This window comes from Musca autumnalis, unplaced genomic scaffold (genome assembly GCF_047663935.1).
Source record: "Musca autumnalis isolate F117 unplaced genomic scaffold, ASM4766393v1 scaffold_3, whole genome shotgun sequence".
In the NCBI taxonomy this organism is placed as follows: domain Eukaryota; kingdom Metazoa; phylum Arthropoda; class Insecta; order Diptera; family Muscidae; genus Musca; species Musca autumnalis.
The window spans coordinates 52,524,870-52,596,958 of NW_027411866.1; the positions used below are offsets into that span (position 1 = coordinate 52,524,870).

At 34.2% G+C, this 72,089-nt stretch overlaps 2 protein-coding genes across 2 annotated transcripts; one reads left to right on the top strand and one right to left on the bottom strand.

Annotated features, from left to right (window-relative positions):
• Positions 1-15,600: 15,600 nt before the first annotated feature.
• On the top strand, positions 15,601-16,864 carry LOC141397843 (uncharacterized). The gene is made up of 2 exons (XM_073974600.1): positions 15,601-15,711; positions 15,787-16,864. Exon 2 carries the CDS (start codon positions 15,809-15,811, stop codon positions 16,778-16,780), a length of 972 nt encoding a protein of 323 aa, XP_073830701.1. The 5' UTR covers positions 15,601-15,711; positions 15,787-15,808; the 3' UTR covers positions 16,781-16,864.
• Positions 16,865-25,270: 8,406 nt separating this feature from the next.
• On the bottom strand, positions 25,271-36,147 carry tilB (touch insensitive larva B). Its single transcript, XM_073972742.1, has 5 exons — positions 36,001-36,147; positions 35,095-35,944; positions 32,307-32,509; positions 25,464-25,497; positions 25,271-25,403 (listed from the first exon to the last, which is right to left on the bottom strand). Exons 1-5 carry the CDS (start codon positions 36,008-36,010, stop codon positions 25,322-25,324), a joined length of 1,179 nt encoding a protein of 392 aa, XP_073828843.1. The 5' UTR covers positions 36,011-36,147; the 3' UTR covers positions 25,271-25,321.
• Between the last annotated feature and the right edge of the window lie 35,942 nt (positions 36,148-72,089).

Genomic DNA, 72,089 nt, shown 5'->3' on the forward strand with positions numbered 1-72,089 from the left:
GTCTGGGTAGCTGTCTGGAGGGCACGATAATTCTCAAACAGATCAACCGATTCTGCCCGAAATTTGGCCTTCGTGATATTTTGATCAACTTCGAAGATGTATTTCAAAAGAGTATTTCAAAAATGTTCCGCGAATGTAGTTTAAGACCTCCCTGGATAAGCTTATAATTTAGTTATAAGTAAAAAAATATGAAGGAAATAAAAAGAACTCTCTGGAAACGCTTTGCTTTTTTGCAACAAGTGTTCTCGGGGCCCCTTTACTACAGTACAAGTTTTTCAGAGGCAAGTCTATACTTCCAGAGAAAATGGCCCGAAATCTGTAAAGAACACCTAAGGTAAACATGTGTAGTGGCTAGTGCGCATGACAACTTTCGAAACGGATACTGCGTTGGTCAAAACTTTATTTATCGCATTATATATACAAAATTCGAAGATGGTGCTTTTCGGTATACTTCTTCTGGTATTTTCCCCGCAAATTTCAAGAATTTTAGCTAAAGTGGAATGGGCGAGTTTTCTTGAACGAAGCAACAGATTTGGTCCAAACTTTGGATTTAGTAATATTTTTTCCAAACTTAGTTTTTGCTCGAAAATGGGCCATACTGGGGTACCTTCCTCACTTACCTTCAAAATAGTTGTTTAAGTGCAGTTTAAGGTATATTTGAGGATCTTTATACATTTTTACTGAAGGTATTCCTTGTGTTTAGATCGGTATTATATTTTTCGTGGACAAGTCCATATTTCCTGACATAAGGGTCAAAAGGTGAAAAAAGTGAGCCAAGGCTATAGTCGGGTCGGGGCCGACTTTGTGATACCCTACACCACTTCCCCTGTGCATAAGCTTTTGACTGTTAAAATTCAAAATATTAAAACTGATATAGCATAGCGCCTTTGCTCTGAATGTCTTCATTAATACCGGTAAATTTTATTGAAACGCGTTTAAGTGCATCGTCAGAATAACTCAAATAAAAAAACAAAAAAAAAATAACTCAATAAATATTTGGCCACATTCGCCAACATGCTTTGCATCATTGTAAAGATGGGATTTTCTACTTTCATAGTCGAACTTTGCTTTTGGAAGGTCCCCAAAGCTTTCATATTCGTCATTATTATTAAAATCGCAAAAATGAGAAGTTGTGTTTTAATAGCGGCTATTGCCATATCTTCATTGTTTCACCACCTACGACAACCTACAATACATCATTGCTTTTGATATACCCCATATAGAAGCGGAGATATTCGATTTGACATAAAACGTTGACTTTTTCCGAAAATAAGTTTATTGCCCATTCCGACCCCTGAATATTATCCGACCATCACCAAAATCAATAGGCTTCTTCCCCTCCGGGACCCTCATCAACGTCCAAAATTTTGTGACGATCCGATCAAAATTGCGACCTGTAGCGTGATTACAAAGTTTAGATGGACAGACGGACGGACTGACAGACGGACACACATGGCCAGATCGACTCAGCTCGTCGAGACATTCATTTTGGTATATATAAGTATGGGTCTACGACCATTATTTCGATGCGTTACAAACTTTTTGGCCAAAACCAACTTATAATACCCTCCCCACATAGTGGTGTAGGGTATAATTATACTGTTTCGAACTGAAATTACTGGTGGGCGCAATATCTTTTAAAAGGAATGACTCCCACAATTAGATCTACTCCCAAAATGAACTATGTCGGTCCGGTCCATTTCTCCTACCTCCTCCGCAACACTTGTGATCAATGATACAAATCCATATTTCATTTGCAAGTTCATACGTACGAAAATGTCTACAAATTTCTGAAAATCTCCTAATACATAGTTTTTGGGTTTAGGGATTTTGGCTGTGTAGCCGCTATTCGATCTGTCTATAGATGAAAGTTTCAATTCACACATGCTCAGGGTATATTCCTGTCTGCAAAGTCGAGTCTTACTTGTTGAGATATTGACGAAGTAGAGCCTGTTTCCGATCAGTTTTTAGATTTCGTTTGTCGTCACAAAGTCCTTTACCGAAGGAGGAAATATTAACATTTCTAGAAATGTGCATCCATTGAAAGTACTTCCCAAAATACCATTGCTGTGGGTTTCTATGACATTTTCTTCTGGTTTTATTCAAAGAGTAATCGACAGAAAAATCACTGAAGATGATTGTAATTTTGAAATATTGGAAATAATATGTAATAAATCAATATATATAAAGTAGAAAAATGTTTGTACGTTTGTTTGTTTGAAGTTTATGGACTCAAAAACCGCTGAACTGATCATCCTGAAATTTCCAGAGTATATCACTACATGGCCTGAAAGTAACATAGGCTATAAATATTTCTGAAATTCCGCGTTGATCCGGAGACATAGCATCAGAATCGGAGGCACTTCCTAAAAATGGTATCATATAATGTCTCCAAATTTTGGATGTATGCAGGAATTTGGTCTAGAAATAAATTTTCCAAATTATATTGAAATCGGTTCAGATTTGGATATAGCTCCCATCTATATTTTCGTCCGATTTCATGTATTTGATGCACCAAACACGCTTTATATACCCGATTTTCCTGAAAGTTGGAATGAGTGACGAAAATTCGCCTACAAATAAATTTGTCAAAATATATTTTACCTTATTCGGGGTAGCGTAGCGCACGCGTTTAGAGAAAATATACAAACACTTAAAACCACAAAGATTAATCTACGGTTTTATATTTTATTGTTGAATTGCTCTTATAAAAATTTTCAAAAACAAAATATCGCAAAAATGTTTTTTTCTGGATGTTGTTTTTTAAGCCAAAGTCATGGACGTAACATGTTACAAACGTTCAATAAATACAAATAAACGTTTTGTTCTGAACACAGTAGCACTTACAGTCAGCCTAAAATTCCGATTAAACGCATTTCTCATATCAAACTTAACAAGAAACTTAACAAGAACATGAACATGAAGTTAAATAATTCTCTGTAATACTTCCTACTACTTTACATATTTCTTGAACAATTTAAAATAGTTTAAAATTTTACGAAAAAAATTAAAAAAATGTGTAACATAAGCTAATATCCTATGGGAACTAAAATCATTTCGGGGGGCTACGTCGGTGTTTGATAGGGTTTGGTATCAAGGCATGTTATATAAACTAAAAATGTTATTACCTGCTCCATTTTATTTATTATTAAATTCATATTTTAATTCAAGAACTAATTTTGGTGTCATCTAATACTAAAATCTAATTTTGGTGTCATAAAAGCTGGTGTGCCACAAGGTAGTGTTTTAGGACCTGTTTTATATACCCTTTATACAGCAGATATGCCCGTAAGAGATGAGACTATTATTGCTACTTATACAGATGATACTGCCGTTCTTGCTATTAACGATGATCCTTCTTCAGCTACTGACTTACTACAAACGCATCTGAATGATATCGAAAAATGGTTCAATAACTGGAATATTAGAGTCAATACCGAAAAACCTGTTCATGTTAAATTTTCATTAAGGAAAGCAGACTGTCCTTCTCCAAAATTGAATGGGCTTACCATTCCTTCTGCGGATTGTGTTAAATATCTCGGCTGCACCTTGATAAAAAACTTAACTGGAAAAATCATATAACATATAAGAGACAGCAACTAGATCTGAAGACTAAAAGAATGTTTTGACTTCTTGGTCCAAAATCAAAACTGAACCTGAATAACAAATTGCTACTGTATAAGACGATTCATAGGCCTATTTGGACATATGGAGTACAACTTTGGGGAACAGCCAGCAATTCTAATATTAAGATACTCCAACGACATCAATCAAAGTCGCTTAGACTGATTACTGATGCTCCTTGGTTTGTAAATAATAACGCGACTCATAGAGATTTAAATATAATTAGAACTATGTATCTTAACAGATTAAGTAACCATTCGAATGTATTAGCAATCAATCTATTAGATGACACAGATGAAATTAGAAGACTGAAACGAAGACATGTTTTAGACCTCCCATTTATTTAATGAGTTTTATAAAATATATAATCTTAAAATTAATTAAATAATAATTGTAATATGCATTTATTGTTAAATCCACTGGGGTTTTAAAATTATGTTATATTGTAGTAATTATTACATTTGGTGAATGTTTCTTGTTAATAGATTGGAAATAAAAAGAATACAAAAATTAATTGACTAATTGATGGAACATAAAAAATCATAACAGAGTATTTGTTTTATTAGCAGAGAAAAACTTTAATGCTATTGTGGCAAATAAAGTTGTGCAGAGATATAAGGCCTAAAATTATCGAATTAATTTTAAGGGGACTGAGCAGCGTATACGTATTGACAACACGTATACCCATCAATGACATTCATGCACCATAAGCCCAAAAGTGTGAATTTTTTTAAATAATTCGTTTCATGCACAAAGGGACCAAAAAGGCGTGGATTTTTTAAATAATTTTTCATGCATCGATGAGCCAAAATGCCTGGATTTTTAAATAATTTTTCATGCTTCGATGAGCCAAAATGCCTGGATTTTTAAATAATTTTTGTATGCACCAAAGAACCACAAAGAGTGAAGTTTTTCAAGAATTTTGTTCATGTAGCAAAGGAACTAAGGTAGCAAAAACCGTGGATATTTAAAAAATTTTTAGAGCCAACAGGGGAGCAAAATCCGGTGATTTTCAATAATTTTTTAAAGGCATCAAAGGACCAAAAACCGTAGGACCTGAAGCCCTGGATTTGTCCATTAAAATTTTTCAAGCACCATAGGACCAAAAGTTTTGGAATTTTTCAATATATTTTTAAAGCACTAAAGGACCAAAATTCATAGATTTTTCAATAAATTTTAAAGGAACCATGTGAGCAAAAACCGTGGATTTTTAATAATTTTTTATAGGCTCAACAGGTCCAAAAGACGTAAAGGTGAGGGAGCAAAAACCGTGGATTTTTTAATAATTTTTTACAGGCTCCATAGGACCAAAAGTTTGTATTTTTTAATATTTTTCAACAGGCACCAAAGGACAAAAACTAATATTTTCTACAGGCACCAAAGGAACAAAAAGGAGTGGATTTTTTAATATTTGTTTACAGACACTAAAGGCCAAAAAAGGCGTGGATTTTTTAATATTTTTTAAAGGCAGCAAAGGACCAAAAAGGCGTAAATTTTTTAATAATTTGAACATCTACAAAACAACCAAAATGCGTGGTTTTTTAAATTATTTAATATTTTTTACAGGCACCAAAGGACCAAACAAGCGTTGATTTTTAATATTTTTACAGGCACCAAAGGACCAAACAGGCGTGGATTTTAAAATATTTTTTTACAGGCACCAAAGGACCAAAAAGGAGAAATTTTTTCCAATAATTTTTACATCTATCAAACAACAAAAATGCGTGGTTTTTTAATTTTTTAATTCACAATTTATTTGTTAATATTTTTTGTCATTATTAAAGGACGTGGTCTAAAAATGCCTAACAAATTTACCCTTTGTTTTTTTCTTGGTGTACTGTTAAAAATAGACTTATTCAATATTCACATGCATATTTCCTGTTTTTTCCATGTAACAATTTTCTCCCTCGCTGTTTACTTTGTTGCCGAAAGGAATTACGAAAAACATATTATTATTTGGTCCAACACATTAAATATTCGATGGGAGCAGATATTTATTTCCTGGCAATTCAGAAAAAAGGTAAACATCCATAACCCCCTTCAAATATTTATATATTTACAGGCATAAATCCCACTGGCGTGATGAGAATATAAAAAATATCCATATTTCCAACAGGCCTGGATACATATTAACAATCTCATGCTCATTTACACAAACGCCGGTTGGGCAAAAACCATTTTATTCCTTCAACTGAAAATATATTGGGAAAATATGGTCAAATGGTCAATGGACTGGATATTCATTCAATGTTACGTTTTCCATTTTTGTTGTGAAAAACTTGGGAATGGAGGATGGGGATTGTTAGTGAAAATATTTTTAATAAAAACAAGTACATTAATATACTTGTATATGTATGTATATAAAATACATATGAATAAAATTTCAGTGGACAATGGGCTTACAGTGTCTGACAAGATACACGACTGATATTAGATCACCTCAAGAGAATGGAATTCAAAATGTATCCAAAAATCATTGAGTTGCTTTGGAAAGGCAAAGGCAAACAGCCTTTCCAATTTCGTCTATAATTTTAGCAGTTGTTTTTGTATAATGTTATTCCCACACATACATAAATAATTTACTGTACAACAAATATCAACAAATGCAATACTAGCCTATAAATCATTGGGTGGCATTGTTGTTGTTCACATTATAAATAAATGTTATTACCTTTTTATACCCTCAGCATTTATGCTAACGAGGGTATACACACTTTCATACGGGCAAAATGTGCCTCATCGAAATAATGGTTTTAGACCCCAAGTATGTTTGGACGAAATGTGTTTCAGACAATTTGGAGTCGATTGAGCAATGTCCGTCCGTCTGTCTGTCTGTCTGCCTGTCTGGCTGGCTGGAGCGCACGATAACTCTCGAACGGATGAACCAATTCGGTTAAAATTTTGGCTTTCGTAATATTTTGCCCAAACTTAGTTTAAGTTCGAAGATGGGCTATATCGGTCCACTCCTTCCGGTACCTCCCCCACAAAAGTTCGAAAATGTTCGGAAAATTTGTGTGCACGATAACTCTTGAAGGGAGTAACCGATTTGGTCCATACTTTGCCCATCGTAAAATGTGTACCAGACTTAGATAATGTTTCAATATAGACTCAATCGGCCCACTCTATCGGGTACCTCCCACACACAATTTCGGAAAAGTTCTGTTTAGGACCATCTCTCGAATCGCTCTGATTTTTATTTTAGCAACTTGCATTCACTGCCCTCCATACGACGGTACAAGTTTCATTAGGGGCAAGTTCATACTTATTGAGAAAATGGCCTGAAAGTTGCAAAAAACCCCTATGACACCGTGTGAGGTGGTTGGAGCGCAAGATAACTCTAGAACGGATCTGCCGATTCGGTCCAACATTTAGCCTTAGTAATATTTTGTCCAAACATAGTTTTAGTTCGAAGGTAAGCCATATCGGTCAACTCCTGCAGGTACCTCCCCTACAAAAGTTCAAAAATGTTCGGAAAAATTGTTCGTACGGTAACTCTTGAAGGGAGTGGCCGAATTGGTCCATACTTTACACATCCTAATATATCTACCAGATATAGATCAGGTTCAAATATGGACTTTATTTGTCCACTCCATGCGGTACCTTCCACACAAAATGTCGGATAAGTTCACTTAAAGACCTGCTATCGAATTACTTTGATTTTTGTTGAAGCAACTTGCATTCGCTGCCTCAATTACGATGGTAAACGTTTTTTCAGGGGCAAGTCCATACTTCTTGAGCAAACATCACGAAGGGTGTAAAAGCCCCCTATGGCACCATATGTAGTGGCTGGAGATCCTCTTCCATAATGGTCAATGTAGATCCATTCCTTTTATTATCTCCTCCGCAAAACTTTTGATCTCTAAACCTAATGAACATTTTTGTCGGTTCTAATTCCCAATATTTTTTAAAACCCCTAAATACATACGTTTTTTTGGAAAAAAATTTTTCAATATATACAGGCTGAGGGCATATCTCTGTCGGCAAAGCCGACGGATACTTTTTTACTTGTTTATTCGGCTGTCAATGTTATGTATTAACAAGTAAGCAAAGGTTATAGTCGGACGGGGCCGACCATGTGATACCCTACACCACTGCCCCTGGAAATTAGCTTTCAGCAAATCAAAATTCATTTATGGAACAAATAAGCTTATTGTAAGAAAGAACTCTGTCGATTCTGCCATCTTATCACATTAAGCTTGAGACCTACAGTTTACCGCCGAGTCCGAACGGCGTGTCCTAAGACACCGCTTTTGGAGAAGTTTTATATGGCTGAAATACTCAGAAAATGTCGCCAACATTACTGAGTTGTATTTTGCCTCCGTTGAAAGTTTAATGTTACCTCGCCGGGGAATCGAATCCACGATATTCTACGTACAAGGCGGATGTAAAGTTGAAATATAGCTCCACTCTATGGAATAATATTAGAAACGAAGATACGTATTAAATGTCTCCAAAGACTATTCTTCAAAAATCAAAAAGTCCCAATTTACATTAGGCGAGTTTACTTGCGGCAAGTCCCAGTTTGTAGAAGAGACACGTAAGGGGAATGGAAATGGAAAAAATTGCTCATTGTTTGAAAATTCATTGTTTTGAAAACAAAACTTGTCGGAACAGAATTGCCTTTTATGAACGCAAGAGGCAAGTTTAAAAAGGAACGAGAAAAATTGCCACAAGTAAACTCGCCTAATGTAAATTGGGACAAAATGTAAAATTTTCATGTTTTGACATATCTAATAGGGTGCCGCCAGGGTGCAATGGTATGCACCCGCCTTTCACGCTGAATGCCCGGGTTCGGTTCCTAGGCCAGGCCACATGAAATATTCAACGGTGGCAAAAAACCCCTTAGTAATGATGGTGACATTTTCTGAGAATTTCAGCCATGAAAAACTTCTCTACATGCGGTGTCTTAGGACACGTCGCTCAGAATCGGCGATAAACAGTATGTCCCTTATCATTGAGTTAGTATGAATCGGGGTGCACTCATTCATATGAGAGAAGCCTTCCTTGTCCTTACTGGGATGTTTGTGGAACAATTATGTATATTGGAAAATTGACATTGGTAGCCTCTTCTGATACATCTATAAATTTTCTTTTTGGAAAACACCTAATATAAGTAAATATATAAGCCGCTGCAAATATACCCAATTACAATGCAATTTGCCATATCTGACCGTGAAATTTTCGACAGACGGACACTGCTCCAATTTTATTGAACACTACAAATGCTATATACAAATTTTTAAAGGGAACATTGTGAGTTTATTGAAGATCTATGGTCCAAAAAAATGAACTTGTACCATACATATGCGTTTTAGGGTATTTCGAAAATAGTTTATTTTTGGATATATATTGTGATATCAAAACAAGTGAATTAGGGCTATAGTCGGTTCGGGGCCGACTATGTGATACCCTACACCACTACCCCCTGTGGATATCTTAGCGTCTTTGCTCTGAATGTCTTCATTAATTCAGGTCAATTTTTTGAAACGCATTTAAGTGCATCGTCAGTACAACTCAAATAAAAAATGGAAAAGTGGGATGTACGCCAACCATCAATAGACTTCTTTCTCTGGGAGACCCCCGTCAACCCCCAAAATTTCGTGAGGAACCGATAAAAATTCCGACCTGTAGTGTGATTGTACAAAAAACTGGAAAAAGGGATGCATTACCGACTATTGCTATATCTCTGTTGTTTGACCCCCTGTGAGAACCTACTTCACACCGTTGTAAAGGCGATATTTTAAACTTTCCTTGCCAGGTTTTGCTTTCGATATACCTCCTACAGAAGAGAGATATTCGCTTTGAAATAAAACGTTGACCTTTTCTCCAAATAATTTTTTTTCACATTCCGACCCCTAAATACTATTCGACCATTACCAAAATCAATAGGCGTTTTCCTCTGTGGGACCCCATTAACATCCAAAATTTCTTGACGATCCAATCAACATTGCGACGTGTAGCGTGATTACAAGGTTTAGATGGACAGACGGACGGACGGACACACATAGCCAGATTGCCTCAGCTCGTCGAGATATTCATTTTAGTACATATATGTATGGGTCTACGACGATAATTTCGATGCGTTACAAACTTTTTGGCCAAAACCAACTCATAATACCCTCCCCACATCGTGGTGTAGGGTATAAAAATATTTTTTAACCGGTAAGAAACAACTAATAATTAGTAGAAATTCAAATAATTTGCATGCAAACCAATTTATGACTCCCAAAAGTATTCATATTTAATTATACGCCAGGAGGGGGTGGGTGCCTTCACTAAAATTAATATTTTAAAAAATAACTTTAACGGTAGCAAAATGCGATCGGTCATTTTGAAAAAAGGTGGCGAAGCGAACCCATGCTGCAATATATGTACATATGTATAAAAATTCAAGTCCCTCGGGCCAAAACTCGCTATCAACTATGGTAAGGAATAAATCATTTGGAACCACGATCCTAAAAGATGAGATATCTCTTGGTTGAGGCGGATTAAATTTAAATACCTTTAAATCATTATCATTTGAAATATTAATTCTAGATTTGACATAATTACGAATATGATCAGTTGAAGTATTAGGATGTAGTCGGGATACAAAAACAGTTTTCCGCGGCGCAACTACAATTAGTTGATCTAAGGGTAACGATGGAAGTTCTGGAGCTGAAGGCTCATGGATAACAACAGAAGGTATAGGTGGATTACTTTGCAGAACCGAAGGTGAAGGACTCTCAGCTGGAGTAGGTAAATCGGTTATAGGTTTATTGATGACCGGAATAATGGTATTTGTTTTATTGGTAGGAATAAGAGCCAAGGATGAAGAAGACTCAGGAAGAGTGCTAGCTACTGATGAGTTTTCAGATGACTGGGCAATTGGAGTGATAGGAGGAGCTGAAGTAGCAATCGGGGAATTTAAAGCAATCAGATTTTCAGAGGTGGAAATGGTATTACTGGCTGATGATTTTTTCCTTTTCGGAGAATCAACCGAGTAATCAAAACTATTTAACATTTTTTCTATTTTTTCCAAATTGTTAAAAAGGGGATTGAATTTCTTTTTTAATTTAGCGACTTCTAATTTAGTTTCTTTAAAAAGACGAACGAAATTTATTTCTTTATCTCTACAGTCAGGGCACGACCAACGTAATCCCATGGATCTATCAGTAATATAATCAAATTGTTTACCATTAAACCCAGCACATTTAAAATGGGCATGGTTATCACATATCCAACAGGTAATCAATCTCTCAGAAAAATTTCTAATACTGCATTCCCTATATAAACAAGCCATGGTGATAATTAATAATATGCCTGAAAGTATGCTACGGTATATATAGGTTAAATAATTAAAGTTTGAAAATCACTGAAAATTAATATTACGGCCTAAAAGTATGCTATGAATGGTTTCAATAAAGAAAATCTATCAAAAAGAAGGAAAAATAAAACAAAAGAATGAAATGTCAGAACGACAGAAGTAAACACAAAGCACTACAAAGATAGAGTAATGAAAATTCACAACTTTATTTCAAGCACTAGTGTTTTAAAAAGCACTGATTTTAAAATATTTCACTGAAATTCGATGAAGTAACAAATGATTAGTATAATTATCACTATTAACACTTTATTAAACACCGAAAAACTATTGAAATTAATTATTTTTTTAAATCGATATAAGAGCTCGCCAAAAACACTTGCACACAAGCAGAGATGCCAGACTAAATGGAGGCTACTTTGCCGCTATATGCCCTCCAGGAAGTAAAATATGGACCAAACATTAAATTTTTATATTTTTCATACAAAAGTAATGATGCATTTAACCTTCTTCTTCTTCTTCTTCTACCTAAACTCTTACCTCGTGCAAAATTTCGCGATTATTAAGCTATACTTGCGACCTGTAGCGTGTTTATGATTACACTACAAACAAATAACAGGTTATATTAGGCTGTAACTCTGTTATCTGAACAAGTAAATCAAAGTAATTGGCATCAGTGGAAAGGTCAAGCGTTCGTCTTGCAAGTACATATAGCTTACTTGTCCGGAATGTCTCTTCCAGGAATAAAGATATAAGCTGTATATTAACAATTTTCACAATTTCCACATAAAAGTTGTGGTCCATTTAACCCTCTTAATGTTATCTTATCGGCATCTCAAATTGCAAGCTTATTCGTTGTCATATACTCTTACCTTATTTAAAATTTCGCGTTGATCGAACTGTTATTGCGACCTACAGAGCCGCTACAAAGTTGGATAAATAATATGTTTTTGGTAAATTTCACCCGCTAAATATATCACGATCATCACCAATAAAAAGAGGGATCTATTCTGGTCTGAACCCGACCTCCATACAAAATTTCGTGACGATCGGTCCATAATTGTGGCCTGGAGTTTGATTACAATTTATAATGGACAAACGGACGGAAACATATCTCAAAATCGCTTTATCTCGTCGAGATATGAAGATTGGTATTGGGGGTCTCCGACGAATATTTCCCGGTGCTACATGCATTTTTACCAAAACAAACTTGTAATACCACTTCCACATAGTGGTGTAGGGTATAAAAAATAAGACATGCTTAAGAACGAAATATACATATGTTAAATGAAATTTCCAACATACCCAAAAAGATTGAGATTTACATTATAATAAGCTTACCAACATAAGCCTTAAGCTTATGAAAGACTTGATAAATTTGTTGTTAAATGATTATGACATAATTATAGAATAATCGAAACGGAACCCTTGTTTATAAGCTTACCCTCGTAATTGTATAATAAATAAGCTTATGCAATTAATATTGTCTTAAGCTTATCCTTGTAATTTTAAAACAAGCTTATGAGTAATTTTTTGAATTTTTATTCATAATTTTTTAATTTAGTTAATACTTCTACATTTTTAATGATTTTACTTATTTTATTGTTATTTTTTATGAAAATTAAGTCCACAAATAATTAAATTTTTCACTTTATGATACCATTAAATAATTGCATTTTATATTTGCATTTGCGGTTTTTATATATGTTTCGCATCTTCGTACTTTTAACGAACTGAAAGAATTTTTGGGTCCAATGTGTCCACAGCTGCATCTATGAAATTTTGTTATATTTTTTCAGTTAATTTCTAACTTGATGGAATAATTCGTTCCGTATCGTTTTCAGAAGTTTTGCCATTGATTCCGATGAAAAAATGATGTTCCTGACGTAATTTTGGCACGATGGTAATTAGTGTCCCGCTGTAGGCAATTTGGCTAGAATTTTTTTAATTTTTGAAGGTTTTTTTCCAACATATGACTAAAAAAATCATTAACGGTTATGTCTAGAGTACGTACAAACAATTTAATGGTATATGGAAAGTCCTGTATCAACTAGGCTTGTCCCATATTAGACTAGCCTTTAACTGCATTGCCCCGATAGAGAAAAAATTAGGTCATTGACCAAAAGATTTTGCATTTTTCTTTGAAAATAGTGTGGTACGCACAACTTCCTTGCACACTGAAGGTCCGTGGTACGATTCCTCGGTCAGGCAGCATCAAATTTTTAACGCTGACAAAATGCCACTCAGTGATGTTGGCGACATTTACTCAGTATTTCAGCCATGTAAAACACCGCTACAAGTGGTGTCTCGGCGATAAACAGTAGGTCGAATATCATTGGGCTAATATGAATCGTTGTGCACTCATTGATATGAGAGAAGTCTCTCTGGAATGTTTGTGGAACAATTATTATTTTATCTTCAGATCAACGTGGATTTTTAAAGAAAAGTTTCAAAAGATCTTCAGATAAATAAACGTTGATTTTTTAAAGAAATGTTGCAAAGCATCTTCAGATCAATAAACGTGGATTTAAAAAAAAATTAAAAGATCTTCAAATCAATAAAAGTGGATTTTTAGAGAAATGTTTCAAAGGATCGTCAGATCAATAAACGTGGAATTTTAACGAATTGTTTCAAAGGATCTTCAGATCAATAAACTAGAAATTTTTAAAGAAATGTTTCAAAGGATCTTCGGATCAACAAACGTGGATTGTTTAAAGAAATGTTTGAAAAGATCTTCATACCAATAACGTGCATTTTTTAAAGAAATGTTTCAAAAGATCTTCGGATCAAAAACCGTTGGATTTTAAAGAAATGTTTCAAAGGATCGTCAGGTCAATAAACGTGGATTTTTAAAGAATTGTTTCAAAGGATCTTCAAATCAATGAACTTGGATTTTTTAAAGAAATTTTTCAAAAGATCTTCAGATCAATAAACGTGGAATTTTTTAAAGAAATGTTTCAAAAGATCTTCAGGTCAATAAACGTGAATTTTTTAAAGAATTGTTTCAAAATATCTTCAGTTCAATAAGCGTGGATTTTTTAAAGAACTCTTTCAAAAGATCATCAGATCAATAAACGTGGATTTATTGAAGATATGTTTCAAAAAATCTCCAGGTCAATAAACGTGGATTTTTTAGAGAAATGTTTCAAAATATATTTAGATCAAAAAAAGTGGATTTTTTAAAGAAATTTTTCAAAAGATCTTCAGATCAATAAATCAATGTTTAAAGAAATGTTTCAAAAGATCTTCAGATCAATAAACGTGGATTTATTAAAGAAAATTTTCAAAAGATCTTCAGATCAATAAACGCTGATTTTTTAAAGAAATTTTTCAAAAGATCTTCAGATCAATAAACGCTGATTTTTTAAAAAAATGTTTCAAAAGATCTCCAGATCAATTAACATGGATTTAAAAAAAAAATCTTTCAAAACATCTTTAGATCAATAAACGTGGTTTTTTTAAAGAAATCTTGCAAAAGGTCTTCAGATCACTAAATGTGTTTTTTTAAAGAAATCTTTCAAAAGATCTCTAGATCGAAAAATGTGGATTTTTTAAAAAATTTTTCAAAACATCTTCAGATCAATAAACGTGGATATTTTAAAGAAATCTTTCAAAAGATCTTCAGATCAAAAACGTGGATTTGGTAAAGAAATCTTTCAAAACATCTTCAGATCAATAAACGTGGATTGTTTAAAGAAATGTTTCGAAAGATTTTCAGATCAATAAACGTACATTTTCAAAGAAATGTTTTAAAGGATCTTCAGATCAATAAAAATTGATTTTTCAAAGAAATGCTTCAAAGGATCTTCAGATCAATAAACGTTAATTTTTTTAAAGAAATATTTCAAATTATCTTCCATCCAATAAACGTGGATTTTTTAAAGATTGACATTTGCAGTTCCCTTTGTTGTGACCATCTAAAATTGTGGATAGGAAAGGACATTTTTTAATGGTTAATTTTCCTGTAGCTGAAAGCGTAGCTATTCGTACTTTGGGTACAGATTCGGGTTTCTTACCACACAAAGATTGTTTTGATACATCTCCCGGGGAAGATTAATTCAAATCATGCATTTCTGTTGCGTTATAGTAGGTTTATATTTTATTTTATTTATTTATTTTACTTATATTTCAAATAAATCTTCATAAAGAAGGTTAACCCTGCAAAAGGCTATAATATAAACATGGCCTTAGACATGGAGGACAGTCTTCATCCACTAACTAAATTTTACCTTACACCAAAAATATTAGGAGGTCTTCATCCAATTTGCAGAAGTACAGGAAGTTTTCCCATGATTTACGCAAGCGATAAAAATAGTAAACGTTTTTTGATGTTGTTGATTGTTCTTTTATTCAAAGATTTGGTTTTCATTTTGACCAAGTCCCAATTTACATTGGGCGAGTTTACTTGCGGCAATTGTTATTTTGTAGGAGAGAGAGGTGAGGCATATGGTAACCCTTTGCCTCTCAGCACCCTCTCTCACCTACAAACTGACAATTGCCGCAAATAAACTCGCCTAATGTAAATTGGGACTAAACTAAACAACAAATTAGGTTTGTCCTTTTACGTACTGAACTTTACTGAACATTGTTTCTTCAGTAATGTTTAGCAACATTTCAATTATACAATTGTCAAAACTTTACTGAAGAAAAAATGTTCAGTAAAGTTCAGTACGTAAAAAGACAAACCAATTGAAAATTGCTTTGAAATTACTTTGTGTAAATCTGAAACTATAAAAAAAACATTTACTCATTCAAATAGTATTCTTTCCTTGAAACATCAAACGGTAAAATATTCAAAAATAATTTTGTATATAAAAACATTTTTTGATAACGATTAAAAAATATTAATCTTCTATCAGACTATAACGAAAAACGCAAGCTATGGATCGCCGAAATTCTCTCTATTTGACTCCGAAGCAATCTTATGGAACAGACGATCGAGAGGAAAGTCAATTTTCTAATAACATTAATCAAAGGCCATTGGAAATGAAATTCAACAACAATTCCCATAATAGCCCTCGTCTTGACTGGAACAAATTTTCAAATAATGCGCATCCAACACTGCTAGCTCTGAAAAATGCATTTAAAGAAGATCATACATCCTTGGACTCAATGACTCAAAATCATCTCCCATCAGAAAATCTTCCAAACAATGCATTCGAGCATCGAAATACAAATGAGACCCAGGGACTTTACAACAATCTTACTTTTCAAGATTTGAAAATAAAGAAACTTGATCAACGGCGTACTTTAATACCAAGGCCGAATACACCTCCTGTAAATGCTGCTCAAAATCGCACCTTCAATAATGAATTTCCAACTACAAAAACGTCATTCATACCAGCATTAGACGAGTCGTTTCTTAACGGAACAAATAATGTACATAATTCAACAAATATTTCAACTATCCTTGCTGATGAGGCTGCTCCTGTAAGAGCAATTGATGATGACCACATCGGAATGCCATATCATTCTCAAGGAAATATTTTCCAAGCTAGTAGTGGTAGTGGTGGTAATAACTGGAATCGTATGAATGTTTTAATGCTATTAGGACTGCTAACTGCCGTTATAATATCAAAGGCTCTACGATATTTGCAATTATTCCTTAATTTATTACTAAATCAGTTCATCCAGCTACGCTCTGCCCTGGTGGGAACTACATCCATATGGAATCTCCTTTACGGCGACGCTAATAGTCCTTTAACTTTTATAGCCAAATGGTTGATGGTGCCATTTGTTGTATTCTTGAATTTGTTGTATTATTCAATGACAATCTTACATTTGACGAACAGCTTCCTTTTGTCTGCCGTTCCAACTGGTCTTGTGGATTTTGTTTACAAGTTATATCAATGAATTTCATTCTAACATACATACATATTTCTATTAATTTATTTGACTTCATTTTAATAAAACTTATCCGTTGATTTACCCATTAAATACACGAATATTATTCGAATTTAGTGTAATTCCAAAATAATGAAGAGGTTGCAATTTTTATTGAATCTCAACGAATTAGGCGTAGACTTGCAGTTTATACCAAAACGACGCCTCGGTTCGGACCACGATCTGCAACAGCTATTTGTTTTTTGTCGGCACACATTTTGCCTTCTTTGAGGGTTTAAATGTAGACTTAAATTTGGTGATGTTATCGAAATTTTACGAAGTGTATGTCAGATCCATAATCACTTCCGTTGTTTAATTTCTTGTAATATTGATCTTTGGTCATTTATCGTAAGCAAAATACTGTTTGTTGTCGTTGTGACAGCAACCCCATGTCAGTCAGGAATTCACAAGGATATGTTCGGATGAAGGAGAACTTGGTAAGTACGATTCATCTGGGGAAATAAAGCATGCACTGTGACGGCAAACACCTAGAGAGCTTTGAATATGAGGCCATGTCCTCAAGAATAAATCTAAAGAAATTAAGTTTGCTGCGCTCAAATTGAAAGATAGAAAAGCTCAAATAATCTCCAGAGTATGTTAGATGGGTTGAGCCTGTTTTTATTGATTCAGCTCTGCTTCCAACTCCAAGTTCAGAATTGGTCCATAATGAGGTGGAGTTAGGTAAGTAGGTTTGGTTGAGCAGTTGAAAAGGTGCAGCGAATGATGCGGACTGGTGTTGAATGCTGGGCAGATTTTCTGCATTGTGCCATCAATCCTGGCTCAGTAAGGCAGCTGCAATAACTGGATCTTAGTTGCGCCAAAACAACTCTCTCTTGTCGAGGCAGCTTTCTTTGTGCTTTCACTGCCACGGATGGATGCTAATTTCCGAGGATGGTATTCATACGATTGGCTCTTATAGCCTCGGACCCCCTCTCTAGATGATGAAGATCTTTCTTGATGACTAGGCGGGGGGTAACTATCCATTAGATGGTGGTTTGGATGGTTTTGACTTTAGCATCCAAGCAGATATTGCATCGATAACATCCTATTGTGCGAACGCAGCGCCAAGATCATAGACACCTCATATTAATGGCCCATGTTGGCAAAACATACAAGCGTTGTATGTAGTTTACAAAGTTTCTTTATCTGCTCCCCAAGTGCTGTCGGATAGAAATTTGAGAACTTTATTCCCACTTCTCATCTTATAGCAGATAGCTGGGACATGCGTGGACGACTTATACAAATACCGATTGTGACCTCCGGTCCAATATTGCAGCACTTCGGATGCTTAAGCCAATTTTTGTGCTCGCCGACTATTCGGGTATCGGGCGAATAACGCGGGACCCAGCTTTAATCGGCGGGATACATTTAGCAGTCCTATCTTAGCGATTACATATTTCGCTGCTACCACCAAACACTCCAAGTAAAGTCGAGCTCAAGCGAGATAGTTCTGTGCTGTACAGACTGGTGCAATAGAATTGCAAGTCCACCACACACATTTCTCACATCACAACACCGAGGATTGCAAGTATTGTTCAGCTTCGTTTCCTCAATCACCGCGACCCTAAAAAATCATAAAACGCACACTACACATTTTTTGCCCCGAAGACCATAGCAGTTAAACTGTACGAACTGAAACAGCAATACGCGGTGTTTAAGACTATGTCTGGTACTATTGTTGGGGAGAGTGCGGAGGAGTTTCATAATCCGATGACGACGACGAAGATTCACTGGAGATAAAGTTGGCGCAGCAAGAAGCAACATACTCCATATCACTATACTCTCTCAGGAAGGTCAGGCCTGAACAATTCCATAAATGTACCCATTTACGGTATCCGTTGCATCTCACCGAAACCGAACTATTTTGGATGAGAGCATTTCGGGACATACCGCTCCCAAAATAAAAATAAAGACAAACATGACGTGACGGCCCCTGTCCGAGATAGTGTTTTCTCGGGTCAATCCAATACATAAAACCGGGCGTCGCGGGTTTGGCAAAATACTGTTGATTGTACGGTTGAAACCAGAAGTTTTGTTGCGGATTTTGAAACTTGAAGAAAAAATCGCGATCAGTGTTCACATTTTTAGGTTTTTTTAGGTGTTCACGATTTTGATCGGAAATCGCAAGTCCTATCGAAATGGGACTAAAAAATGTTGTAGCAGTGCAAATTTTGTACAAGATTTGCTGATTGATATTTTCCTATGTTTTACCATTTTTGAGACATAGAGGTTCAGATCAAACTTTCTGATTTTGTTCTTAGATCTTCAGAATTTAGCTTGAAAACTGCAAATCCTTTCGAAATGGGACTAAAGAATATGTTGTAGCTGTGAAAATTCTTTACAAGATTGTCTTTCGTAATTTTTTCCTAGGTTATATCATTTACTAGCAGACCCCAGTCCGCGTTGCTGGCCCGTCGTAATGAGTTTTAATGACAACTTTTTATCGACTTTATGCTTGAAAATTCAAAAATGGGTATTTTCTACCTCACTTCTTCGGTTTATTGTCAAACCGAGAAGGATTTTTTTCTGTAACCTTTCTTTTCTCTTACGGGCTTTTTTCGGATTTTTCGCCAATTTATGCTATTTAGGATTTATTATCGTCCATGTCTCTGTCTTTATCCTAAAGCGATCTAATTTTAAAGGTTAAAAAGTGGTTAAATCGACTTCTCCCGATTATTGAGACTTATATGTTTTAGCTTTTCGTGGCTGATGGACCGTTGAACCTCACCATTCAAGTAAATTTGTAAATATATAGTTTTTCTTGATCGGGGGCGCAACCACCGTTGTCTCGAAAACTATTTTGCAACCCGATGCACTCATAAGTTTAGCAAATATAGCGATTATAAAATAATAGGCCCCGAAATTCGGCTACAAATATATAGCATTTTGGACCACGGGACATTCCTGAACATTTTCTGAATATTAGGTTCAGTAGTTTTGGAAAAATAATGTTTTGAAAAGAGTGGGCGTGGTCATCAGTTTTCAAGATATAACATATTAAAAAAGCAAGCCTGGTCCGGTATCTTTGCTCCAAATATGTACCTAGGGTGCACACAACTTCATTGCCTACCAAAATGTATGCTGAAACCGATATAATCATGAGTGTGGCTTATATATAGCGTTTAACAGAAAGTCATGGGGAAGGTACCCCACCTCTTCCAAAATTCATAATATATACATAACAACGGCAAACATTGAGCTTTTGTCGCAAATTTTATGGAAATCCCTTCAGTAGTATTGGAGTTATGACATATTGAAAAAAACAGGCGTGGTCGGGCCTATAGGCCCTAAAGAAGTACCTAGATTGTAGATTAATCCGTAAATGTTTAATTCGATACATGCATAATTTTTGCAAATATAACGTTTTTTTAAAAATATCACATAGGGGAGGTACCCCGCTCCCTCTGGAATTCAATAAAATATGTAACCTGTTTTCGGGGGGCGTGGTAAACTTTTCTTTCCAAAAAACCTAAGTTGGATTATGACAGCATTTGATTTTTATTCATAAATGTTAGGCGTTTTTTCAAATATGCCCCCTTCAAAATTCAAGAAAATATGCCCGTACATTCCCTGACATTTTCAGGAAAATCGGTTCAGTAGTTTTGTAGATGTAACATATTTTAAAAAGTGGGTGTGGTCAAGTCATTGGATCCTAAAAAAGTGGGTAAGGTCTTCCGAAATAGATACATTCGTAATTATTGTAAATATAACATTTTTAAAAAAGTAGGGTATAGGGGATGTACTCCGCCCCTTCCGAAATTAACTGAATTTGTAGCCTATTTTAAGCGGGGCCGTCCTTGTATATTCCCTGGCAATTTCAGGAAAATCGGTTCAGTAGTTTTTGTAGAAATGATAAAAATTGAAAATTGAAAAAAGTGGGCGTACATTTTCTTTGCATAAAAAATATCGAAATCGGTCCAGCAGTTCTCAGCTGATGCCATGACCAACGAACGACATTTGATTTTTATTTTTAAAGATTTTAAAGTTTAGACAAATCGCGATTTCCTTGAAAATCCTTTCAGTAGTTTTGTAGATATAACCTAATTAGAAAGTAAGCGTGGTCGGATCTTAAGTCCCAAAATAAGTACGTAAGGTTGGAGACACAATCGCCATTGACTCGCAAATAAATTCCGAAACCGATACATTCGTATTTGTTGCAAATATAGCATTTTTACAAAAATAGGGCATAGGGGAAGTACCCGCCCGATCCGAAAGTCAAAAAATATGTAGCCTATTTTTATCGGGGACCAACCCTGTACATTCACTGAAAGTTTCACGAAAATCGATTTAGTAGTTTCGTAGATATAACATACTAGCAGACCCCGGTCCGCGTTGCTGGCCCGTCGTAATGAGTTTTAATTCAAAAGTAGGTATTTTCTACCTCACTTCTTCGGTCCATTGTCAAACCGAGAAGGATTTTAAATTTATCAACAGATTTTGTCTGTAACCTTTCTTTTCTCTTACGGACTTTGTCGCCAATTTGTGCATTTTAGGATTTATTATCGTCCATGTCACTGTCTTTATCCTAAAGCGATCTAATAATAAAAGTTAAAAAAATGATTAAATCGAATTCTCCCGCTTATTTAGACCTATATGTTTTAGCTTTTCATGGCTGATGGACCGTTGAACCTCACCATTTGAGTACATTTGTAAATATATACTTTTTCTTGGTCGGGGGACAACCACCGTTCTCTCGAAAACTAATTTGCAACCTGATGCACTCATAAGTTTAACAAATACACCGATTATAAAATAATAGGCCCCGAAATTTGTCTACAAATATATATCGGTTTGGACCACGGGACATTCCTTAATATTTTCTGAAAATTAGGTTCAGTAGTTTTGGAAAAATAATGTTTTGAAAAGAGTCGGCGTGGTCATCAGTTTTCAAGATATAACATATTAAAAAAAGTGGGCCTGGTCCGGTCCTAGGGTGCACATAACTTCATTGCCTACCAAAATGTATGCTGAAACCGATATAATCATAAGTTTGGGTTATACATATAGCGGTTAACAGAAAGGCATGGGGAAGGTACCCCACATAACAACGGCAAACATTGAGCTTTTGCTGCAAATTTTATGGAAATCCCTTCAGTAGTATTGGAGTTATGACATACTAAAAAAAACAGGCTTGGTCGGGCCTATAGGCCCCAAAGAAGTACCTAGATTGTAGATTAATCCGTAAATTTTTATTCCGATACATACATAATTTTTGCAAATATAACGTTTTTTTAAATATCGCATAGGGGAGGTACCCCTCCCCCTGTGGAATTCAATAAAATATGTAACCTGTTTTCGGGGCGTGGTAAACTTTTCTTTCCAAAAGTTGGGTTATGACAGCATTTGATTTTTATTCATAAAGGTAATGCGTTTTTTTAAATATGCCCTCTTCAAAATTCAAGAAAATATGCCTGTACATTCCCTGACATTTTCACGAATATCGGTTCAGTAGTTTTGTAGATGTAACATATTTTAAAAAGTGGGTATGGTCAAGTCTGTGGTTCCTAAAAAAGTAGGTAAGGTCGGAGACACAACCACAATTGTGTCGCAAATTAACTTCCAAATAGATACATTCGTAATTATTGTAAATATAACATTTTTAAAAAAGTAGGGTATAGGGGAAGTTCCCCGCCCTTTCCGAAATTCAACTGAATTTGTAGCCTATTTTAAGCGGGGACCATCTCTGTACATTCCCTGGCAATTTCAGGAAAATAGGTTCATTAGTTTTTGTAGAAATGATAAAAATAGAAAATTGAAAAAAGTGGGCGTAAAAGTGGGCATGGTCAAATTTTTTTTGCATAAAAACCCAAGTCGAAAATCGGTCCAGCCTTTCTCAACTGATGCCATTACCAACGAACGATATTTGATTTTTATTTATAAAGATTTAAAAGTTTAGACAAATCGCGATTTTCTTGAAAATCCCCTGTAGATATAACCTAATTAGAAAGTGAGCGTGGTCGGATCTCAAGTCACAAAATAAGTACGTAAGGTTGGAGACACAATCGCCATTGACTCGCAAATAAATTCCCAAACCGATACATTCGTATTTGTTGCAAATATTGCATTTTTACAAAAATAGGGCATAGGGGAGGTACCCGCCCGATCCGAAAGTCAAAATATATGTAGCCTATTTTGATTGGGGACCAACCCTGTACATTCGCTGAAAGTTTCAGGAAAATCGATTTAGTAGTTTCGTAGATATAACATATTACATAAGCACGTAAGGTCGGAGACACAATCGCCATTGACTCGGAAATTAATTTTCAAGGCGATACATTTGTAATTGTTGCAAATATTGAATTTTTACAAAAATAGGGCATAGGGGAGGTACCCCGCCCGATCCGAAATTCAACCAAATATGTAGCCTATTTCAACCGGGGGCCATCACTCTACGTTCCCTGAAAATTTCAGGAAAATCTATTGAGTAGTTTCGTAGATATAACATATTTATACAAGTTTGCGGAAAAGTGGGCGTGGCCAATTTTTCTTTGCATAAAAACCTAAACTGGACTATGACTAACATTTCCACAAAAAATTATCCAAATCGCTCTAGCCGTTTTCAACTGATTCAATTACCAACAAACGACAATTGAGTTTTATATATAAAGATTTAAAAAAGTGGGCGTTGTCCAGTCTTAATGCCCCAAATAAGCACGTAAGGTCGGAGACACAATCGCCATTGACTCGGAAATTAATTTTCAAAGCGATACATTTGTAATTGTTGCAAATTTTACATTTTTACAAAAATAGGGCATAGGGGAGGTACCCCGCCCGATCCGAAATTCAACCAAATGTGTAGCCTATTTCAACAGGGGGCCATCGCTCTACGTTCCCTGAAAATTTCAGAAAAATCTGTTGAGTAGTTTCGTAGATATAACATATTTATAAAAGTGGGCGTAGCCAATTTTTCTTTGCATAAAAACCTAAACTGGACTATGACTAACATTTCCACAAAAAAATTATCCAAATCGCTCCAGCCGTTTTCAACTGATTCAATTACCAACAAACGACAATTGAGTTTTATATATAAAGATGAGATATATAAGTTCAAGTTGGGAAATTGCATTCATGCCCTTGTTTTATAAGGAGGCGATACAATCAACCCATTGTTCTAATTTTAACTTATATATCTCAATAACGGTAAAAACTACGAAGACATCATGAACGTGCATTTTCTTTAGTCCCATTTCGATAGGACTTGCGGTTTCCCAGTAAAGTCGTGAAAACCTAAAAAACCCTTAAAAATGTCAACTTGAATCGCGATTTTTTAAAAGCGCTCCGGCGATATTTTTCTCATCTATGTATGAACATTGCAGTTTCAGAATCCGCAAAAATTTCCCAGGTGTAAGCACTTTCCATTTAAATTTGGTTCAAGAGCACCGTGTAACCCTTAACGTCTAGTGTGTAGTTTTAATAGTAGTATCTGACGGGTGCCACCGTGTTGCAATGGTATGCACACTCGCCTTGCGCGCTAAAGGTCGTGGGTTCGATTCCCCGGTCAGTCAACATCAAACCTTTTTCAACGGTGGCAAAATACCCCTCAGTAATGTTGGCGACATTTTCTGAGTATTTCAGCCTTGTACAACTTCTCTACAAGTGGTGTCGTAAGGCACGCCGTTCGGACTCGGCGATAAACAGTAGGTCCCATATCATTGAGCTAATGTGAATCGGGGTGCACTCATTGATATGAGAGAAGTCTCCCCTGTCCCGCCTGGGATGTTTGTGGAACAATTATATATTATCTCATTATCTTATTATGTCTTTGATTATCTGAAATATTCACCCAGTTGTGATATTTTACCATTTTCAGTTTCGTATGCAATTCAATATTGAGCATTGAATTAATTTGAATTGCAGGATGTTGGCGGCAATGAACGTCGTACCTTTTCCTCAAAATGGATTGCTTGTAGTCCGCCATAGGCCAAAGTTTAATAAAACCGACCAGTAGTTGGCGATAAGAGTATATATCAACCTCTCTTATTTTCTTTATATTATTTAACAAAGACCCTACGATGTTTATCAATAAGATGCTTATTCCATTTCTAATTTCATCTTTCTGCGATTGTCATGTGTGCTAATTTATGTAGGTTCGGATGAGGGAATCTTGTTCCATCAACGAAATATTGTATACCGATATCATTATATCCAACAGAAATACTCAAATACAAGGTATATTTAATAGGTAGCGGTGTCACACCAACTGCTCGAATATGAAGAGTAATTTCGCCAACAACATATAGCAATACACAATTTGCCTTGCTCCAAAAAAATTGTCCCAGGTGCTGATACACAAATTTCAGAATCATTTTTCATTGAATCAAGGTGATAAATAAGATTTTATCTAATCTTAGGTAAAACCTCATCAAAATATGATATAGGGACATGAGGTTGTAAAAATTTCATCACCTTTTTACACACTACCAATTCTCTGGGATTAGTAACTTGAAATTGATAATCAAATTTCTTCGCTAAAATTGTATTGTGTTAATATTTATTGTACAAAAGAATTACTTAAATTAGATCAGGTAGTCCATCATTACATCCATTATCGCAGATATTCCTTATATCAACCGTACCTCTTAGCGTAGATTGCCTGAAAAAAATATATATGCAGAACATATTGAAAATGAAAATATGATATCAATATACTTACTTTTTTCTCGCATCGTGGTTTCCCAAAGATTTTTCTAAAAAAAATCAAATAATGAAAATGAGGGATAAATTGGATTCATAAATTTCGATTGGAACAAATATTTTCAGTTCTATATTTTTATACTCCACACCACTAATGGGAGGGTATTATAGGATTAACCTTGTAATCACGCTACAAGCTGCAATTGTAATGGGTTTGGAGGTTGATAGGGGTCCTTGAGATTATATTTAGGGGTCGGAATGCGCAAAAAAAACTTATGTGGAGAAAAATTCAACATTTTATTCTTATACGAATATCTATCTCCCTACTAGAAGGGTTATTCCAAAAGCAAAACCTTTCAATGAAAGAAGAGAATATCATCTCTACAATGGCGTAGGTAGTCAAACAACGAAAATATCGCAATAGTCGGAAATACATCCCATTTTCCCTTTTTTTGATTTGAATTGCAATGACGAATATCCCAGTTTTGGTTTGGGGCATTTCAACAAAAGTGTCCAATATTAAAGAAATCATTCTGATTCAATTGATCCCCATCAGCGTGACCTATGGAAAATTTCAAAAAGGATCATTTCTGAAAAATCTCACTAACCTCTTTTCTAACCTCCACCATAATATGGAGGGTATAATTAACTTTGTCATTCCGTCTGTAATACATCGATTTTCGGTATTTTCAAGATTGTTGTCTCAATATCCAAACGAAATGGATGAAATTTAGTATTTAGACTTCGTTGGGGGTATGAAACTTTCCACCAGGAATTTGTCGGTATTTCGAAGGTTGCGACCTCAATATGCCACCGAAATGACTAAAATATGGTGTTTAGACTTCGTTGGGGCTATAAAACTTTCCATCTGAAATTTGTCGGTATATGTCCACGCCTTCGTATAACCCTCATAGAAAGATACATCCCGATTTTCGGTATTTTGAAGGTTGTGGCCTCAATAGGCCACCGAAATGACTAAAATATGGTATTTAGACTTCGTTGGGGGTATAAAACTTTCCATCAGAAATTTGTCTGTATAGGTCCACGCCTTCGTATAGCCCTCATAGAATGATACATCTCGATTTCGGAAGGTTGTGGCCTCAATATCCAAACGAAATGGATGAAATATTGTATTTAGACTTCGTTGGGGGTATGAATCTTTTCACCAGAAATTTGTAGGTATAGTTCCAAGTCTGTATATAGCCCCCATAGAACGGTACCTCCCGATTTTCGGTATTTCGAAGGTTGTGACCTCAATATACCACCGAAATGACTAAAATATGGTATTTAGACTTCGTTGGGGGTATAAAACTTTCCATCTGAAATTTGTCTGTATTGGTCCACGCCTTAGTGAAAGATGCATCTCGATTTTCGGTTGTGGCCTCAATAGCCCCCCGAAATGGATAAAATTTGGCATTTTATCTTCTTTGTACAGACATTTGTCGGTATAGGTCAATGTATTGATACAGTCCCCATAGACCGGTATTCCCGATTTTCTTTATTCGTAACTGAAATTTCTATTTAGTCTTATAACAGGTACAAAACACCCCTTGCAAAATGTCAGACAGTATACGTCCACGTTTTGCCAAAGGTCCGTATAAGGGTACCACCCGATTTAAGAGTTTTTGAAGATTTCACAATTCTGTGTTCCCACAAGATAGAAAAAATTACACCCAACAAACCTGCCCGGTTTTTGCTATTTATGTATGTAGTTCGAAGCATTTTTGTCAAATTTACGAAACGATATTGCTGTAATTTGGTACTGTGTCTGTCGTTAGACGATACAAAAGTTCAATTCGGAAAATTGTAAATATTGGTCCATGACGCCCCCGTGTGAGCTCTTTTAAAGGGGTCTGCTACATTTTCCTTCTGAGGTGGGTGTAACTTGGTATTTCGGACTCTCAATGGGTAGAAAAGCTCAACGCAGAAATTTATCAATATAAATTGATTACACTGTGAACCGAAATTTTGGGGCAGAGATAATTCCTTTTGGGGATGAAAGTCCTTGGTGAGTATATTAAGAATCCCGAAGGACAGAAATTAAAGTTATATCTTTGTTAACTGTTGCTTTAACTTATTTATGAGATGCCATGTCTTCAGTCGAATCGAATGAGGATTATTTTAGAAGAGCATTTCGACCTTCAAACTCGCTTCCTTCAATGCCATTTTCATCCCTTATTTCAAGAACCACTATAAAAGTACCACAAAATTACGTTTTTTAACTTCGAAATGTTCCACAAAAATGTCGCTCAGAAAATTTTAAATACGACGCTCATTGACAACTAATCGATTTTGTCGCGTTTTCATGGTCCTTTTTGACATTTACACTGTTTTGGCTCCGAAAAAGATATGTTTGGTGTTTTTGTTTAATCGAACAACGATTTATAAAAGAGTTCAGTAATGATGAGTGACTGACTGACTGACTGATAATCAACGCCCAGGCTAAACGGCTAAAGCTAGAGTCTTGAAATTTTGGGTGAGGGTTACTCTTGGTCCGAAAGTGTCAGATAAGGCTTTGTTTTTCGGAAATTCGAACGGTACGAAAAGTACTAAAAATGGTACCATTCGTATTAAGCAAACGGCAAGATCTAGAAATCTAAAATTTGGAATGAGGGTCACTAATGGCGAGTTAGAAAGATGTACCAAAGGGTTTTTGGAAATTCGACCTAAATGTGCGCGAAAAGTACTAAAAGTTACTAAATTTAGTACCAATGATATAGCTAGAATCTTGAAATTTGGTATGGAATCAAGGTTGGAAAGTGGTGTTGATGTGAGGAAATGTTTTTGAAAATTCGTACTTATGTGTACAAAAAGTACCATTTAGTACTAAATTTAGTACAATTTGGATTTGGGTGATTGGATAGAGCTGGAAACTTGAAATGTGGAATTAGGATTACTGTTGAAGAGTATGATTGAGATACAGATGTTATTTTGGGAATTCGTACTTTTGTGTACGAAAAGTAATAAATGGTACTAAATTTTTTACAATTTCGATTTGAGCTGAAAATATAAAATTTGGAATAATGATTACTGTTGGAGTGCAGGATTGAGATAGTATTGGAGGTAGTATTGGAAATTCGTAATTATGGGTACGAAAAGTACTAAATGGCACTAAATTTGGTACAATTTGGATTTGGGTGAACACAAAGAGCTGGATTCCTGAAACGTTTAATTAATATTACTTTTGGAGTGAAGTAGTTTTGGAAATTCGTACTTATGTGTACGAACAGTATTAAATTTGGTACAATTTGGATTTGAGCGAACAAACAGAGCTGGAATCCAAAAATTTTAAAAATCGTATTTATAGGTACGAAAAGTATTAAATGGTACTAAATTTGGTACAAATTGGATTTGGGTAAACGGATAGCGCTGGAATCCTGAAATTTGAAATTGAGATTACAGTTGGAGTGTTGGATTGAAGAAGTTTTGGAAATTCGTACTTATGGGTACGAAAGGTACGTGGTACTAAATATGGTACAATTTAGATTTTGGTGAACGGATAGAGCTGCTATCTTGAAATTTGGAATTAAGATTACTGTTTGAGTGTACGATTGGGGTAGTTATGGAAATTTGTTCTTATGGTTACGAAAATTACTAAATGACACTTAATTTGGTACAATTTAGATTTGGGTGAACGGGTAGCGCTGCTATCCTGAATTCTGGAATGAAGATTACATTTGGAGTGTAGGGCTGAGGTAGTTTTGGAAATTTGTATTTATGGGTATCAAAAGTACTAAATGGTACTAAATTTGGTACAATTTGGATTTGGTACCAAAAGTACTAAATGGTACTAAATTTGGTACAATTTGGATTTGGGTAAACGGATATCGATGGAATCCAGAAATTCGTAATTAAGATTACAGCTACAGTATGTATGGTATTGAGGAAGTTTTGGAAATTCGTACTTATGGGTAAAAAAAGTACTAAATTATACTAAATTTGGTAGAATTTTGATTTAAACGGATAGCGCATGGTAGAACAAATACAAGGTAAAGTTAATACTACAACAAATACAACTCGAACAACAACCACAAAGGAATTTGTTTTTGTTTGTAACGTTACTGCCAGTTGTATTTGTAAACAAAACAAGGAAATGTCTATAAATTATTGGAATTTTAAAAACTAATAATATTTCACATTTGTTTGAATATTTTGGAAAACATGAATGAAAATTCGTTACATTTTCAATTTTTATGGTTCCACATCATTCCACTAAATGCATAAATTCTCGCAGAAAGTAGAATTCTTGCAGAAAAGTTTGGGGTCGCTGGAAATTCATAGAAAATGGAGAAGCTGTTTCAATGATTTGTTTTAGAAATCAAAGTCGCACATGTTTATTAGGGCTTTATTTTTTTAAATTTTAACAAAATACCTCACATATTAACAAACGTTGTATCGCCTCTACAAGCGGTGATTTACTGCGCGGCTTATCGTTCGAACTTGGAGGAGGTTACATATCATTGATATGAAGAAGTCTTTCTGGGAAATCGTTTTTTCCGAATGATATATTTTTTTCTCAAAATATATATGTCCCTAATGTACATCGAAATAGAAATAAATGTATAAAATGTCATATGAAATTTGACACTAACGTTACAACCCAGTTCAGTCAGCTGTGTATTGCTGCTACCTTTTCTTATTCTACCATGCGGATAGCGCTTGAATCCTTAAAATATGATTACTGTTGCCATGTAGGATTGAGTTATGAAAAATACTAAATTTGGTACAATTTGGATTTGGTTCAACGAATAAAGCTGGAATCCTTAAATTTTGAATGAATATTACTGTTAAAAGGAAGGATTGCGGTCGTTTCGGAAAATTGTACTTATGGGTACGAAGAGTACTAAATGGTAATGAGTTTAGACCAATTTGATAATGAGTGGCCGCAGCTGAAATCCTGACATTCGATCTAAATGTTGTATCGCTTGTAGGAACAGAGCTGGAATTCTAAAATTTGTTCTTAGAGTTACCGTTGTTATGTGGGATTAAGAGATGGAGATGGCTTTGAAAATGCATACTATGAAAAATATTAAATGGCAGTAGGAATTTTTGAAATTTTAAGAGGAGGATGGATTACTGTGGCCATAATCTTGAAAATACCGAAAATCGGGTGCTATATTAAGACGTGGACCTATACCGACACATTTCTGGTGGAAAGTTTTATACCACCTACGACGACTAAATAAAAAAAATCAGCCAGGGGAAACGTTTTTTAACCCCCAACGAAGAGTAAGTACCAAATATCAGCCATTTTCGTGTGATAATGAAGCTAAAACCTTCTAAATACCGAAAATCGGGTGGTACCGTTATATGGGGGCTATATCAAAACGTGGACCGATATAGCCATTTGCAATACCAAACATCCTAGGATTAATAGAAACTTCTATACCAAATTACAAAGCTCTATCTTAAAAATTGCGAAATATATCTTGATTTCAACAGACGGACGGACAGACGGACATGGTTATATCGACTTAGAATTTTGCCCTGATCAAGAATATATATACTTTATAGGGCCTCCGATGAATATTTCGATGTGTTACAAACGGAATGACTAATTTAATTTTACCCTCCTATTATGGCACAGGGTATAAAAACATATTGTGTAAAGTAGTCATAAGGATGAGAAAATCGAATTAAAGTTGTACGAACAGTACTTAAATAAAAATGCATATTGGTTAAAATTGGTATTAGTACAACAACATTTTCATTGTTCGCTGTTTCCATATTTAAATGTCTTTATTTGTTGTTTATATCCTGTCCGCATACGAAGTAGCGGGCACTTTGCTAGTAACAAATATACAAAAACACAAAACATAGTTTTTTTGTGAACAAAAACAGGGTAATTGTAAAAACAAGATCATGAAAACGCGACAAAATAGATTAGTTGTCAATGACAGTCGTACCTAAAATTTCCTGATCGACATTTCTGCAGAACATTTCGAAGCTGAAAAAGTCATATTGTGGTACTTTTATAGAGGTTCTTAAAATAAGGGACGAAAAGGACATTGAACGAAGCGAGTTAGAAGGTCGAAATGATCTTCTAAAATAATCCTCATTCGATTTGACAGAAGACATGTCATCTCATAAATAAGCTAAAGCAACAACAGATTCCTTACAGGGTCTTCAGCAGAAACTTCAGCACGCCGTAACTCGGATTTACGACTAACGGCGGTTCTGTCCTTCGGGATTCTTAATAAACTCACCAAAGGCTTTCATCCCCAAAAGGAGTTATCTCTGCCCCTAGATTTTCACCCCCATTTTGTGTCACAGTGTTATTATCAATTAAGATATTCTACTCCTCTAAGGAATAAGGCTAAACGTAAATGAAGAGCTTAGTACTTTCATAAACGATAGGAAAATAATCGTTCCTATTTACTTTAATACAGTTCGAGGTTGAAGGCCCGGCCGAATTTAAAGCCGTTCTTACTTATTTTATATTACCAATGCCCCTTAAAATTGAAACTATTTCGGCATGAAGTCGATGCTAGTTTTTGACGCAGTCCCTGGAGTCATAATAGCGACGCTCCGGTCCTCAACTTCTAAGAACATTCTATTTATTTATAATTTCATTACACATGAACCTCCGAATATTCCGAAGAAGCCCAAATGCCACTAACCAAAACTTTGATTTTATTTAATGAAATTACTCTCATCGGCTGATTATATACATTTTGTGGGATATGCTGATAATACTTCTTCCTGCATCCTTTAGCAAATTCTAAGCACAGAACTGTCAAAATGGTTCTCTCATTTCGCTCTATTTTACTCAATTTTTGTGCAAAAAGACAACATTCAGTAAAATTTCGTAACAATTATTGCACATTATCAAGTAAAAATACACAGCTATTAAGTAACTCACCTTCCGATCTGATAGATAAAAGTTTATTCTCATTTAATTTTGGTGCTGTAATAACCAACTGGCCGGTAATTTGCGAACGTCGAACAATAGCCTCCGATGGTTTAGCTTCTTCGTTTAATGCTATTTGGAATACCTTTCCCTTAACCATCACCCGAATATAGTTTATTTCAACATCGACTTTAAGATGTGATGTTTCTAGATATCTGAAAGAAAAATGTTTTCAAATGTAAAATTGGGTCGTAGCTGAGGAACAGTTCCATAATTCCATTAACGTACAAGATTGGTAGCTTATAAAAATATTTTAAAAAAGGGGAATATACGATCTGTAATGTACTAAATGAAATGGGTAATCATAAAAGAAATGGGTAATCATACAGTTGGAAAAGTCGATCTGTGGATGTGTTAAATAACATTGTCCTTATATGCCGTGTCCTTTTACCTACCTTGGAAAATTTTCTCAACAAGTATGGTGTACCAATGATCTTGCTGATCTATTCAGACAACAACAGTAAGATGAAACTTAGAACTGACTGGGGGCTCGGGCCCACCCCCAAAATGGTAATTTTTAGATATTTTTTTGTATATTTTACTTGCAAACGTCCTTTGCATTTTGCTACGCAAATTTGTCGGAACTTACTGATAGCTCTGAAACTCTGAACTAAATATCGTATTACCTAGTGTGACAAAAGACGTCTCAATTAGCAGCCCGTACGACTTCATCCCCACGGAAGGCTCTCAAATATTCGAGATTTAAATGGTCAAACATTTAACAACTTCAGATTCTATACTCTGACGACGAACCTCTAGGAATCCCATGAGAACAAATTTAAATTAAAAGCCCCAACTGCAGCGAAATATGCGACAGTTGAGAAAGTAATCTAGGAAATGTTGATGAAGTCAAGAGCTTTGAAAGTGGTAAACACAGCTCTTCTTTTTTCATTCATACCAAGTTTATGGAAAAGTGAAGGGGTTATCCACATTCTCAAAGCTGGGAAACCATATTAGACGTTACATAAAACTACAAACCAATTAGTAGTTCTTCTGCTTTTTCGAAAATAATGAAAAATTTTTTGGACATAAAGATCACAACATATTTAGATCCCTCCAAAATCCCTAAAATCGCGTTTACACTACACCCTTAAATGATGGTAAAGTACATTACCACGATTCATTTGACGTAAAATATATGAAAACATCCGTCAAACTGAACGAAATAAAGCCATTCTAACAATAATAAACAGTGATCTATTCAGACAACAACAGTAAGATGAAACTTAGAACTGACTGGGGGCTCGGGCCCACCCCCAAAATGGTAATTTTTAGATATTTTTTTGTATATTTTACTTGCAAACGTCCTTTGCATTTTGCTACGCAAATTTGTCGGAACTTACTGATAGCTCTGAAACTCTGAACTAAATATCGTATTACCTAGTGTGACAAAAGACGTCTCAATTAGCAGCCCGTACGACTTCATCCCCACGGAAGGCTCTCAAATATTCGAGATTTAAATGGTCAAACATTTAACAACTTCAGATTCTATACTCTGACGACGAACCTCTAGGAATCCCATGAGAACAAATTTAAATTAAAAGCCCCAACTGCAGCGAAATATGCGACAGTTGAGAAAGTAATCTAGGAAATGTTGATGAAGTCAAGAGCTTTGAAAGTGGTAAACACAGCTCTTCTTTTTTCATTCATACCAAGTTTATGGAAAAGTGAAGGGGTTATCCACATTCTCAAAGCTGGGAAACCATATTAGACGTTACATAAAACTACAAACCAATTAGTAGTTCTTCTGCTTTTTCGAAAATAATGAAAAATTTTTTGGACATAAAGATCACAACATATTTAGATCCCTCCAAAATCCCTAAAATCGCGTTTACACTACACCCTTAAATGATGGTAAAGTACATTACCACGATTCATTTGACGTAAAATATATGAAAACATCCGTCAAACTGAACGAAATAAAGCCATTCTAACAATAATAAACAGTGATCTATTCAGACAACAACAGTAAGATGAAACTTAGAACTGACTGGGGGCTCGGGCCCACCCCCAAAATGGTAATTTTTAGATATTTTTTTGTATATTTTACTTGCAAACGTCCTTTGCATTTTGCTACGCAAATTTGTCGGAACTTACTGATAGCTCTGAAACTCTGAACTAAATATCGTATTACCTAGTGTGACAAAAGACGTCTCAATTAGCAGCCCGTACGACTTCATCCCCACGGAAGGCTCTCAAATATTCGAGATTTAAATGGTCAAACATTTAACAACTTCAGATTCTATACTCTGACGACGAACCTCTAGGAATCCCATGAGAACAAATTTAAATTAAAAGCCCCAACTGCAGCGAAATATGCGACAGTTGAGAAAGTAATCTAGGAAATGTTGATGAAGTCAAGAGCTTTGAAAGTGGTAAACACAGCTCTTCTTTTTTCATTCATACCAAGTTTATGGAAAAGTGAAGGGGTTATCCACATTCTCAAAGCTGGGAAACCATATTAGACGTTACATAAAACTACAAACCAATTAGTAGTTCTTCTGCTTTTTCGAAAATAATGAAAAATTTTTTGGACATAAAGATCACAACATATTTAGATCCCTCCAAAATCCCTAAAATCGCGTTTACACTACACCCTTAAATGATGGTAAAGTACATTACCACGATTCATTTGACGTAAAATATATGAAAACATCCGTCAAACTGAACGAAATAAAGCCATTCTAACAATAATAAACAGTAATCAAAACGTACTCCAACATCATACATATTTACATACTTGTAGACTTCCAACTCCAAAATATATTCATTAGCTTCATCCTTTAGGGTAAATGGCAACTCTGGTTTATTGATATTGTATGGACGACCACAGGGAGCAAACAGGGTAGGCTCTTTCTTGATTCGCAGCCTTTCACAGTCATCATGCTTTTCTTTTTGACGACACTGTTTATGATATTTGGCCATTTCAATTCGAATCTCTGGACAATTTTCACTCTTAGAATCCCAAAATGTTTTAATGCGTTCACTTTCATCCTCAATTGTGGACATTTTTGCATCCAACTCTTCCTTCTGTTGTAAAAAACGTATCTTCTGCTCATCTCGTTTCATTGCATAGAGAACCTGTTGTTGAACAATAACTGCACGATATTCTTTAAGGCGGGGCTTGGCTTCTAACTTTTGGGTTAGCGTTACATCCTGACAATCTAGACTTTCCAGTTGGGGTAACGTTGCAATGACATATTCACGATAATTGGGATAATCACAACATGGATTACCCGTCAGAATGAGAGTTCTCAAATTATAGTTATCCTTAAGGCTCTCGATTGATGTCAAATCGCCAATAAAATTCAATGTCAAATCCAATTTGTTAAGAGATTCCAATTGTTGCAAATTTTCAATACGTTCAATATTGTTGAGTGCCAAATTGAGATATTCCAAACGCTTCAGTTTGTAAAGGTTTTCGATTTTTGCAATTAAATTCGATTGCAACAAAAGAATTTTTAAGTCTCGACACCAATTGTGCAGATGTTCAATACGTTCGATATCCTCCTGATGTAGCGACAATTCCTCCAGGGTACTGATAAGCATTTCATTATGTTCGGATTTTTTTCTCACCAATTCTTCGGTAACTGAAATATTGGGCAATATTACAAAACTGAGCGTACGTAATTGAAACAGTACTTACTTCGTACCATTTTTAGCGTGTTGTGTTTTCAATGAATAAGATTAGAACAAAAAATAAAATAAATATTTTAAAATAACAACATTATTATTTCCATGACAACAAGCCTTCTTATATCGTAGAGCAACGTTGCCACTCTCATTCTTGGACAATGAAAGTGGAAACCATGACGACAAAAAATACGACGATGGTATGTTATTTCTTCTACAATTTCCAACTTAAACCCAGGTGTGTTTCAAGGTATTGACGATACCTTCTAAAATACATCTATATATAAAGAGCTTAGTGATAAGTGAGTGACATGTATATCATCGCCCAGACGAAACCGCTGAGTCCAAAATCACATTTAAAACACAAAATCCGCGACCGAAACTTACTTAAATGTTTTCATTCGTAAAACAAATAATTTTCCTTTGCAATGAATTGCATTTCATGTTTTGTTGGGCTTTTGTTTTTAAAATGCAAAACACCACACACATACAAACAATAACGTTCTGTCAAAGTTAAATTTTTTCAACTTACAAAAAGTATACGCTCGACTTATTTCGGTAGGTCTTATAAGAATACATGTGTTCTACTTTTTTCACCACACACGCCCTGGGTATACGGACGTATATAGGTATGGGCCTTAGGCAAACGGGAAGAGCTAGAATTCTGAAATTTGGAATGAGGGTAACTAATGGAGAGTTAGAAAGATATATCAAATGGTTTTGGGAAATTCGACCTCTAAGTGTACGAAAAGTACTAAATTTAGTACCAATTGTATATTTTGAACGGATTTAGCTAGAAACTTGGAGTTTGGTATGGAAATGAAGATTGGGAAGTGGTGTTTATAAAAGGAAATGGTTGGTGAAATTCGTACTTATGTGTACGAAAAGTATTAGGTGGTACTAAATTTAGTACAACTTGGATTTTGGGTGAACGGATAGAGCTAGAAACCTGAAATTTGGAATTAATATTACTGACGGAGTATGGGATTGCGATATGGGGTAGTTTTCCAAATTCGTACTTGTGTGCACGACAAGCTCTAAATGGTACTAAATTTTTTACAACTTGGAGTTGGGTGAACAGATAGACCTGGAAACTTGAAATTTGGAATTAAGATAACTGTACTGGTACATTTTTGATTTGGGTGAACAGATAGAGCTGGAATCCTGAAATTTATAATTAAGATTACTTATGGAGTGTAGGATTGAGGTAGTTTTGGAAATTCGTACTTATGGGTACGGAAAGTACTAAATGGTACTAAATTTGGTACAATTTATATTTGGGTGAACGGATAGAGCTGGAATCCTGAAATTTGGAGTTCAGCTTATTTTTGGAGTGTAGGATTCAGGAAGTTTTGAAAATTTGTACTTATGGGTACGAAAAGTACTACATTTGGTACAATGTGGAGTTTGGTGAACGGATAGCGCTGGAATCCTCATATTTGAAGTTAAGATTGCTGTTGGAGTGTAGGTTTGAGGTGGTTTTGGAAATTCGTACTTATGATTACGGAAGTACTAAATGGTACTAAATTTGCTTCAATCTGGATTTGGGTGATTTGATTTTGTACAATTTAGATTTGGGTGGACGGATAGAGGTGGAATCCTGAAATTCGGAATTACTGTTGGAGATAGTTATTGAAATTCGTAGTTTCATACGAAAAGTATTAATGGTATTACACATAGACGTGGAAATCGGAATTTTGCTATTATATTACTGTTGGGTTTATGTATTTCGAAAGGACTGTCTCTCATAGAAAGAGAATGTCAAAATCACTCACTTGCTTTGTAGCCGAGTAGAACGTAAACTCGCGAATAACACCGAAAATCTTAAAACAAATTTATGCAACACATTCTTGAAACAAAATAAAAATTTTACAGACACTTTTCAATTGCGGTTTTATTCATTATTTTGAAGAAATCAATTAAATAAAATAATTCAAAATATCGACACATTTTATTTTTCAAACAAAACAAATCACACATATTCCAATATTTGTATGTATGTATATGTGGATTTTGTTTTCATTTCTCATTTAGCTCTCATTTATGGAACATAGTTGTACAAATGTACATTCAAATTAGTAGTATTTCGCATAGGATACGTAACGGCAGTCGCACGATAGTTTGCGAAATACATGAACGCATTTTTAGACGGAAGCGAGTGACTGCTTTCCTTTCGTAGAGGTTTCCGTGCGACATATGTACATGAATAGAAAATTACGAAAATTACTAAATGGCACAGAATTTGGTTCAAATTGTTATTGTGTATTGTGTTATTGGGGTAGACATGAGAGAACAAACCAGGTAAAGTAAATACTACAACAAATACAACTCAACAACAACCACATATAAATTTGTTTTTGTTTGTAAACATTAGTGCCAAAATATATGTAAACAAAACAATGAAATGTCTATAAATTATTGGAATTTAAAAAACTAATAATTTTTCACATTTGATTGAATATTTTGAAAAACATGAATGAAAACTCGTTAGATTTTCAATTTGAATGTTTCCATATCATTCCACTAAATAGATAATTTCACGCAAAAAGTAGAATTCTTGCAAAAATGTTTGGGGTCGCTAACAATTCATTGAAAAAGGAAAAGCTGTTTCAATCGTTGGCTTCTGAAAACAAAAGAGCACATGTTTATTAAGGCTTTATTCTTTTCAAGTTTAACAAAATACAACACATATTAAGAAATATTGTACCGCCTCTGTAAGCGGTGTTTTAGTGTCAATGATATGAAGGAGTCTTTATGGGAAATAGTTTTTTTCTGATGAATAAATTTGTTCTTCAAAAAATATATATCCCTAATATACATCGAACATAGAAATAAATATATAAAATGTCGTATGGAATATGACACTAACATTACAGCCCAGTTCAGTCAACTGGGTATTGCTGCTACCTTTTCTTGTTCTACCATGAGGGGTAGAGGTGAAATTGTGAAATTCGGTATTAGTATACCAGTTGACGTTTAGAGTGGAGATAGAGAGGAAGTTTTGGAAATTCGTACTTATGTATACGAAAAATACTAAATCGCGGTTGGGATATAGTTTTGGATAAAATAAAGTAATTTTTGAAACTTATACATATTATAAGTACAGTCGGACCTCGATTATCCGTAATGGTCGGGACCGAAGGCATTACGGATAATCGATTTTCCCGGATAATGGAGGCAATGTTTTTATGAAGTTGTAGAACATATTTTTAAGTAAAAATGGCATAATATTGTACAATAATATGAAAATCTGCAATTTTTATTAAATTTGTTAAGGTTATCCACAAAACTTTAGAAGGATACATAATATCATCATCATCAGATTCATCTGAATTGACTTTGCCCCATGGTTTTTGTGATACCATAAATACACAAATTGTGTAATACGGGAGAATTTCCAGTTTTCGTTTGTTTACCTTTTGTTTGCTTAATCAAATTAGTTGGAAAGTGTGTTTTTACTTCCCGGATAATGAAGTTTATAACGAAAAATAGAAGAAATGGAAAAAAGTCCAAAATTCCTTTTCTATCACGGATAATGGAGGTTCCCGGATAATCGATTCACGGATAATCGAGGTTCAACTGTACTATATTTGGCACCTGTTTGGTGTTGGATATAGGTGGAATTTCGAATTGTTGTATGAGGGATTGTGTTGGTGTTTAGATAAGGATTTTTTGAAATGCATACCTATTCTGAAATTTGGCTGAGGGCTGGCTGATTTATTAAGAAATACGAAATGTACTAAATGCTATTAAATTTGACGTTGGGTGTAGCAATGAAGATAGAATTATATCATTAGTGCATGAAAAGTACAAAATTGCAATAAATTTGGAATTGGGCTAAGGAATAGAAGTGGAATTTTGATATATGTATTATTTATTTGTCAGGTTCATTGTTAGAGGTGGTCGTACAATAAGTGTACTAGAAGTATTAATTAATACTAAATATTGAAGCACTGGTATTGAGTGAATCGATAAATGAAATTTGTTATGGGGATCACTGTTGAGATTGGATCAGAATGTTTATTATAATCCGCCTTTAAATGTATGAAAGGTTTCTACATGTAATACCATTGGCATTGAGTGAAAAAGTAGAGCTAAAACTGTAACATTTGAGCTAAGGTCCTGGATTTTAAAAATTGTACTGAATAATGTACTTGTAAAGGCGCCGAAATTGCGTTTCGAAAAATAAATAGAAATAAAAACACAAACATTTTAGTTTCTGATTCGATAAAAAGCAGGAAGCTTTATTGAGTAAATAAATTAATAATTATAAAATTAACTAAAGGGAAAAGTATGGAGAACAGATTACGGATGTGTTACGGATGGCGATCGAAAACGAAGTGTCAATAATAATGCCGAAAGGTCGCGTAGGCGCAAAAAACAACACTCGTTAGAAAACTCCTAGATGACAGACCACTGTTGTAACAAAAAAGGAGTAGGCCGTTTTCTAACGAGTATGCAAATTAGACACAATGAAAGTAGTGCGAAAAGCGAGCATTTCCAAACAATGCAAATTCAAATGAAATATCAATTCTTACTTAAACATTGGAGCCGACCTTGCGACATTATTAATGTTGTAACACATATCGATAAGTAAATGCAATAATAAGTAATCATATATGCTAGAGTAATAGGTGGTGCAGTGTATTTGTGAGCAAATTCAAATTACATAGCCGATAAGCATATTTATGAGGCGTGTACGAATCGCCCGCAGTTACGGACGTACGCTCTCCTTGTACCATACAAACATGGCGTGAATTGCTCCAAGGTCATAATGGAACCCCCAGTTATGGATTCCGACCTAGGAGGTAGGAAATTCGAGTTCGAAGCCTATAAAGAAGAACCCGCAGTTACGGATTCAGATGTCAAATATTTTAATCCGCAGTGACGGATTTCGACAGATTTCCATTTTCTAGCAGAACCCGCAGTGACGGATTCATATGGAGCGCTCATTCTACTACGATGAAGTTAATAAGTGTGTCTGCGTACTCGATAATTTGTAATAATTATCACAAATTATTACTGAATGTTGTCTTTTTACACAAATGTTCAGTAAAAGAGAATGGATTGAGAAACTTGTTTTGAAATTTTTATTACTGAGAACTTATAATTTTTACTGAAGGAATTTTGTTCAGTAACATTTTGTAGCTTTAGGCAGTTGTCAAAAGTTTAAAATATTCAAATATCATACACGTAAATATTAATCAAATTGAAAATTTTTACTGAATGTTGTCTTTTTACTTTTTTAATTTTTTCCTTTGAAAGAGTATAAAATGCTTTACTCTCTAAAAAGAAGTTACTGAGTAATATTTACTGAGAAAGGACAAACCTAATATTCTACTCCGAATTCGAAGATTGTTCTGTCAACACGACTTATTTAGACATGAGCCGCTTCACAACGCGCTTACCGTACTAACATCCGGTACACGAATATAAATGTACTTGAGCTTCAACATTACGGAACCGATTCACAAGCGATAACGGTTCGTCAATTACGACAGGTTCAGGATGAGCGATAAATGAGCACCTATAAACAAATGTAACACCAGCTCCAGAGACCACCCATATGTGGACCAGCTGGAAATAAATGCCACGTAAAGCCCAAATGACGTAGACCACGAGAAGCACCCACAAAATTCGTAACATTGTCCGAAATATCGAGTAGGGACAACCACGACGTGCCACAAAGCAACAACGTGCGGCCAAAAATTAGCAATGTATCGCCTTGTTGCAGAAAAATTGAACACACAAACGTGTCCTTTTTACCTAAATGATTTAACGTCGAAGGGTCAACGAAGTCTACACCAGTCGTAGCGAAATGGAGTTTTGAGCAGTAATAATTAATCTTTTTGGAACCTCATTTAGCAGCGGAAATCCAGGGGTGTGATACAAATAGCTCTCCTTATGACGAGGGTGGATATATCGAAAGTGCCTTAATCAATAAGCCATACCACGAAGCACTTTCCTGAGTGACGAAAACATTTTTAGCACATCTTCAAATTAGGACGAAAAATACGAAAATAAAATTTCAGTCCCAAGCGGAGCCAGATCTCAAATAGACCAATCCAACTTGTTTAGACTGAGCCATCCCATGCCACCAAAGAGGGATTCAATTCACCACGACTCTAGTCCAAGAGAAGGAGAGCCACGATTTCCTCAACAATAATTTCCAAAAGTTCACTACAAAATCTATTCGAGGAAGTAAAACCGATTTTAAGGGAGCGATAACGAGATAATAGATGCACGAACACATCGACGAATTTACGACACTCCAAATGAGTAGCGAAAAAGAGAGGATCGTCTCAACCAATTTGATCAATTTTGAATTCTCGACTATGGAATCGGTCCAGTGACTAGCCATCCAAACACAGAATTTTGGGCAATCAAAGTTTCCGACAAAATTGACTGACAACCATCTAACAAAATTTTTGGATACAAGTCTGCACCCAACAACAGGGCTTCCAATATTTATGGGACAAACCTTTTGTGAATTTGCCGAAATTGCACAATTCACACCCGTAATAACCGCATTCGTTGAACCTACCGGACGATTCAACCTATTCTGCAATCGCTCTGTTAAAAAAGAGGATTCAGAGGCGGGGTCTATTAAAGCCCTAGCTGGATAGGAAATGTCACCATGCATTATGTTGACCATCGCTGTCCCCAACAGAACCGACTTATTCTGTGAGGTATGAAAGACCTGACGAGCTACAGATGCCGAGGATGTGGATGGACGAGAAGGATCGAGAGGTGGAGGGTTGGAAGCACGAGCTACAGATGCCGAAGATGTGGATGGGCGAGGAGGATCGACGGGTTGAGTGTTGGAAGGAGTAGAGGTGTTCCTACTGACCGAGGAAACACTTGAGGTCGAACTGTTTGGCGACGAGTCGCTACGGTGCAACAATGTGTGATGAGTTCGATTACATTTCGAACACCGACGAAGACTAGTGCAATTTTTTACTTCATGCCCCTTGCGCAAACAATTCACACACAATCTACGACGTTTCACAGTTGAAAACGTAGCCGAGACAGACATATTTTTGAATCGAGGACATTCAAAAAGCAAGTGGAACTGCTGGGGACAAAGAATGCAATCAATTTTCTGCGATACTTTTGGAGAACAAGAAGAATTCGTATTAATCATGTACGAGTGAAGTTTATTCACGTTAGACTTTTTAGCCGGATCATTTCCTCTCATATCGTGAAGACACATGAGCGTCTGAATTCGCTCAGTTAGAAAACTGTCGAGATCTTTCCACAAGGAAATAGACAATTTGTCTTTCACGCTTTGCTCCCACAAAGTTTGTGTTAATTTTGGGAGCCTTTGAAGACAAATAAAGACCAAGAACGGATCCCAATTTTCCGTACTAACGTCGTAAATGGACATTGCAGACAAACAACCATTAATACCACGCTGGATTTGTTTGAGACCCGAACAAGTCTCGATTTCAAGTACCGGAAGCGAAAATAATACTTTGAACTGACTATGAATTAACAAACGAAGATTGTCATAAGTCGATTTCAAAGCATTCCATGCTAGACTGAAGCTACGGTGAGTCAAAGGGAATTTGGAAACAATTTCACGAGCTTCCCCACTAGTTTTTTGCATCAAATGACAAAGACGCTCAATATCAATATGTGGGATCCTAGTCATATTTCGCATGTATCACGTATTGAGCGCATTCAAAAGCTTTTTACTAAGTTTGCTCTTAAATCACTCTTCCCCCTAAACCTCCCAACATATCGATCCAGATGTTTGTTATTGGGTTTACAGAGCCTAGATTGTCGAAGAAAATGTCACTCTGCCACATTTATTTATGATTTAATTAATAATCATGATGATTCGCCAGAACTGCTGGCCTTAATTCCATTTTCTGTGCCGCCAAGAAGTTTAAGATATACCGAGTTGTTCAACATTTCGTTGCATCGTACCAATTATGCTCGAAATGGTCCATTAACGCGTACCTTGTCAAGCTTAAACCATTTAAATAATAAGTTTCAAAAATAAATGAAGCCCAGCATTGAATTTAGCACTTCAAAACAGGTATTTAAATCAACAATTTATTTTGCTTTTCAACAATAATATTGTAATCTTAGTCTGTAAGGAATTGAATTTTCCATTGACTATAATAAATAATAAATAAATAAATATCAGACAATCTAGAATTTTTAATATAAACCGTGCTATATAAGTCTCTAAAAGTAGGCCACGAGAGAAAATCACCTTCGAAAACGGGAATATCGCATGGAGACAAGGCTAAATTATGGACAATGTCTAAATTTGGCGGGTCAATAGCAAACTTCGACCTATCCCTATAATTCCCAATACCTGATATTGGGGAGCTAGAAGCCTGAGTACCCACACTTCGAACAGTGTGAGTAGACAAATTCGTGTTATTTAAACCGGGATCGTTTCTCGAGGCTTCCCTTGGAGTGGCAGACAAATCCTGCTCATCCTTAGGAATATTGGAAGGATCCTGGTTTAACGAAACCACTGAACTGCTGTAAGAGCTCAAGGACGATTTTCGAGACCGCCGAAATTTATTTAAATATTTATTAATAATAGCCTGACATTCCATAAAAAGTTCATATACAACCGCGTATTTTCCATCGACAACACCAATGTCTTCCGCAGTTGTATCCTCAGCCGATTTCAAATACTCTAAACAGTTATCAAAGGAACATTCCACCTTGGACCAATTTTTAACCAACTCGGTACTTTTTACTTCTAAGATAAAGAAGTCTAAGTCTTCTTCCTTCGCGTCTTTAATTTTAACACAAAATATTTCAAAATTATCCGAAACTCGGGTAAAATCATTGAGAGGAGTGAAAGGCATCTTACAAAGATTTTCTTTAAAACCGCACGACAACTTAAAAAATTACGAAAAACCAAGCTTATCAAGCAGAAAATGCGAAAAAGAACGATAAAAGCGAAGAATTCCAACTCAAATAATCGAAAAAAGTTTAAATTCTTGCGAAAAGATCAAATTTCTTTCCAAATCCAACAAGAATTTCCAAGATTTTTTACAAAAAAATCAAGCAAAAATAGCAAAATTTACGAAAAATTAAGAAAAATCAACAAAAATCGCCGAAAATGTTCGATAACAAACGAAAACCCAACTTTTTCCCTTTAATAATTTCGAAAAATGTTCAAAAAGTGTACAAAATAACGACAAAAGCAAAAATAATAACTAGGCTTGAAATATTTTTTAAGATACAAAAAATTATTAAAAACGGCAAAAAATTACTATTTTTATGTCCAATAACAATAAAATAATAATTTTTTCCAAACCGATTAATATTGTCGTAAATGTGGACTGTAGGGTGCACGATAATCGAAAATTTCCAAAAATATATTTATTTTTATATATACACACTGCAATTTAATATGCAAGCAATTTTTCTTTTGTACCCAACGTGTAAACCAGCCCCAATCGACCGACCCGATGTGTGTAGCGTACACGCAAACAAAAGAGAAACGAAAGAAAATTATTTTCACTAAATAATAATTTTTTCCAAACCGATTAATATTGTCGTAAATGTGGACTGTAGGGTGCACGATAATCGAAAATTTCCAAAAATGTATTTATTTTTATATATACACACATGGTAGAACAAATACAAGGTAAAGTTAATACTACAACTCGAACAACAACCACAAAGGCATTTGTTTTTGTTTGTAACGTTACTGCCAGTTGTATTTGTAAACAAAACAAGGAAATGTCTATAAATTATTGGAATTTAAAAAACTAGTAATTTTTCACATTTGGTTGAATATTTTGGAAAACATGAATGAAAATTCGTTACATTTTAAATTTTTATGGTTCCACATCATTCCACTAAATGCATAAATTTTCGCAGAAAGTAGAATTCTTGCAGAAAAGTTTGGGGTCGCTGGAAATTCATAGAAAAAGGAGAAGCTGTTTCAATGTTTTGTTTTAGAAATCAAAGAAGCACATGTTTATTAGGGTTTAATTTTTTAAATTTTATCAAAATACCTCACATATTAACAAACGTTGTATCGCCTCTACAAGCGGTGATTTACTGTGCGACTTATCGTTTGAACTTGGAGGAGGTTACATATCATTGATATGAAGAAGTCTTTCTGGGAAGTGGTTTTTTCCGAATGATATATTTTTTTTTTTCAAAAAATATATGTCCCTAATGTACATCGAAATAGAAATGAATGTATAAAATGTCATATGAAATTTGACACTAACACTACAACCCAGTTCAGTCAGCTGGGTATTGCTGCTACCTTTTCTTGTTCTACCATGATATACACACTGCAATTTAATATGCAAGCAATTTCTCTTTTGTACCCAACGTGTAAACCAGCCCCAATCGACCGACCCGATGTGTGTAGCGTACACGCAAACAAAAGAGAAACGAAAGAAAATTATTTTCACTAGGCTAGCTGTCGCTGCCTAAAGCAATGGTATGTACATATGTAAGTGATGTGTGTATATAACAAGCAATGGACCGACGACGGCGTAAGTATGTCACTAGCGTATGTATGTTTATATTAAGTCTGTCTGGTTACTTTCCCAACAAGAATTGTCCAGCAAGAACTTTCTCAGAGAGTAAGGGGTTTTTATTCTCTTTTGCTAGAAAATTGTAAAAAGTAAACAGACACCTTCCCAGCAAAAACCAGCAAGCAATCAGCTGACTTGCCAAAACAGAACAATTTGTCCGCCAACAAAGGAAGCAAACACGTTGTATTTTATTAAAAATAAAAAAGAAAATGAAACAAAAAGTATTTTTCCACTTTACAAATTTGTTCTCCATAAAACAATACAATTAGACTGTGTTGACTGTGTGAAGAGCTTGCAAGTGCTTGCTGGAAGAAATTTGTCCAGCAAGAATTTGCAAGCTCTCAGTGAAAGAACTGTCAAAATGTCTCTCTCGAATCGCTCTCTTTTGCTGGTTTTTTGTGTTAACAGACGGCTTCCAGCAACAATTGGTACAAATTGTTACAAATTTTAGGGTAACCAGACACAGCTATTATTGTGTATTATTGAACAGGGAGTAATGCGAGAATAGAAGGAATAATTTCGTGTATTTTTCGGTGGTTTATTTCTTTTGTTATAGCCCGTTTAGACTATACCTTTATACGATGATTAACGGCATTATCTCGATTTAAGTGCTTAATCCACACAAATCCACCCTGATTTACCATACAAAATTAAATCAACTCAAAACTTGGATTTGTTTTAAATCAAATGTTAAATCGAAATATTTTGATATACAACACTGCTTTTTGCTCCTAAAAATTCTACTATTGCAGTCTGTACCAATATTGCCAACTATGTTCATGTGTCGTTTATTTAGTAGGGTTATGACTTTTTGACCTTTTTTCTCAAAAATGATTTGCTGTAGCGAGAGTGAATGAACTTTTGCCTATTAATGCCAAAAATAACACAGTTCATTCCACTTAATTATTAAAAAAGGTCACGCACTAAAAAAAATTGGAAAATCCTATAAAATAAAAAAATGTTGCACCAATTTTTTTTCCTGTTGCACGAATAAATGACATTTTGCCTATTAATGACTAAAATAATTTTTATTCGATTTAAATATTGAAAAAGGTCCCGTACAAACCACATTCAATTTATGTGATATGTTATATATGATATAAAATTATATGTATGTAATAATATGACGATAAAATTGGTGAAAAAAAGCTTATGTCATTCTGGATATGTCGTGTGGCTTTAACGATTGTTTTTAGTTATTTATGTGCTTAAAGTGACTTCAAAATTGTTTCCAAAAAGCTCATGTATAAAATCTTTAAAATCTTCTTTCTATCTTTAAAATCTTTTTTCTATCGAATCACATTGTAATTAAGATTTTATCTAATCTGATGCAAAAGCTCATCAAAATATGACACAGGGATATGAGGTTGTAAAAAAGTCATAACCCTATTATTTACATTTTTCAAATAACTGTAAACACAAACACACAAAAACAAACAGAAGCGGAAAAACAGAAAAAAATGTTAAATAAAAATAAAATGGATGTAGCTTTAATTTAATATAAATTGTAAACAACTTATGTATTTAATAGCAATTTGCCAGATTATTTTGTGCAGTATTCCATTCCATTTTTAATTTTCAAGCAATTGTTTTTGCAAATTCGCGTATGTATACGTAAACAAAGATCAGCTGACTGGCATCTTATATCATTTTAGACTAGTCTAAACAACTAGGATTTAAAAGTTGGACTTAGAAATCGAGTCGATTTAAAACGACTAGTCTAAACGGGCTATTAGGCACAACAAGACAGTAGTAACCCGATGGAAATAAGTAATTAATTTTCAATAAATAAATGAACTATTTTATTAATAAAATTATCGAAATTTAACACGGCTGTTAATTAAATTTTATTAATAATTACACCACCATTCACTAATGAAAAATACACTGTTTTTGACATTTTTTTTGCACTTTTTCACAATAAATTTTTGCAACAAAATTATTTTTTATTGGTTTTCACTGTTCAATAATAACACCGGAAAAATCAGAGAAGACAAAAAGGAATACCCGACGCGTTGTAAAGCGGTCGTATGTATTGTTGTTGTAAATAAATCGAAAAGAATTTTTGGACGATGGATATTTTTTTTTGTTTATATTTTTTTATTATTATTTTTTCCACAACGCGAGCTCACAAATAATAGAAACACTGCACTCACCTGTTTGTTTATATTTTGAGATGAGATGCTAATGATGTTAATGAGGATGGTTGGGATGATTATGATGTTGTTGATGATGTTTTGATGCTGCGAGAATAAAAAACGAAAACCAATTAGAGCAAAAACCAAAACAAACCAAATGCTCGTATCCGGCTCGATTGGACCAAAATGTAAAGGCGCCGAAATTGCGTTTCGAAAAATAAATAGAAATAAAAACACAAACGTTTTAGTTTCTGATTCGATAAAAAGCTGAAAGCTTTATTGAGTAAATAAATTAATAATTATAAAATTAACTAAAGGAAAAAGTATGGAGAACAGATTACCTGTGTTACGGATGGCGATCGAAAACGAAGTGTCAATAATAATGCCAAAAGGTCGCGTAGGCGCAAAAAACAACACTCGTTAGAAAACTCCTAGATGACAGACCACTGCACTATAGATAATTTGCCCTGTTTTTGAGGCAAAAATTAATAACAGCGAAATTAAAGGATTTTTTAACTTTTTTAAATTATTTATGTGTAAAAGTGAGATAAAACAAAGATTTTTACAGAAAAATTCGGATATAACGAACAACGGTTATAAGCAACAACGTATATAGCGAACAAAGCTATTTTTTCCAATGCCATTTTTGTTAGTTTTCTTATACACAACAAACTGTTGAAAACGATCATGGTAGTAAGTAACAAACATTTTGTCCCCGCGAGTAGATTTTTCAACGAAGTGTTACTAAAGTTTTGTATATTTTTTGAATATACGTTAATAAAGACGAGTTTAGTACTCCTTTAAACCGTAAAAATGATTAAAATGTAAAAGAGAGATAAAATAAAGCTCACTACTGCCGCACCGTTTATAGAAAACCACGGATATACCTATCAATTTGTCGCCATTATTTATTTTACTTGCAATGAAAGTGTAAACAACAATATTTTTTACATTTATTATTTATTTCCTCAAACCAAACTTCCACCATTTTAAGACTTTTTATTGAGAAGTAAACTAATAAAATCTCATAAATATCAAAAAACGGGCAAAATCGGGTCTTGAAACATAGTAATACCAATGCAGAAGACTTTCAGTAATATGTTCTAGGTGGCAAAATCACGGCCAAACACGGCCAATTTAGTATAAATCTATATGAAGTGAGTTTAAGAAAAATAAAATATTTATTTCTTACTTTTTGTGTTTTTTGCTCGCTAACCAAAATGTTTAAGCTATATTTTATATTAAATAAATTCCTCTCGCAATTGCCAATCTATTCCATTTTACATATATTTATATTTGGTTTATTTTTCCGCGGTTTTGAATACATTGAAATATGCCTTACAATATATATTTTTTTAGTTCTTCCTCGAAATTTTCACTTTGACTGCAATTGAAACCGCGATAATGACGCTATTTTGAAAAATATCATTCATATTAATAAATTTTGACAAGTTCTTTTTTCAATGCCAACTAAAAAATTATTATTATTAAAAGTTGCAAAATCGACTTTTTGCCTCAAAAACTGGGCAAATTACCTATAGTGCACTGTTGTAACAAGAAAGGAGTAGGCCGTTTTCTAACGAGTATGCAAATTAGACACAATGAAAGTAGTGCGAAAAGCCATGGTAGAACAAATACAAGGTAAAGTTAATACTACAACAAATACAACTCGAACAACAACCACAAAGGAATTTGTTTTTGTTTGTAAACCTTAGTGTCAACGTAAATGTAAACAAAACAAGGAAATGTCTATAAATTATTGGAATTTAAAAAACTAATAATTTTTCACATTTGATTGAATATTTTGGAAAACATGAATGAAAACTCGTTAGATTTTCAATTTGAATGTTTCCATATCATTCCACTAAATGCATAATTTCTCGCAGAAAGTAGAATACTTGCAAAAATGTTTCGGGTCGCTGGTAATTCATTGAAAAAAGAGAAGCTGTTTCAATCATTTGCTTTTGAAAACAAAAAAGCACATGTTTATTAGGGCTTTATTCTTTTCAAGTTTAACAAAATACCACACATATTAACAAATATTGTACCGCCTCTATAAGCGGTGTTTTAGTGTGCGGCATGTCGTTCGGACCTGGAGGAGGTTACATGTCAATGATATGAAGCCGTCTTTATGGGAAATAGTTTTTTTTTTCTGATGAATAAATTTGTTCTTCAAAAATATATACCCCTAATATACATCGAACATAGAAATAAATACATAAAATGTCGAATGGAATTTGACACTAACACTACAACCCAGTTCAGTCAGCTGGGTATTGCTGCTACCTTTTCTTGTTCTACCATGGCGAAAAGCGAGCATTTCCAAACAATGCAAATTCAAATGAAATATCAATTCTTAATTAAACAGTACTATTCTTTCTGTGTTAACACGAATTCGGTTTCTAAATAATGTACTGGAATCAAAAAGTCAAACAACCTTTTCAACAAAATTGTTTTTTGCTCTGTTCCAGAACCAGCTAGAAGCTACTATTTTTTACTACGATAACATTTTTTCCTTTATGTTATCGAAGGTAATAGTAAAAGTTAATAGCTTCTTGCAGTTCGTTATAGCTCTGTTCCTGTACGTTCAAGAATGTTCAAGTTTTACTACTTTTTACTCGAAAAGCGTTCCTTTTACTTCAGACACAATACAATTCACATGGGAGCAGTTTTCAACTTTTACTACTTTTGCCGGTTTTACCATTTTCAGAAGTAAAGGAACTATGGTCTGTTCCTTTACTTCTGTTTTACAAGAATGTTTTTACACTATGAGAATAATGCTTGGTTTACATTTACGAAATCCACTCGATTTCAACTGTCAAATCCATAGGTTAAACGTCAAATGAAATCCAGATGAGATTTCATTTGACGTTTGAGCTATGGAATTGACAGTTGAAATCGAGTGGATTTCGTAAATGTAAACTTAGCATAAGAAGGCCTAAATTAAATGTCTCAAAAATTAACTGTTTTATGGGGTAACATCTTTTGAATAAAGGTTTTTAACATTTTGATATCACAAATTCCAAAATTCGGTTGGAAAATAGGGATAAATTCGTCAAAATACCCCATACCATTCTAATACAACATGGACTGGAATTTAAAATGTAGGCCGCTGCTGAATTGTAGAGTTTTTTTTAATTCGAACAAAACGTGTACCAGCAGTACTTGAAAGAAATTAAATATCAATTCAAATATGTATTAGTACATCAAAAATTTCAGTGTTCATCATATTAACAGCGTGTTTTTGTAAAAAGTTTTTGCCCATTCGTTCGTCGATTTCATGAACGAAGACACAATTTGGTTTTCATAGCGATTGACGTTTGTATTCGTGTGACAAACAAATGAAAGCTTTTTATTTTCGTATTTTTTTTTTTGTTTTCGTAACAAAATCAGACGAACGAATACGTCAAAAATAAACGAATGGAAAAGACCCATCGTTTTGAATGAAAATTAAATAATTTGAGTAATAAATGGCACAAAACACACGAAAACTGGGAGGGAATGAAATTTTATTTATTTCCATAGAAGCACACGCGTATATGTACATCAGTTTCTTCATATTATCACAATTATTTTTGGACAAATTTGATTACATTTTTTCTTATTTTTTGTTTTTGCATCTGTTTATCGGGGTTGCCATCAAGTAACACATTTTACGTGCAGATGCCTATGAAAAATTCACAAAACAAGTATCATGGAAACCCTGAAATATAAAAGCTTTTATGAAATAGACGAAAGCTTTCAGATAAAAACGAATGGTTCGTAAAATTTTACAAGAACCAAATTTTGAACGTATAAGTTTTAGTACGAACGGTTCGTGTGACAGGCAAGCATTTTTACAAAAACACCCTGTAAATATTGTTTATTTGTATATTATTGTTTTCCGCATACGCAGTAGCGGGCATTTTGCTAGTTAGAAATATTTGAATGAAAGGGCGCGTGTTTTTCATTTTGATCGCTGTAGAAAATTGTACTTTATAAGACTACTTACCACCAATATTATATGCTTTCTTTTGTTATTAGTTTGATTTTTGAAACAGATTACACTGTGCGACAACAAAAAAATGATTATGAAAGCAGGGATAAAAATATGAGACACGTGTATCGGCGTTTTAAAAGTTTACGTCGGGTTGTAACCAAAGTAGGCGGGACAAGTTCCGCCCATTTCTAGTTTTTTTTTGAATTATTCGAGTTTAGATATTATGAAATCCGTGCATTTTAGCTATATAGTGTCTTCGGCAATTTTACTGACAACGATGTGAGGATTATTTTAGTTAAAATAATTAACCCTCATGCGGTCCATTAAATGGGTCTTTTTGGTCCCTTTTTCGAAAAGCGTTAAAAAAATCCTTTAAAATTTGATCGTATCAGTTCGAAATATTCTACAAATTTGTTCGCCATAAAGTTTTACTATGGGTGCTAAAATGCGCCAAATCTGTAACTCGTACATAAACGCAAGGATATGCAAAAAAAGAAAACACGTTTTAGGGTTAAAGACACACTTTATCTGAGTTTATGCAGAATTATCCCACAAAATATAATTTTAGAGCAATAGTGTCAAAGACAATAATATTCTCCGTCAAATTTCACTATAAGTCCCCAAAGAATTGAAATCTCTATTTACATTACATATTATAAAAAAATCTGTATCAATTTTCCCAAAAAAAAACACGAAAATATTTCATAATTTTTTGATGAATTTTGTTGTGTTCTTTTTTCGAGTTGATGCATGAAAGTAACATAAAACTTTATTCTAGATGAAAAGTGTTAAAAGAAGATATATTCTACACAAAATTCTATTATGAGTCTCAAAACAAACTATATGTCTACGTATAATACTTGTTAGAAAAAAATACATCACAAAATTATATATTATACGATTAAATTATTAAATTTAAATTTTGAACTGTTAATTTTGCGTGATTCAATACGGAGCCAAAATCTCTCAAAATCCTTCACTTTTTAGAGATAGCGTTAAAAGAAGAAATGTTCAATATAAAATTTCATTATAAGTGTCTGAACAAAAGAAGTTCAAAAAATCATATATGTAACCATAAAAATTCAGCATCAAATTTGGTATATAAAAAAACGTCTTTATTCTCGTCGAATTTTACACTTTTCGCTAATTTGGTGCATTCTGTCATAAAATTATCGACTTTAGGAGTATGTTGTCATAGAATGAAATGCTCTACATCAAATGCCATTATCAATATTTGAAAAAAAAAATCATCTCAAAGTATTATACATATTGATAAAAAATTTATGGGCCGATTCCGTACAGCGAGGCGAATCATGTCTTGTCGTCTATCGTCTCTGTGACAAAATTTAAAAAATGCACTACGTACAGCGATAGAAAATAATCGTCGATAACAAGTTATTTTTATTTTTTTATTTTATTTTTATTCGTTAGTAAAAATGAACGGCGACAGCTAATTTGTTGTCGCCGGAAAATTAACATTACGGCGAAAAAATTTGACGTCGTCGTGCGACTTTTGCCATACGTAATGGAAAAATTGCAACTGGCAACGCGACACGACTCGCCTCGCTGTACGGAATCGGCCCATTAATATACATATATGAAAAATACATTGAATTTGTTGATATTTTTTTGTGGTTCTTGGCAATACTATACCATTGTCAAATAATGTCCAACATAGATCTGCCATAAGAGAATGTAAACTCTTACCGCTGTAACGTTCTTCAATAGGAGCGCATATTTGATGAAACTGTTCACCCTGCTCATCGGATTCTGTGGATAGTTGTTTTTGGAAATAGTCCATATGAGAGTTCAAAAAATGAATTTTCGTTGACATGTGGACACGGAGTTGGTCAAAATTTTTGAGCATAGTGTCAACATATATTTGAGCTGCTGGAGAACTATGCTTGCCTAGAAAATTGTAGATTACTTCTTTTATGCTTTTCCCTGCCTCTAGCTCTTCTTGGGTAACAGCGTACGTAAAAATACTTTAAATAACATTTCCAATAGTTTCGTATTTTCCATAGGAACAATACAAAACGAAACATAACCCACGTTGGCCGAGCTCGCTGTTTAGTTTTGTTTTGATTACATTCGTGAGTGCAAACAAAACGAAAAGCGAAAAGTACTCAACTCCACAAGAGCAGATAGAAGACGGAATAGTACTAAACACATGTGAATAAATCAAAAACGTTTGGTGGTTGATAAAATTCACTGTGGTATGCTGATTGGTGGTTGATAAAATTCACTGTGGATGCTGATGCTAACTTATAGGGATGTTAAGCAATCACATGTGCGTGTGTCTGAGTGTGTCATTGACAATACGCACGGGAAACGTTTCCAAAAATACTTTTTGTTTCGGTGGTGAATGAAACAACTCGGCAAAGCATAGCCGAAGTTACAATTCAGCAATCGTACGGTTTCTATCTTTTTACATTGAAAAGTTTGTGTTTTTGTTTTGGTAGTGAGAATGAAACGATTCAGAGAAGCTGAAAAGTTTGTGGCTTTGTGTGATTGGTACGGGAATCGTTTTGTTTGTTTCCGTTCATTGCTGGGTAAGGATTTGCTCGAATTCGGCATTTTGCATCAACTTTCGTATATCTGGCCCTACAAAAACACCTATTAGGTATATGATAAATTAGAATTTTTATGCAATAACTTTAAAAATAACTTTGTTGTTTATACCTTCTCGTATTTTCGATTCGCTTAGTTTTGGAAATATTGACTTCAGAAATAGTACTGCATCTTCATGCAAGCATTTTATAAAATTTTTCACCACCCCTAATTTTATATGTAGTGGTGGCAAGAGAATTTTGCCAGCTGGTACCAAGGGTTGATGGGAGATGTTAAATTCACCTATAGCTTCTTCATCTCTAAGATCCCAGACTTTTTTTGCATATTGGTTTCCTTTCCATCTGCTATTTCCACTTGCATAAAAAGCATCCATACTTCACATATCCAGCTTGCATACCCGATAGAATGCCAACAACTTATAAATCACAGCAGACCTGCTATTTCTGATTATCTATAATGATTCACAGGTACTGGAAGTTAAAACCATTGCTGAAAAATATAAAATACCACAAGAATCGTTGCACTTCCACCTGAACAAAATTCCATCTTACATAAAAAAAAAGTTTTATGAAACAAAAAGGATTTCTTATGGTTTTAGCACTTGGTATGACATCCTTTGTTATCCTTTATAGCTTATAGCCTTTTTGGCAAAGATTGAACTAAATTTTCGGTGAAAGATATCGACATTTTCCCCATTCTCCTTGCAAGGCATTTTTCAGGGTTTCTATACGTTAGATGTTATGACTTCTTATATTTGTCTCCTAAATACTCCATAAATTACCCAAAGGATTCAAATCCGTGGATCGGGGAGGTGTTTGAATCACTTTTGGACAGTTATATGGCATCCATTCTCGAAAAATGTGTGATTTGTGCTTGAGGTCATATCTTGATAAAATTGGAATGTTGTCCCAAATACCATTTTTTCCAGCGCTACATTTCAAATTATCCTTCAGAATGTTTAAATAATATATCTTATCCTTATTCCCCTCGATAAAAACCAGATTCCCTACACCGGAAGCACTCATACAACCCAATACCATAACAGAGTCTCCTCTGTGCTTTACGGTTGGAATTGTGTGTTTAGGGCGCAAGGCCGTATTTCCTGTACGCCATACCATAATTGGTCCATCCAAACCAAACAGGTATAATTTGCTTTTATTGGCATAAATAACAGCCTGTTTTGGTGATTACCGATTTAAACAAAAATATTTTTGTATTTTGACTTCCGAGTGGACCAACTACCTCCTTGCCAGAAAATGTTCAATATAGATCCACGTTTAGCTATAGACCCCATATAAAGGTACCGTCTTATTTTCTGTATTTTGAACTATTTCGAACCGATTTAATGTAATTTTGATTTTTCACTTTTTAGTGAACAAAATACCTCCTTGCAAAAAATGTTCGATATAGATCCACACTTTGTTATAGTCCCCCTCTCTATAATGGTACATCCAAGTTTTAGTCGTTTTGTCGATTAAAGAAAAATATTCATATCAAAAAAATTTCTCTTACCGAGATGCAAAACTTTTATTTTCAGTTATATAAAAAATAAAATGATAATAAAATATGTATTTCAATATATTGTATTTCAGTCGTTTCGAGTTTCATCCAATAACTCACTCTGGTAACGATCTTATTGCATTGGCAGGTACCTTTCTCTGTCCCGTAAGAAAAGGGTCAGAGCTGAAAAGCAGCCTATTCAGTAAATCTGTGCTGGTTGAAATTCGGGAATTTTTCCTAGTATGATGTAATCTATAGTTTTTTATGTCCTTATCCTTTGCTTCAGCTGCTTCTTCTGAAAGTTCGCCTATGGGCACTAAAGCATATTCAATAACTTCAGATTCGTGAAGTAAAATCTTGTGGACTGAAGCTGGAAGATAGAACCAAGGATAAGCTTTAATGAGCTCACATCCTGTATCCCAAGCGTATTTTTTAAATTTGCTAATGTTTATATATAGGCCAGATGAAATGGCTTGTAGCAGGGTCGCGCATCGTTCAATAAGTATCTTATCTAAACCCGTTATTGCAGCAGATAATGCTGCGTTTTTAATAAATGTTCGAGCTGTGTTGCCATCATTTGATGTTCCGCTTCCTCCAGGTCTTGGTTTGTCAACTATTAGTCCCATCTTATCTCTAAATTGTGACTGTATTTCTTTTTTTCTAATTAAATATTGCCGCTTATCATCCTAGGCTCTTATTTGCCACTTTTTAATATAGTATGAAATGAAATATGTAGAAAATATTCGAAGAATCGAATGAAGGAATGGAGGGGAGATAAGCCAAATTCATTCATATACACTATTACAGAATTGGTGTAATACCTCACGTTGAAGATCTAAGATTCGTGATGCTGTGTGATGCATTAAACTCTGCAACTCCACTTCTGCCTTCGATTCAGTGATGCTAATAGAATCTGGATCCGGATAACATTTCTTTTTTTCCTCAAGAACTTTTTTATAACTGGGTAACAATCAAGTGTGAAATGCCGTATTTATGAAATTTCGGATTAATAAGTATTGATGTTTTGTAAGATTGCATTCCATGATCAGTGATAGAACCTAGATCACGCTTACATCAGGTATTTTATTATAAGGTTTTAAACATGAATCACGTAACGCAGCTGCAGCAGACATGTCAACTTCCGCCAATTTCATTAGTCTGCGTTTTTTTGTTTTTTCTGTAGTATCTAAGAAATCAACCTCAGGCCGTCCTCGCTTTTTATTTTCGATAGATGGTGGTGCGGTAATGGTAACTGGTAAGTTACTCTCCCAACGACAGCGCTTTTCTTCACTGCAAGCCAATGTGAATGTTTTTTTTTTTTTAATTTAGACTTTGTTCTGCTGCACTCATGCCAATATTTCGAAATGCGCTTACAAGTACCGTGTAAACGTGAAATTAGCATTGTGAAATCACTTTCTTCAGTATCAATATGAATATGAGATACAACTTCATTTATTCTTGTTGTCTGGATCCATTTTCAATTTTTATTGAGTTCCAAATTTCAAATATGTATATATAAATGAGAGAAAACACATTCATATGTAGAACCTAAAACAGAATTTTGAATGAATAAAGTGCAAAGAAAAATAACACGAATTATAAAATATCACAACAAAAATATTTGCAAGATTCACAACACAATTGAAATTAAGCATGCATTCATTATATGTATGTATATTAGTTATTACTCAATAGCGGCACAAATTCACACATAGTTGTTTCAAAACTTTTTAAAATACCTTTTAAAACAACCTCCAAAAAAAAAATAAAACTTTATACCCCGGTTACACTATTGAAGGTTAACCCACTGGGTTTAATATATCCAGTGGGTTAATCTTTGCTGGTTACACTTAGCTTTTCGAGGATATAAACTGTCAGCTGATGTTTGTTTACGTATACATACAAAATAACTAACAAAGTCGTGTGTTACACTTTTACAATTTCTCGTATGATATCTTTGCTCATATTCGTATATTTTACACACAGGGACATTTTTGTATCATGGTATCAATCGTGCTTTTTGTTAAAAAAGTGTCTAATGAAAAAAATAAATAATTTTATTATTTCCAAATAACTTTAGATTTATTAACTCCATAAAATCTCATGCGACCAATCGAAAACGTGCAAAACACCTCAAATGTTTGGTTTACATTCGGCGTCTTTTCGTGATTTCGAATGCGTTTCGTGATTTCGCGCGGAATCAAGGAAAAATTATCATTATTTCGCATACAAAAATGAAATCATCTCATTTCGTGATTTCAACGAAATCAACATCGAAATCGCAGTACACCTGATATACAACCCTGTTATTGCCTGAAAAAGTACCAAAAGTTGCAACACTTTTCACGTATCACAATAAACAAGGTAGATGGTCAATTAATGCAACAAAAATTTTTAGTATCAAAATTTGTAAACAATGTGAAAAAAATATTAAATTACTTTGTCACAATGCTATTTTTCAGTGTGTTATTGTACTTTTTTAATGGGGTAATGTTAGAAAAAAGAGCGAATTGTCAAAAATTGATTCCCCATACAAATTTCTTAAAAAATAATGGAGCGAAAAAATTACGGAAATTGCAAAAACTGCAGCAAATCAACGTATCAGCTATCGTATTTAGATCATAATGAACATGTTACTAGTTTCTACTCAAAATTGTATGGCAAAAAACAGGAGAATAGGGTGTTATTCGGCGCTGTTTTTGTTTAAAGAGAAGTGCAAGTCCTACTAAACTTCGGAGTACGGGAACGCTTTTTTAGCACTAAACGGGAAAACTGCTGCAAGTTCTGAACACAACTTTTATCTATCAAAATTTATTATTATGATGTCTCAACGATAAAATCATTTTTTATTTTTTTCATTTGTTATTACTATACACAATTAATACGATATATAGATAATTTTACGATAATTTTCGAAAAAAAGTTGTAAAGTTCTATATTGTCGTATATTTTTGATGACTAATTCAATTTACAACAACTTGTTTTGATCATTGTGATATGTTTGAAATCAACAAAAAAATAATGGGCCGATTCCGTACAGCGAGGCGAGTCATGTCGCGTCGTCTATCGTCTCTGTGACAAAATTTAAAAAATGCACTACGTACAGCGATAGAAAAATAGAAAACTTGTTATCGACAAGTTATTTTTATTTTATTTTTATTCGTTAGTAAAAATGTACGGCGACAGCTAATTTGACAAAATTTGACGACGTCAGGCGATATTGCCATACGGAATCGAAAAATTGCATTTGGCAACGCGACACGACTCGCCTCGCTGTACGGAATCGGCCCATAAGTGTAAACACCGGGATGTATTTCAGGATTTCGTGAAATCCAGTGGATTTTAGAGCGCAAGTGTAAACTTGGCAAAACTCTGTTGCAAAAACAGTTGCAACTTTTGGTACTTTTTGAGAAGAGTTGGATTTTTTTGTACAAATACCGACAACAACTCTGTATTTTAGGTGGATTTGTGCCGGATTTAAAATAAACCCAGCCATGAGAGGATTTAATTTTTTTATGGCAAATCTGGTCAGATTAAGCAGATAAATCCTCATGAAGTGGGTTAACCCGGCAAAAAGCTGTAATGTAATCGTGCTATTATGTTTCACTTATTTATCTTGAACTAATGTGCTTTTTACATTAGCACGAAAAACAGGTTTTAGGGCCGTTTCGTCATTTATTTGCTAAAACAGGCAACATTTTGCGTCATTTACCATACAAAAATAAATTATAGCTGCGTCATTTATTCTAAACAACGCACGAAAACACCATACTATTATAAGCAGCCTTGTTTTTTTGTCATAAACTACCAAAAAATGCAACTGTTTTATGATGTCTTTGTTTGTACTCAAGCGATGACAAAAGTGAAAATAAATGGTTGAAAAACTTGCAAAAAATTATGTTTTTTATTTAATTTTGAATTAAGTCAATTTAGTTGGTAAACATTTGTGTTGTGAAATTCTTATTTTTCTGGATTAAAATTGTGTGCGTGTGTATGTGTTATTGTATAAGTGTGTATGTGCGATTGTGTGCGTAAGCACCCAGCAAACCAAATGTCTGATGTCCGACACGTCTGAACAATTTCGGAAGCAAAGTCGTTCAGATTTCGTTCCGATTTCTAAACGATTTTTCGGAGGGGAAATAGTTCAAATTTTGTACCGATGTCGGAACGAATGTCGGAAAGAAATTTCCTTTCCGAATTTCCCAAGGATTTTCTTCAGATTTCGTTACGAAATCGGACTGAAATCGATCCGATGTCGCTCCGACATTTCGTTCCGAAATTATGTCAACCACTTCATACAACTTTCGTTACGATTTCGGATCAGATATCGGATGTATCGACCGAATTTTGTTCCGATTTCGTTACGATGTCGGTTCGATTGGTTTGCTGGGCAAATGACGCAAAAAAAAAACAGATGTAAATACACTTCATTTGTTTCTAGGATTTCGTAAAACGAAATCATTTAATGTACATATGTAAATTGGACTTAAGCTACAACTTTTATGACGTTTTTTAAGTCTTCACCTGATCATATGCAAACATCAAATTCTTCTGCTTTACTTTGGCGAGTACCGTTATAATTTTGATTAAAAATTTTGAAATGTCATATTACTGCTATGCCTAAATACGACCGTATTCCAAAAACGTATGACGTGAAAAAAGTAGAACACATGTATTCTTATGAGAACTACCGAAATACGCCGAGCGCATGATACAATAAGAAGGTAGCATTATCAGCCCAGCTGATGGTAACATAATTGGTCTGTTCCAGAACTGCAAGAATCTACTATTTTTTACTATTTTCTTCGATAACATAATGGAAAAAATGTTATCGTAGTAAAAACTAGTAGCTTCTTGCAGGTTCTGGAACAGAGCAAATGTGTCAATTGCATTGAATTAATGTCAAATTTTGACATCTTATGTTACCAAAAACGGCAGTTGCTGCTACCTTCTTATTGTATCATGGTCGAGCGTATACTTTTTTAAGTTGAACATTTCCAACTTTGACAGAACGTACGATATGTTATTGTATGTATGTATGTGTGTGTTTTGTATTTTGAAAACAAAAGCCCAACAAAACATGAAATAAAAGCCCTGTTCCAGAACTAAAAAGTTTTTACAATTTTTACCACTTTTACACATTTTGCGTTCCCGTACACAAAATTTATATGAAAATCGTTTACGACTTTTACCACTTTATAAAGTACGGGAACAAGCCAACAATTTATTGCTAATGAAAAATTTTTGTTTTACGAATGAAAACATTTAATAAAGTTTCTGTCGCGGTTTTTGTGTTTTAAATGGGATTTCGGATTCAACGTATTTGGGTAATACGGACGCTCAGAGAGCGTTGTTGTGGTAGCTGTTATAATAAATTTTGAAAACACACAGTATGCAAAGTTCATATTCGTACACCCATAAAAAATGAATAAAATCGTTATTAAGTCCATATTTTATGTGCAAATATGAAATAATTGATAGGAATTACCACAACGAAGAAAGATTTAAGAATAACAAAACAAATTTTTAATTTCTTCCAGCATTTAGGTATAGATGGCGCCTGTCTGGGTGGCAAAGTTCGTATTCGTACACCTATAATAAACACTATATATTTGGAGTTTTTAAGGATTTTCAAAGCAAAATACCGCAAATTTTTGTTCTTTTCTTCTTTTGGTAATTTTATTAAAAATAAGTCTGTCTGGTTACTTTCCCAGCAAGAATTGTCCAGCAAGAACTTTCTCAGTAAGGGATTTTTCTTCTCTTTTATTAGAAAATTTTAAAAAGTAAACAGACACCTTCCCAGCAAAAACCAGCAAGTAATCAGCTGACTTGCCAAAACAGAACAATTTGTCCGCCAACAAAGGAAGCAAACACGTTGTATTTTATTAAAAATAAAAAAGAAAATGGAACAAAAAAGTATTTTTCCACTTTACAAATTTGTTCTCCATAAAACAATACAATTAGACTATGTTATTTCCACAATAAAATTGTTTTTAATGTTCACAAACATAAATCAACAAAAAACTAAAAACAGCTGATTGATTGTTTTCAGGAAGAAGAAGTGCTTGCTAGAAGAAATTTGTCCAGCAAGAATTTGCAAGCTCTCAGTGAGAGAACTGTCAAAATGTCTCTCTCGAATCGCTCTCTTTTGCTGGTTTTTTGTGTTAACAGACGACTTCCAGCAACAATTGGTACAAATTGTTACAAATTTTAGGGTAACCAGACACAGCTAATGTTGCATGAATAAAAAGTCGGACGAATATTTGAAATAATTAAAAAAAAAAGTGCTAGATATGATTAACTATTGCAATTTATTCCCGAATTTTGGACGAAAATAGCTAATAGCAGTTCTTCTGTAACAATATTCGAGGTCAAATATTAAAATATGATGTCAGCGTTTGGAAATGCAAAGAAACGTAACCCGGGCTTAGGTAAAGTAAACAAATTTTTGGTTTTTACTTGGTGAAAATCGCAAGTTTCGTTTTATATTTGACATTAAATGTATTGAAGTTTTAGACTTAAATTATATTCTACGCTTACTATGAACGAGGGTTATGGCTGCCAAAATTGGGAAAATAATGGTTTTTACTTCTTGCGAATTATATTTCTTTACCGAAGGATCCAAAATGAGTGCAAAAATGTCAAAAGAATGAAGTAAATTGTCCAGGAAAGAACGTGGGGTAACCTTTTAAAGAAAGGCATTATTTTCGGGGAAATTTTCATCCTTAAAAAATTATTATTTCTCGTAATTTCCGATATGTCTTGGCATAAAATGATGTTCGAAACCGTATTCTAAAACTTCAATACATTTAATGTCAAATATAAAACTAAACGTGCGATTTTCACCAAGTAAAAACCAAAAAATGATTTTCGAATTCGTATTCTAAAACTTCAATACATTTAATGTCAAATATAAAACGAAAATTGCGATTTTCACCAAGTAAAAACCAAAAATGTGTTTACTTTACCTAAGCCGGGATTACGCTTCTTTGTATTTCCAAACGCTGATAACATTAATTTTCATATTAGTCCTCGAATATTGTTACAGAAGGACTGCTATTAGCTATTTTCGTCCAAAATTCGGGAATAAATTCCAATAGTTAATCATATCTAGCACATTTTTCTTAATTATTTCAAATATTCGTCCGACTTTTTATTCATGCGACATTTTTAATAAAATTACCGTTATTTGTACATATTTCTATAGCAGAGGCATTCCAAAACAAGAAAAGAACAAAAATCTGCGGTATTTTGCTTTGAAAATCCTTAAAAACTCCAAATATATAGTGCTTATAGGTGTACGAATACGAACTTTGCCACCCACACAGGCGCCATCTATACCTAAATGACGGAATAAATTAAAAATTTGTTATTCTTAAATATTTCTTCATTATGGTAATTCCCATCAATTATTTCATATTTGCACATAAAATACGGAATTAATAACGATTTTATTCAGTTTTTAGGGGTGTACGAATATGAACTTTGCATACTGTATGATTATTTCACATCATATTCAAAATTAAATCCGTTAATTTCGAATTTTGTTGTTTGCTGAAAACAATGTTCGTACTCGTACATTCCATTTTTACATACAGAGGTGCGTGCTTTTACAGGCGAGGCGTGCTTGGTATAATGGGAATAACTTACAGGTTGGCAGGTAGGGGCAGCTGGATTTCTTTATATCGTAAAATAGACTTTCCCCGGTATTCAAAAAAAATACGGGCTTGCCCTTACGGGGCCTTCATTAGTAAAACTCAACATAAATTTATAGTAATGGTATTAAAAATAGCACAAAAAGTGATTTACAAAGAATTTATTTTTAAGGAAGTTAGAAAACGAATTATGTATGAATTTGTTTCTTCGTAAGAATATTTATTGTCAATGCAATCAAATATACACATAGCCCAGAAAGTCTGCGTTCACCTTACTACTTTTTTAAAAATGATGCTAAAACTTTAATAAATAGGTAAATGAGATCAGTTGTTCTTTCATAAATATGTTACTGGCACTCTTTAGTACCAGAATAAAAAGAAAAATTCCAGGAAATATATTATTTTTGCGAAGATAACGGTAAAAAAGTGTTGCAACTGCTAAATTAGAGCCCCAAAAAGTCTGCGTTCACTTTGTATGTTGCAATAATACTGTTAGTTTTTTTGAAGTTTTCTCCCATTTTTAATCAATATTGTCACAACTGGTCATTCTGTGAGGTCGTTTGCACACTTAACTTAAAAAAGTAAAGTATTTTAAGAATGGAAAACAAGGGCAAAGAAATTAGCATCGATAAAAGGAAAATTCTAGGTAAATTATGGAAAATGCTATCGAACTATTGGCGAAACTGTAGGTAGAACATATTAGTCTATACATAGAGTGATAATTAACTATAAACAAACCGGAATTTTTACGTCAAAACCCAGATCTGGGCATTATATAGGAGCCAAAACCTTACAATCTCAGCAGTATGCTTTGAAACGTTATGTTGTTGCAACCAAAATTTCGTAGCTAAACCAAGTTCTTCTGCATTTTTGGTTCAAATTGCGCTTCATGATGTTTAGGTAACCACACTTGTCCATTGTCGATTCAATAAATACAAGTTGGTCCACTCCAGAAGCTGCTACACACCCCCAAACCAAAACAGCACCCTCGCCATTTTTTACAGTGTAAATTCAAGATTTTGTTTTTCAAGCGCAGTTCGAGCTTTCTCCAAACAGTTTGAAGTCCTTTCATTGCAACCATATAGAACATGCTTTCGTCCGAAAATATGACTTGATTCCGGAATACTGGAGGCTTGTTTATGTATTCATTAGCAAATTCAATATGCTTCTGCCTGTTCACTAGTGATATGTACTGCTTTCGCCGTGCGACTATACCGTGATATCCAGCTTTATGCAGTATTTTTCTGGCGGTTTGTGCACAAATACTTTTTTTGGATGCCATTTTCAAATTTTCAACAATTTTCGAAGTAATTATCGGACTGTTTGTTTTAACTATATTAGTTATGTTACGCTCCTCCCGTTCTGATAATATTTTTGACCGTCCAAAACTGAGCTTTGAACGTCCAGATCTGGGCTTTGACTTCAAAATTCCGATTTGTTTATAGTTAATTATCACTCTATGTATAGACTAATATGTTCTACCTACAGTTCGCCAATATTTCGATAGCTTTTTCCATAATTTACCTAGAATTTTCCTTTTATCGATGCCAATTTCTTTGCCCTTGTTTTCCATTCTTAAAATACTTTACTTTTTTAAGTTAAGTGTGCAAACGACCACAAAGAATGACCAGTTGTGACAATATTGATTAAAAATGGGAGAAAACTGCAAAAAAATTCAAAAAAAAACTAACGGTATTATTGCAACATACAAAGTGAACGCAGACTTTATGGGGCTCTAATCTAGCAGTTGTAACACATTTTTACCGTTATCTTCGTAATAATAATATATTTTCTGGAATTTTTCTTTTTATTTTGGTAGTAAAGAGTGCCAATATGAAAGAAAAACTGATCTCATTTACCTATTTATTAAAGTTTTAGCATCGTTTTTGAAAAGTAGGAAGGTGAACGCAGACTTTCTGGGCTATGTGTAAGTGTGATTTTGAAAATTGTTTTTAAGGCACCACATACAAATCTCCACTTCTTCGACCTAACTTGGCATATTACCGCTGTAAATTGGGAAAAATAATACTGGATATTAACAATTTAATGTGTTTAGAGAATATTTATTTTAATTGCTATCAAATTTGACGCCATACAATTTTCGATTTTTGTCCACGGGCGGAACCACAGTGCGGTGTAGAGAATCATGTTTTTATCGAAGGAAATAAGGATAAGATATATTATTTAAACATTCTGAAGGATAATGTGAAATGGGATTTGGGACAACATTCCAATTTTATCAAGATATGACCCCAAGCACAAATCACATATTTTTCGAGAATGGATGTCATATAACAGTCCAAAAGCGATTCAAACACCCCACCGATCCACGGTTCTGAATCCTATGAACAAGTTATGGAGTATTTTGGAGACAAATATAAGAAGTCATAACATCTAAAGTGTATATATCCTGAAAATACCCTGCAAGGAGAATGAGGAAAAATGCAGATATCTTGCAACGAAAATTTAGTTAAATCTTTGCCAAAAAGGTTAAAAGCTATAAAGGATAACAAAGGATGTCATACCAAGTGCTAAAATCCTAAGAAATCCTTTTTGTTTCATAAAACTTTGAGAGTGGATACTTTTCACTGTGAGGTAGAAATGGATGTTTAACAATTTTTATTTTTTTTTTATCTAAATTTACCCGAATTTCGTTCATTTTATTATATTTAAGTTACGACCCTAATGTAAAAATATAAAAAAGAATGAAATCGCTATCATTAATTAACTCTTAGCAATCGCAGTTTTAATGAAAGAAATTGAAGTGGACACTTTTGACTGTGATTCACTGTAAGTAACATTTTCATTTATTTTAAGTCGCACCTCGATTATCCGTGATGGTCGGGACCGGAGGCATTACGGATAATCGATTTTATTTTATGCTTTTATGCAGTTTTTGAACATATTTTTAAGTAAAAATGGCATAGTATTGAACAATTATATGAAAATCTTCAATTTTTATTACATTTGTTACTGTAATCCACTAAATTTTAGAAGGATACATAATATCGTCATCAGTTTCATCTGAATTAACTTTGTCCCATGGTTTTTGTGATACCATAAATACACAAATTGTATAATATGAGAAACTTTCCAGTTTTCATTTGTTTACCTTTTGTTTGCTTAACCAAATTAATTGAAAAGTGTGCTTTTACTCCCGGGTAATGAAGTTTATAAGGAAAAATAGAGGAAATGGTAAAAAGTCCAAAATTTTTTCTATCACGAATAATGGAGGTTCCCGGATAATCGATTCACGGATAATCGAGGTTCAACTGTATTATATACAGTATGCAAAGTTCATATTCGTACAAACTTCAAAAATGAATAAAATCGTTATTAATTCCATATTTTATATGCATACATATATGATACAATTGATGAGGGTTACTATAAGGTAGATAGACTTAAAAATAACAAAACAAAATTTTAATTTATTCCGTCATTTAGGTGTAGATGGCGCCTGTGTGCGTGGCCAAGTTCGTATTCGTACACCTAGAAGCACTATATATTTGTGGTATTTAAAGCATAGTACACACGGTCCAACAAAACTGACAGTCATTGAGGTCTATTTCGTTAATATCAAAGTCTAGCTGAATAATTACTTTCCTAATCACTAAATTATACCTTAAATGTTGTATTTCAAACATTTTTAGCTAACAAAAAGTTTTTATTTTCTAGAAAATTGCCGTAAAAGTACGTTGACTGTCAGTTTTGTTGGACCGTGTGTACTATGCTTTAGGATTTTTGAAATAAAAAACAAAATACCACCAATGTATGTTGTTTTCTTCTTTTAGAGTGCCTCTGCTGTAGAAAATTTTAAAATAACGATAAAATTTTTCTTGAATAAAAAGTCGGAAGCACATCCGAAATACTTAAGAAAGATGTCATAGAAACGATTAACTTTGACAATTTTTTTTCTCGAATTTTGAACGGAAATGGCTACTAGCAGTCCTTCTGCAATGATATTCAAGGTTTTATATGAAAATAAATGTGGTCAGCGTTCGGAAATGCAGCGAAACGTAATCCGGGTTAAGGCAACGAAAAGACATGTTTTGGTTTCTACGTCGTAAAAATCGCAATTTCTGTCTTATATTTGGCACAAAATGTATGTAGTTTTAGAATCATTTTATATCGAAAACTGTGAGAAATTATGAGGAACAATTAAACTGTAGAAGGTTTTATACTGTCTCCGAGCGACCGAAATGTTACTCTTACCATCACGAGGGTTATGATTGTTAAAATTGCAAAAACAATTTTTTCTATTTGTAGAAAATTATATTTTTTTACCAAACGGTCCTACATGAATGCATAAATGTCAAAAGAATTAAGTAAATTCGCCAAGAGAGAACGTGGGGTAACCTATTGAAGAAATACATTATTTTCGGGCTTTTTAAATGTAATGTTTTGTTTGGCCATTCAAAAACGCTTAAATCTGCGTATACTGCGTTTAATGTGTCCCTCTTCTCTTGCCAAGTAGAACAGTCATCGTTGCTAAATAAGTTGCAAAATGGTATCATAGCTTCTATGAACTTTCGTGTGGGGCGCAGGGTTGCGTCCGTTGCTCGATTTTCTTGTTCAAGTGAAAGTGCAACTGGATTGAAGACTTCGCTGTAATGTTCGATGTTAAATGCGTCGAAGTTGTAATGAGACTCTAGGGTGGACATACAGTATGCAAAGTTCATATTCGTACACCCATAAAAAATTAATAAAATCGTTATTAATTTCACATTTTATGTGCAAATATGAAATAATTGATAGGAATTACCATAACGAAGAAAGATTTAAGAATAACAAAACACATTTTTAATTTATTCCGTCATTAAGGTATAGATGGTGCCTGTGTGGGTGGCAAAGTATTCGTACACCTTTAAGCACTATATATTTGGAGTTTTTAAGGATTTTCAAAGCAAAATACCGCAAATTTTCGTTCTTTTCTTCTTTTGGAATACCTCTGCTACAGAAATATGTAAAACGGTAACGGTAATTTTATTAAAATTTGGCACGAATAAAAATTCTGACGAATATTTGAAATACTTAATAAAATTGTGCTAGATATGATTAACTATTGCAATTTATTCCCGAAAATGTTGTCGTTTTTCCTGTAGATATCCGATCCTCGATCCCAAAGCCTTTAATGCCAATACCTTCTTTACTTCGTTGATGTAGGGCGGTTTGATGTTGCCCAAGGATAATTGGTAGAAGATTTGTTGGAAGTTCTTTTTCGTTTAAAAAATATATTAATTTTTGTATAACTGTTACTGTTGTTACTGCTTTCGCAAGAATTTGAAGAATGATCAAAATCTAGGAATGCACTTTCTTATAAGGAAAATGTACTACCTGCAATGCATTTACAGAATTGTACCTTTGTACGCTACGTAATTTTTTACCTGAATTTTTGTAAGTAAGGTGATGTGCACAAGTGTATTTTTGTAAACAAGGTCATAAATGACCTGATTCCACGCAAAGTATATTTTTGTAAACAAGGTCATAATTGACCTGATTCCACGAATGCGCAAAGTATATTTTTGTATACAAGGTCATAAATGACCTGATTCTCCGAATGAATTTTAACTGACACAAATTTTTAGCCAACATTTCTATCATGATGTCATTTTTATCTAGTTTCAGCAACAATAGCAAAATAATGTACACATAGCCCAGAAAGTCTGCGTTCACCGTACTACTTTTCAAAAATGATGCTAAAACTTTAATAAATCGATAAATGAGATCCGTTTTTATTTCATAAATATGTTATTGGCACTCTTTGCTTCCAGAATAAAAAGAAAAATTCTTGAAAATATATTATTATTACGAAGATAACTGTAAAAAAGTGTTACAACTGCTAAATTAGAGCCCCAAAAAGTCTGCGTTCACTTTGTATGTTGCAATAATACCGTTAGTTTTTTTGAATTTTTTTTTGCAGTTTTCTCCCATTTTTAATCAATATTGTCACAACTGGTCATTCTGTCAGGTCGTTTGCACACTTAACTTAAAAAAGTAGAATATTTCAAGAATGGAAAACAAGGACAAAGAAATTGGCATCGATAAAAGGAAAATTCTAGGTAAATTATGGAAAAGGCTATCGAAATATTGGCGAAACTGTAGGTGGAACATATTAGTCCATACATAGAGTGATAATTAACTATAAACAAACCAGAATTTTTACGTCAAAACCCAGATCTGGGCATTATATAGGAGCCAAAACCTTACAATCTCAGCAGTATGCTTTGAAACGTTATGTTGTTGCAACCAAAATTTCGTAGTTCTTCTGCATTTTGGTTCAAATTGCGCATCATGATGTTTAGGTAACCATACTTGTCCATTGTCGATTCAATAAATACAAGTTGGCCCACTCCAGAAGCTGCTACACACCCCAAACCAAAACAGCAACCTCGCCATTTTTTACAGTGTAAAACAAGATTTTGTTTTTCAAGCGCTGTTCGAGTTCTCTCTAAACAGTTTGAATTCCTTTTATTGCAAACATATAGAACACGCTTTCGACCGAAAATATGACTTGATTCCGGAATACTCGGAGGCTTGTTTATGTATTCATTAGCAAATTCAATATGCTTCTGCCTGTTCACTAGTGATATGTACGGCTTTCGCCGTACGACTATACCATGATACCCAGCTTTATGCAGTATTTTTCTGGCGGTTTGTGCACAAATACTTTTTTGGATGCCATTTTCACATTTTCAACGATTTTTGAAGTAATTATCGGACTGTCTGTTTTAACTATATAAGTTATGTTACGCTCCTCCCGTTCTGATATTATTTTTGACCGTCCAAAACTGAGCTTTGACCGTCCAGATCTGGGCATTGTCTTCAAAATTTCGATATTTTTATAGTTAGTTATCACTCTAAGTATAGCCTAATATGTTCCACCTACAGTTTCGCCAATATTTCGATAGCTTTTTCCATAATTTACATAGAATTTTCCTTTTATCGATGCCAATTTCTTTGTCCTTGTTTTCCATTCTTGAAATATTTTACTTTTTTAAGTTAAGTGTGCAAACGACCTCACAGAATGACCAGTTGTGACAATATTGATTAAAAATGGGAGAAAACTGTAAAAAAAATTCAAAAAAAACTAACGGTATTATTGCAAAATACAAAGTGAACGCAGACTTTTTGGGGCTCTAGTTTAGCAGTTGTAACACTTTTTTGCCGTTATCTTCGTAATAACAATATATTTTCAGGAATTTTTCTTTTTATTCTGGTAGTAAAGAGTGCCAATAAAATATTTATGAAAGAAAAACTGATCTCGTTCACCTATTTATTGAAGTTTTAGCATCGTTTTTGAAAAGTAGTAAGGTGAACGCTATGTGTATACGGTAGCTTCTCATGGAAATATAGTTAAAATTACTATAATTATCACTTGTGATCTTGCTGCTGGTGGAGCCAACAACACTGATGTTTTTAACGATCTTAACAACAACGAAACGATTGGTGGTACGATGGTGGTAGTGCAGCCAACAATGATGGTGACGATGGTGGTATTGCAGCCAACAAAAATAAGGACGATGGTGCTGGTGCCGCCAACAATGATGGTGTTAATGGTGGTTACGACGATCATAACATGAGTCGGGCATATGATGCATGTATCGATTTTGGCCAATCAGCAGAAGAAGCAGCGGAAGTGTTCAAAGTACCAATAACGGAGCTGTTGCATAGATTAAGCCAACATGAACCCAGCATCATTGCCACCACCACCACTTTGAATA

Excerpts from the sequence above, each read along its gene's own strand:
- LOC141397843 (XM_073974600.1), top strand. The coding sequence starts at position 15,809 with ATGGATCGCCGAAATTCTCTCTATTTGACTCCGAAGCAATCTTATGGA.
- tilB (XM_073972742.1), bottom strand. Across the intron at positions 32,510-35,094 it reads TTGGAGTTGGAAGTCTACAA|ATATCTAGAAACATCACATC; the intron begins GTATGTAAATAT and ends TTTTTCTTTCAG. Across the intron at positions 25,404-25,463 it reads AACCACGATGCGAGAAAAAA|GCAATCTACGCTAAGAGGTA; the intron begins GTAAGTATATTG and ends TATTTTTTTCAG.